Source organism: Telopea speciosissima, chromosome 6, assembly GCF_018873765.1.
Source record: "Telopea speciosissima isolate NSW1024214 ecotype Mountain lineage chromosome 6, Tspe_v1, whole genome shotgun sequence".
Taxonomy (NCBI): Eukaryota; Viridiplantae; Streptophyta; class Magnoliopsida; order Proteales; family Proteaceae; genus Telopea; species Telopea speciosissima.
Window position 1 is genome coordinate 40,768,364 of NC_057921.1, and position 72,089 is coordinate 40,840,452.

A 72,089-nucleotide genomic window follows, 5' to 3' on the forward strand; every position below is an offset into this window, starting at 1 on the left:
CCCAAAACCTTTGTTGAAAGAAAGAGGGTACAGATGCCGGTGGCGCCATGGCGGTGCAATGGGGTTACTTAAATTTTGATATCTGGCCGTTTGCTTCAGAGAGCAATTTCAAAGAAATAATTAACGATATGTTGGGATTACTTAAATTTTGAGAACCAGATGAGGTTCTTAGGGAGGGATGAGGTCCATACTTGCAGTCTCCAAACTTGCAGTCGGCACCGGCAGTGAAGAGCCAATGATTGAATGTAACATTCTCTTCTCCAAAGGAACCACCAAAATAGGTGGTGAAAATGATATCTTCTTGTTCTGTTTTAGCCGGTTGAAACCTCCTTATGAAGCAGGAACGAAAGATGATATCTCCACCAAAGAAGACCTCAAGAATTCTTTGGTCACCACCATGAATCTTAAATTAGCCAGCAGGAGAGTTTCTACCTATTCCCTATTTCGGTTTTAATATCCCCTTGAAAATCTGAGGAAAAATACAGGGGAGAGACGAACGAATTCCATTAGAGAGCCATTATCCCTCCCCAAGAACCTCATGTGGTTCTCAAAATTTAAAGCTCTTCTTTTTTTTTTTGCTTCGGTGAACTCCTTAAGATTGAGTTGCAGGCGTTTGACCCAAAAAAAAGAGTTGCAGGTGTTCTTTTTGCTGAAAGACGAGTTCAATAAACTAGACAATCTTGAATCTTCCTTCAAGCCTAGCCATGGTTTCGATCTTGGCTGTGGCGGTGGCAACAGGAAGGAGGAGAAGAGCAGCAGAACAGAGAGGAAAGGGTGGAGAAAGAGAGGGGGAGGGGGTAGTGATCATTGCATGGGAAGAGGATGATGTGGGATGGGGCTGCACGGCGGTAATGGTGGTGGAGATGGTGGTGGTGGCGGCGGCGGCGGCGGCTGCTGGGGCAATGGTGGTTGTAGAGGAGAGGGAATATTCCCATTCCTTATTTTAATTAAAGAAAAAAAAATACATGTTGGGTTTTTAGATCTAAGGGTAAAATAGTAATTTACTCTTCTCAAGGGTAGTTTAGGGTTTTTAAAAAATTTAACTAGCTGACTTCATCAGTTAACTAACGGTAGGGTCTAATTTGAGTATAGGGCTCTAATGCAGGGGGTGATCTGAGTATTTTCAAATTTCAGGGGGTGATCCGAGTTTCGACCCATTTTCAGGGGGTGTTTTGTAAATTTCCCAAAAAATAATATTACTTATTCCAAGTGAGGGTAAATAAAGAATGAGGTTTTATTAAGGGTAATATGGGCATTTAGATTAAAATTGGGCGATGACATCATCACTTAACTGTTCTAATCTAATAGTAGGGGTACGGTTGTAAGGTTTTTCCAGAATACAGGGGAGGTTTTTAAATAGATTAATTTGTAGGGGTGACAGGTGTAATAGATTCAAACAACAGGGTGGTAAACATAATTTTCCCTAAAATAAAAAGCAGAAGGTAGAAGAGAAGATGGAGGGATAGAAGGGGAATAGGGATAGAGAGCTATCTCAGTCGTGGGTCTCTCACCCTCAACTCTCTCAGTTGCTCTCTCAGCCATGGGCCTCTCACCCTCAACTTTCTCAGTTGTTCTCTCAACCTTTCTTAGGACAATGGTTTGCAAAAGCAAGCTTCATTTCTTTCATTCATTCAATTCTACTAAAAAACTTACAATAAGGCCTCTATATATAGTGAGGACTTAGCCAAGAGAATAGCAGTAGATACTTGCTAACTAAGAAATTACAAACCTCAATAATTGACTAGTCAAAGACCAGTTGTGGTCAAAGGACAGCTATAGGGTACGATTGTAGTCAAAACAATACTGTAAAATATGGAGCTTCTAGAAGCTATTGAGAAACTAGTAGAAGCTGTTGAGAAACTGGTATGGAGCTTCTAGAAGCTATTGAGAAACTAGTAAAAGCTGTTGAGAAACTGGTTGGAGCTGCTGAGGGAATGGCTTGATGAAGCTGCTCAAAAGCTATTGAGAAACTGTCTTGATGAAGGCAAATTTGCTGGTCCAATTCTATCCCAAAGTTAGGGACTGGCTAGGCTCATGCTAACTGATCTTGGCTGGTCTAGTTCTTCTTTCTTCGATGGTATGTCAACCCATGCATGGGGCTAGGATCTACATCAAATATATTTAATGAACTAAATCTTACAGTTCGGTTGGTAGGCTCATAAATTGGACACTTATTAAAAAAAGATAATCAAATGTGCAGATTAGTAGGACTTCACACTTTCCTCCCTGAAAAGTGGAAAAAGTTCCAATTTTCTTCCATTTACTTTGTTACATTTTTTGTAACAATCTTTTTTTTTTTTTGGTAAACTTTTTATCAATCTTATTCAAACAGAAACCTCAATTGGCATAATCTGAAATGTTCAGGAATTTCAATGCGTTATCTTCCTTTTTGCGGTATTCTTGTTCTTAATTTTATAGTTTTATACCTTATCTACTATTTGAAACATGATTAATATTAATGAAATTATAATTTGGTGAATAAAAAATTATAGTTCTTAATAGTGGCAAAAAGATAGTTATTTAATTATAAAATAAGCAATTAAATAGTCATTCAGAGATCAAATATGTCAGAATAGGCATTAGGATCCTCTCTATCACTCAACCTTGTGTTATCCCTGTATCTTGCTTCATTTTGACTATAAGGAGGGCTGATGTGATTAATTTTAATTGTTGCATTTATAGAGGAATCTCTTGATTGGTCACATGTCAAATTTTAGGGTTCCAATCATCACCTTCTAATCTGCCTTGTAGCTTTCATGAGTTCAACAGTTAGGTATTCACCTCTGCAATCAAAAATCAATACAACCAAAATTTTGAGAAATAGTGAGTGATACATTGATGCAATTTAATATGGTTTGCTGCCTGTTCAATATGACCTGATTTCATTTATACAAGAACGAAAAGGAGGGAAAAGATTTCATCTCAACTTTTGTCCTGTTTGCTGGACCCACCAAGTCTTAACTGTGAAAAAATCTCATCAACCATTTTATCACATTTGTTCTGTTGGTCCAGATCTGCACTTGGAAGGCAAATTTCACTTGCATATCTATCTTGTTAGTTTCTTTGATGGCAAAATTTTTATTCCCTCAGTTACATCAGTGTTTGCTAAAAGTTCACCGAAGCAAATATAACTGGAGAGGTCCTTGTCCTTGTGAGTAACACCAGCTGTAACTAATCAGTTAGAATTGCATTTCAAAACAATGACCAACTCAGTGTGACTTCCTTTTCATTCAACTATAGCCCTTTTCATAAATCTGTCTGGGCTTCATTATGGCATTCAGTTAATGATCTTGAATCAATAGATGTCCAAATCTCAATTCCTGAACCAGAATTGTCTAGACAATCTTGTCCAAAACCCAACCACCTCTGTTGCAGCAGATTCCTCAACGGGTTCCTTAAATTTTGCTTTCTCACAAAGTTCTTCATATGAATCAACAAGATTTTGTAGTCTTGCAACAAATTCGATCAAGAGTGAAGCAAATGTTGCCAAAGACAAGGCACTTGCACTTTCATATGTTTTTGATTCTTCTTCAATAACAATGTGAGGATTCATTGAGAAACGTGAAGGCCATGATTTGAACATGTTGTCTGAGGGACCTGGTGGCTGGGAGGAGTTCACAACTGGTCTACTATTTCGAATATCCAAGGTTTTTGACCGTGGGGTTGACCTAATATCCAGCACAGCTTCACTGAGGGACTTGATCCCCAGGAACCTTCTCTCATCATTTAGACCATTGAGAGCATCCTCAGCAATTTCCATGTCTTTTGTTGGTCGTTTTCCGATTTCCCAGCTCTCGGAGTCCACGAGAAGATATGATTTTTGATCTATCTTCTTCTGCAATTCGTCTGCTGCTTCATGCACCTCTGAAAGTATGTCTCCAGGGCTCAACTTCTCCATTTTTTTGACTTTGTTGCCAAGTTCACGTAACAATTTAGCAGCTTCGGTACCTACTTTCAGCAGCTCATTATGAAAGACTATTCTTTTTTCTGGGGGTGCCTGTATACATAAATTTTGACATAACAAGGTATGATAACTCCAATAAGGAAAGAGGGTGAAGTCAAGAAAAATACATTTCTGAACTAATAAAATGCATCAGATGTATTCTGTTAAATGCCTTAGAACATGATTATTTATCATTAGTTCCTTAACTCAAAAAAATAATGTGTTAAGCAATGAGCATGTATCATAATGGATTAATGAACCTCAAGACATGAACAAAATTTAATAATCCTTCAACTTCATGGCTGCACATGTTGTCAAGTTGTTAATATATCCATATGATATATGCCACCAACAGAAAAGATCAACAAAATTTTTTAGATCTGATTGTTTTGCTCTTCAAACTTTCGATCTGAACTATGGAACATCAAGATTTCTCAGGGATACGAATTCTTTAAGATTAGTTTGGATAAAAATTCAACGAAGCAAAATCTATATTGGGGTAGAAGAACAAAACTTATTAAAAGATGGGAGTAAGAAGGAAAGGATGGACTTATATATGGACAGAACCCCCTAAAACACTAGCAATACAACAAACCTGATCAAGCGTACAGAAAATATTGAACTCTTCTAGCAAAGATGTCACCTTTGCACTTAACATGTGCAGAAAGCAATTATATCCACTTCTCTTAGTAGGTAAGCAGCAGAAAACACTGTCAACTTACAAAAAGGAATAACTTCATAGTAGGTAATGCCATTTGGTCATATGACCAACTAGGAATAAAGAATAGAAAATATCCGGAATTATATGATGAATAACTTCATAAATACAAACTTCTAGTTTGATAGAACAGTCATGCTCGAACAGTGTGTGAAGAAAAATTACACCTTAGGTCAAAATACATTTTTAAGCCTGTCCAAGTATTGAAAGAAGTACCAAAAATCTGCAGTCACAGAAATTAATTCCCAGGTGATTGAGCCAACAACTTGGCTTATTACTATTAAAAGTCAACTGTCTCTAATGAGTTGTACAACAAAGACATGTTACGGCAAGAGACATTTATGACAAACTTCCCAAGAAGGATATACATCGTTTAACACAAACAAAAAGTAGCCCTAAGGTATAAGACATGACGAAAATATATGGTCTATTTGAATAGCTATACAGATGAGAAGGCATACCCACCTGTATTTCTGAAAGTATACATCCATGCAAAGCCATGACCATGAATGCACAATATCTCAATGCACCGCTTAATTTGGCATAGTTCTTCCAGGGATAATTGAACATTTTATATGGACCATGTGGCGGCTCCCAGATGGCAAAACTTATCTGCAAAATCAAGAATAAATTAAAATGATATCTTACTTCCTTTCAGTCCAATGAAATGCTAGTTGGGAGGGGAAGGGGGGGCGGGAACTTATCTGATGAAATGCATAGATAGCAGTTGCAACAAAAACATACCAGACTTTCCTCTTGGCTGGTAGATTCTACAGCTGACCTGTAGCCACTGTACATTGGATCATCCAAAGCTTGGTAGGTAAGAATTTTTGAAGGAACCCTATCATATTCAACACATTGCAGGTATGCACTAACAATACCTACAGAAAAGCTCCAAGGATTAATTCACAAATGTCAAATAACCAGAGCCAAAGAAACAATAATAATAATAATATAATAAAAAACAAGACAAATCTTTCTCAGCATCTCTCCAAAAAGAAAAGAAAAAAAAACAGATATGAAACATAACCCAACCTTCCAAGGAAGTCGCAACACCCATGAAATTTTTTACCACCAAGTTGTGCAGATCTTCTCCAGCCCAAATAGGGTAAATGCATATGTTTACAACCAAACAAACAGAGGCACCAAGGGCAATGAGCAGGAAGCGACTTACTGCTGTCTCGATAAATTGCTTCGTCCTATACCCAGATACCATTATGAAACAATATGTCAACAAGAACACCCGAAATCCATATTCATATGGCTTCATCGTGGGGTACAGTTTCGCAAAGGATGCAACAAATCCTAATTAACACAATAGATACCACAGCCACAAGGTACAAAAGGAAAACAAAAGCACATGTTATGAATGGGAAAGAAAATAAAATGTAAAGAAAGTACAGAACATGTATACTATATGGTTTTTTTCTCATTATTATAAGATTCATACCTACTACAAAAATACTCATAACAATGAAAACCTCTTCCCACTCTCCAGTTAGTGTACACAGCTCTGCCATGCCCAGAGCAAGTCCTCCAGCAGACAACGTTCCCAACCCACGATTCAACCCCTTACTAAGGGTTGCTCCTGCAGATGAAAATACACACTAAATTGTCTTGATGACAGACTAAGTAATTCATATAAAAACTTTTCAAAGTAGCCATGTTCTTTGTCAATCTGTGAAAGAAATTCAAACAAGAAACAAATCAAGATTAATTGCTGTTACCTATGCTGAACTCGAAGACAACTACGACAGTGAGAAGAGCCCAAACGGAATAACGACTGAGATCCTTGAAGGGTTCTTCTTTCAAGAATACAAGCACAGATATTAGCACCAATGCTAGACCAATCTTAGCTGCGAATATGGCCTTCCTGGGATCCGAAAGACCGAATTGCCATGCTTTAACAAACATTTCTTGCAAAGCTTTCCAGAAATTGATAATTGCATCTCCCGGCCGACGGAAAAACTCGCATCTACTTTCTTCGTCATCAGAGTCTGACCCAATAAGTGAATAACCCTTATGAAGAAGCAGTCTCTCCCTGCTCTTCTCTGCAAAAATATGCTTAATAGATCCCGTCTTTGCCGCCATCTTGTTTCCTTTTTTTCTTCACTGCGGAAAAGAGAATTAGATCAGCCAATGAAGTCAGAGAAGAACACGGAAGATCCACAAAGAAATCCGAACACCAAACTCCAACACAGAGACAATGAATGAAGCCGAAAAAAAGAATGAAGTAAGAAACACAAAAAAGATGAACTTTATACATAACAGAAAACCCACGAAGAAATCCAAAAAACAAATTCAACACTGAGGTCAATTAGATAAAGAAAAAATCCGAAAAACGAATCAAAATAATTCCAATCTACTGCAAAAGCAAAATATCCAAAAACAGAATAAAACGAAAATGCACAAGAAGAATGTATTCATTCACTGAGACGAAGCTACATACGTTAGAACACCTCAGCTATTCAAAGATCTTCATATCTCCATGAAACCAAACAAAAATTAACCACGTTGAAGAAGAGAGAGATATTTTCCTGGAGTCCTGGTTTTAAGAACCAATATAAAGAGAGAGAGAGAGAGGAGCAACCTTGCCAAAAAACACAAAAAAGAGAGGCAAGAAAAGGCAAATTTGATGATTTGATCTGTGATTTTTTCTTTTCTGTACTTTTTTTTATTTTTATGGGAAATTGTTTTCTGTACTTATTTGTTTAGAAATTGAAAGGGAGGAAATAAATAATATTAAATGACGAAGTTCTCCAATCTGCATCGTCGGACTTTGTTATTAAGTTGTTTTGAGAGAGAGAGAGATGGTGAATGAAAATGACAAGGATTCTTTATAAATAAAAAAAATGACAAGGACAAGTTTGACCTTCGAATATGGTCATCTTTCCGGACGGTCAGATTAACAGTTTGTGCTGGATATGTTTGACCGGTAAGCATAAATGCATAATCATACTTCAAGTAGGAAGTTGGGAAGACTCACTTCTATTGTGATCTCCCCTTTATTACCATCCAATTGGAATCTATTCAACCATCGTACGCACTTTTGAGTATATGATTCCCTTTTTCGCAAATCTGACGGTTGCAATCATAATTTGCTTAAGAGTGTCTACTGTATAGTAGCACGCATGTCTTTCGTTATTAGTGGTGAGCCACAACTCATAATAATTTTCTTGGGAATATGAGATCAGATATTTGCCAAATCAAGATTGTGGGACCCAATACATTAGGTTCTTTGGTAAGACGTGAGAGTAAGCCATGTGACTACTCATGGTAGGTCCCACTAAAAATGTGCTTACCTATCAAGTGAACCGGTTGAACCGGGTCTAGTCTTTGATGTCAAAAATTTTTATTTTTCAGATGCCTTGTCACATTGAAGCTGCCCTCATTCCCTTGTCTCTAGGGATGTAAACGGATCAGATTCGGTTCGGATAATGCTATATCCGCATTCGCATCCGATTAGTTTTCGGACGGATTCGGATAAAATGGATACGGACACGGATACGGATTGGATATTTTATCTGTTTACATGTAAATATAGCAATTCGGATAGCTATACCCTATTCGTATCCATATCTGTTTAGCTTTTGGACGAATTCGAATAGTGCTAAATGGATACGGACACAAATACGAAAACGGATTTCGACTATTCAGTTACATCCCTACTCGTCTCTCTCTTTTATATTAACTATTAGAATTCTATTTAGAATAGAATTAGTATTCTTATTATGGACTAATATTAAATAATAAGCTCAGGTTAATTATAGTATTAATTTAATTAAGGGAGTCATTGAGTTATATTAGGAATCTTATGTGATATCAAAGCCTCCCGTAGCATCATCTCTCTCTTTTATATTAACTCGTAATCACATCTTTTTATGAGTTTACTAATAATTATTATTTATTTTTATTGTTAGGCATGATAGCTTAATGTTTAGCAAAAGATTCAATAATGAGGTAGATTAAAAAATTCAAGGTAGGAACTCACTTTAATTGCCTTGGTTGAAAAGAGATTTAAGAACAATAAAAAAAAAAAAAGTTGAAGATTTAAAAAAAAAAATAAATGTAAATCATTTATTAAAGGGTCGGTATATAAAGCTTAAGAAAAAATATTTATATTTTCTTTAATTCATTCTAAAAATTTATATAAAATAAAAAGTCAATATTTTTATGTATTTTTAATAAGGTATAAATGACTGATAATGTAGGAATTAGGAAAAAAAGTCTTTTTATTTCTCTAATGTCTTCTAAAAGCGCATATATATATATATATAAATATATGAAAACTCAACTCAAATCCTATTCAACCCATGCACCACTCTCCAAGATTCATGCCAATAAAAGGTTTGGCTACTAGTATTTTATTTTTATAAACTCTTAACAGTGAATGTCACAATCTTTATCTTTTTATTTTTTTTTTATAAAAAAGAAAAATTATTAAAATTAAGGACAAAACAGATTGTCTATATCGTCGATTACATCACCTTTCATAGAATGTCTTGCAAACCTTGCTAACCTTTCATAGCATTTTGTTTTGCTACATTTATTAAAGAGCAAATTACTCAGACCTCCCCTGGTCTTACTGACAATTCAGTGAACCATCTCTGCCCTTTTGACAACTACTCAGACCTCCCCTGATTTCCAAAATGGGTTTCACTTAGCCCCAGTCCATTAACAACGTTAAAAATATGCATTCACTGACCAAATTACCCTTAGTTATATAGCACCATTACACTTCATATTCTCATTATCCGCACCATCTGAATCGAGCAAAGGAGAGACAACAGGGGTTGAAGAAGAAGAGGGGCGACTGGAAGTTCTTCTCCGACGACTGAAATTGATCTCATTCCATCACCGACCGATAGGTAATCAGTCCGGCGACCTTGTTCTTACCTCCGACGACTGCAACTTCACCTACATTGCTGCTTCACTCCCTTCTACTACCCTGTTGCTATTCATTCCATCTGAACTTCATCCCATATAGCTAAGAATCACCCCAACTTCAAGCTTGAACATACTATTTTACCACTACATGCAGTCCCTCACATTCCAGCAAGCTCCATTCCATTTTATGAAGTCTGATTTAAAAAATCATGTTTGCATTTTCCTTAATAGTTATGAAACTAGGGTTTTTTTTTATCCGAAATTGATTTTTGAGCATGTAAAATTCCTTTCAAATTGCAACATAGTGATGTTGAACTAGTACATCATCTGAGTTGCATGATTTATGCAGGTATGATGTCAAGCTCCAGTGTGAATGATAGCAGGTGTAGGCAAGGGAAATATATAAACATCAAATGCAAATGTCAAAAAAGGGCTGCTGTGAAGATCTCTGAGTCAGCTAAAAACCCAAACAAGGTTTACTATGTATGTCTTGATGACATTTGTGGGTTTTTTTCATGGTGTATGCCCGTAGATTCACCAGGGGAATATGGTTTGACTATGGATGCTCGAGAGGAAAATGGTGTTACTAGGAATGCACCAAGAAATGTGGGAGAAGTTAGTCTAGAAGATTTCAAAAGTCTGAAGAGCAGAGTGAAGAAGCTGGATATGTTTAATGAAACACTACAGATATTTGGGAAGATCATGATAGTTTTGTTTGTTGTTATGGTCGTGGTCATTATTGTAAAAATTTTGAAATAGGGAAGATGGGAACCTTGAACGAACTTTTGTTCATTGTCAGCTTTGTTATCTTTTTGTGGTTTAAAGGATGTAAGAACCCCTAATTTCTTAATGCAATGGTTCCTTGTTTGTGGTTAAAGAGTTACTCTTAGCTTTGTTTCTGAAATATTTGACATGAATGGTGAGATCCAATGACATTAATCAATGGCTTATCTCATTAAAAAAAGAGATATTATTGGCTGCCATCAGTAAACATGGGATTCCATTTATAGAGCTACAGACCTCCTCGGATTTTGATCTGTACTTATCACTCCCTTGCTGTATTCCTAAATTTTAGATAGCAGCAACCCAATTTAGATATAATATCAAACCCTTACTGCCCATGCAGAATCCCAGGTTACTTCTCCTCACGGACTCTCAAATCTGATTTTCTATATTTAAAGACCATGCAAGAAGATTACCATTAAGGTCTGGAATCTTGCTGAAAAAATAAAAACTCCAGCAAAGTAACTTGCTAGACAGGCTGCACTAGTGTTCAAAGCTGCATATACTTCAATAACATGTGGCATCCAAATTCTAAAGATCCATGTGGCAGCAGCAACTCATGCACTACTTCTCCTTTTTATTTTAAAACAAACACGTGTTGTTCATGTGAATGTCCTACTCCAACTCAAATACAGCCAAGCAGTGACAGTAACAATGGTATTGGACAATGAAGACCTGTGAAATACACATAAACTCCATACTGTTCCATTACTTCTCAAACACAAAGAAAACATCAAATTATTTTGCACACATCATCTATACTGTTCCATAAACAACCATAGAAGCCCAATAGTTTCACCAAATTAACTCAATAACAAAATAACAAAAAAACACAACGCAACAAGGTGGGCTGGCAGCAGCAGCAGGACCATCACCACCACAACAACAACAACACCACCACCATCATAACGCAACGGACCATCACCACCACAACGAAAGACCACCACCATCATAACAAAGAACAACACTATCACCATCATAACAGCAACAGTAGTAGCAGTAGCCAGCAGCAACACCATCATCCTAACAGCAGCACATCAGCATCAGGAAGTCAGAATGGTTCAGGTTCATGAGGACCATGGGCAGCTTTCTCAGCCCTCCTTGCCTTCTTCTTGGCTAACTTGGTAGCTGCTAATCTATGCTCTTGCGCAGTGACAACTGAGGTTGTAGAAGATGCCATTGACCTTGTCACCCTTTGAGATGAGCTGGTTTCACAATGTTTATTACTCTTCTGCTTTCCCTGTAAAAGTCCATTCTCAATCAGTTTCAACAACAAAATTCTAAGAGCTCAAATTCTAATCTACTGGAGCTCTTTGGCAGCCCCTGTTATATTACATACATAAAAACATAACTTGTTAGAGTATGTTTAAAAACTTTTAGGAATAATACCTTGGACCTTGATCTCTTCCTAGAAGAAGAACCCTTCTCAGCTACTGGAGCTCTTTGACAACCCCTCCTATTGTGCCCTATTTCCTTACAGAAATCACATCTGATACTTTTTTTGGACTTCCTAATATCTTGAGAGGATTGTTCACCAGGTTCCTTTCTTCTACTCTTGTGTGGTCTACCAGGTAACCTCCTTAATGGTGGAGGCTGCAAGACAAGATTGCCATCATTATCGTCATCCAATAGGAGGCTTACATATGGTAATAGGTGTATCATGGTCTGCTGTGCTTCTAGATATGTTTCTACTGCAAAATATTCATCATAGTAATCTTCTATCTTTTTTCTCTTAAAATTAATTGATGTTGCACCATGTTTGCAAGGTAGTCCTGTAGTACCCCACACTCCACAATCACAATAACTATTCTCCAAATTGACTACAAACTTGTACCTCCCATCTTGTACCTCAAATTGATTTGTGGATGCAGGATAAATTGTACAAAATATGGACTCACTTTGTACTATGTCCAATCTCTTATTCATTTGTGGTGTCACCCTACCCACAAATGAGACACCCATTTCATATCTCTTATGTAACCTACCCATCAATCTCAACCTTATCTCATCAATCAAGGTAAGGATTGGTTTGCTTCTTGACTGTCCTATCCACTGGTTGAAAGACTCTGTCATATTGTTAGTGACATGGTCACTCTTAATCCTATGGTCAAATGCATGTCTAGCCCATGCTGATACTGGATTTTTCATCAAACAGTCATGGGCTTCCTTATTGAGAGACTTCATGGCATTCATTGACCTCTGGAACTGAATGGGATTGTAGGCTCTGACAGCAGCCCAGAAATGGCTCTTTAATAGTGCACCAGGATAATTCACTTTAAAGTTGTTGTACAGATGCCTGGCACAATGCCTGTGGTTGGCATATGGAAATATCTGTGCTATTGCTTGGGAGAGTCCCTATAAAATAACAAAATGAAATTGATCAAAATTTATGTGATGTATAGTACAAGTCATAAACAAATTGGTTTCCAAAATTGATCTAAAACAAGAGCAAACCTTACTCATCATACCTTTTGTTTATCAGTTATGAATGTGATAGGCAACTCTATTTCTGTATAAATTGAATCATGCAAGTGTTGTAAGAAGAAGATCCAGCTATCCTTGTATTTAGATTCAACAACACCAAAAGCAACAGGGAATAATCCATTATTCCCATCAACTGAAATTGTTGCCAATAACACACCACCATATGGTCCTTTAAGGTGGCAGCCATCTAAGCCTATAAATGGCCTACACTCATTCAAGAATCCCTTCTTGCATGCTTCAAAACAGATAAACAAACGCTTGAATACTCTCACTTCTTTCAATAGCACTGTTCTCAATTCAGATTCTATCACATAATTGCTCCCTACATTTTTTTCTAATAACTTATTTCCATACTTTGGCAAAAGTGCATATGACTCAGCATGTGATCTTTCAATCCACTCCCTTGCACGAACCCGAGCCCTATAATATTGCATTTTGTGAGGCTCAAGTTGCCATTTGTCTTTCAACAACTGCTTCATTGTCTCTTTTTTCAAATTTGGGCCACTCCTCAATTTGTCCTCAAGTTTGTTGGCCATCGATGTTGATGTTGCATTATTATTTGTGCTAACTCTGACACAAGTGTGCTCTGAGATATATGTTTTAATCATATGAGTGCCCACCTCATCAATAGGTGAAGCATGGTACCTCCACATACACCCATCACCTTTACAAATTACAGTAACCCTTGACTTTTCATTTTTTTGTCTCAGAAATTCAAATCCCTCTTGAATAGAATAATCGGCAAGAGCAGCCCTGAATGCATAAACATCAATAAAAATTTGTCCAACTTGCAAGCTAATTCTTTCACCCTCCTGATTTACCCCCTTTAATCCCTCCTCTTCATCTGACTGGTAATCAGACAACTCATCCTTACGCTCTACCTCCTCTGATTTACTATGTTCAGAATCTCCATCACTCTCACCATCACTACTATCTATAGATGTTTCAATTTCATCCTCAAACCCTCTTTCCATTCTTCATCATCTGGATCAGACATTTCAAAGCCCTCATCATCAGTAGCATCCTTGGTACCTGAATCATCTTCTCCACCCCCCTGAACACTACTCTCCTGTATAGTAGCAGTTTGGCTACTTAAATCAACATGTCCACCCCCTTTAGCATTAGTATCCCCTATAGTGGTTGTACTCTGACTTGACACCTTTACCACACCAACATCTCTAGCACACTTGCTAGCAGTCTGAACATGCTCAAAACCAACAGCAGTATCACTAAGTTTAGCACAGCTTCTACTTGATGATCTGATAGTAGAAGGAGTCTCAGTATTTGCACCAACTGTGCCAATACTCTTACTATTAAACCTCACAATATTATTACCCATGGTAGTGGCACCACCTCTCCTAACAGTAGATTTTTTAGGTCTTATGGTGCTAGGACCACCTCGCTTTTGAATATCAGTTCTGGCTGTCCCCATAGTTGATAGAAACTCATCCTCTCTAACTGCCAAACTGCTTACCTCATCCCTACCTACCACATCATCAGGATATCCATTAATGGTCCAAGTATTTGTTATTTCCTCACTAGCTTGCACATTGTATACAATTACTTCAACTGCATCCAATTGTTCAGCCACACAAAACATTTTTAAAACATCCATATCACACATCACTTCCATCTCTTGAATCATATCAGCTAACATGAATTTCATCTGGAAAGTCACTGTTTTTCCCTTAGGGATATGTCTCAAGACTGAACTGTAGACATCATATACCATATCAAGGTATCCATATTTATCTGGGTCTACATATCTCTCTGTAGTCCTCCCATAGTAATGATAAACTATTTTGCATACAGTACCCATATTGTTTCAAACTAGTACTCAAATAGTGGCCTGCAATGGTTAAGATATACATATAACTCATCATAAATTACAGACATGATAGATTTTTGAGAATGCACAGTTAATTCACAATGTTTTACTTGCACTAAAAATACACATGGATTAATAGCATCACATAGCATAAAAATGGGGGGTGGGGGGGGGATTTAACTTACGGTTGAGCTATTAGATTAATGACATTACATTCAATATCATAACAGAGCATGACAGAGCATAAAAATGGGGTGGGAAGGGGGACTTCTACGGTTAATTTTTTATTCCATAACAGAGTATGGCATAGCATACCAATGGTGTGGGGGATTTAATTTACAATAAAGGGTTGAGCTATTATGGATGAGCTAAAAAATGATACGGGAAAGAGAAATTGATTTGTTTTTTTTTTTGGTAGAAGGGAAGAGAAATTGATTCGATAAATCATAACAAAGCATAAAAATGGGGGGTTTTTACCTTACAGTAAGGGGCTAAGTTTGGGTTCTTGGTTCAGGGATGAGTATCAACTCAAAACCGATGAGTGCTTCGATTAGGGTTTTCAGTCTGACAAGAGAGGGATGAGTATTAGTTCATAGTAGCATAAATGAATGAATAAGATAGATTCATAAGGAGAACAAAATACCTTGGGGTTTTTGGCCAGAGAAGATGAGAATGGTTCAGTCCGAGAAGATGATTATCATTTCATGCCATCGTAAATCACTGAAATCGATGGGGTTTTTGGCCAGAGAAGATGACAATGTTTCAGTCCCAGAAGATCATGATGCTTCAGTCTTAGAAGATGATCCACCCCTAAACCTCAGCGCACGATGGGAGGTGAGTGAATCGATCCATTGCAGGTTAGGGTTTCGGTTTCGTTGAGAGCTTGTGAAAGTTAGAGATGATGATGGGTTTGCTCTTTAGGTTATCTATTCATTAAGGGGTAATAGGGTAAATTCATATTAGGTAAAAACTTGTTTTTTTAGTTTTTGAGCAATTATCCGTTACCTATCATTAAAAAACTAACGAACTGGGGCTAAGTGAAGCCCATTTTGGAAATCAGGGGAGGTCTGAGTAGTTGTCAGAAGGGCAGGGGTGGTTCACTGAATTGTCAGTAAGACCAGGGGAGGTCTGAGTAATTTGCTCTTTATTAAACTATAAGCAATAAAAATTGAATTTTTGGACATATTCTTAATACACTATTCAAAATGATTAAAATAATTTTTAGTGTCAAAGAGAACGAAGAATAATTTCCAAGGCCATGGATTTGTTGTGTTTGCTGCAACCAATTTGCCAGCATCTCTGTTGAATCTGTCCACAATTGTGAGTACCGTGGAATTTGGAACATATGGTTCCGGTATCATGCAAAATTCATAAAGTAAAAATGGGGTCGTCACCTAGGGTTAGGCCCTAGGACTCGATTGGTTCAACCCTATCCATGGAAGTGGAAAGGGCTACATGATTTCATATAGTATGTTCAGAGAATTTGGGTAAGTTGTCAAGTTATGAGAGTGGAAAGGTGTTAGGTAAAGTTGTAACAGGATCGGGTTGGGCCGGGCTTTATAGAACCCTAGCCCAACCTTAAGTCCCCTTAGCTAGGCCCAGGCCCGACCCGACCCTAACTTAGAGCCTGAAAAATCCAACCTTGACCCGCCCTCAGGGTGGGGCTGGGCTGACCCTAATTGGCCCTGATCATGGGGAGGGGGAAGGAAATGCATGGGCTGGAATGGGCCGGGAAGAAAATGATCAATTTTACGCAAAATAAGACTATAACATTTTATCACTTATTATCTTCATATATAATTTATGATATACCAAAATGTGGGTGACGTTTAAAGTTTATAATATATAAATTATATCAATATATATTTTTAGTATAACTTAAAACAGGGTCGGACTAGGCCGGGTTAGGCTTAGCCTGAGGCCTCAACTCTGGCTCGACCCAACCCTAACTCAGGGCCTGAAATTTTCAGCCCTCGCCCTCAGGGTCAAATATCTCAGCCCAGGCCCTGTTCGGGCTCAGGGCGGACCAGGGCGGGTTAGGGCCGACATGGCCAAACTTGCACCCCTAGTGTTAGGCACCCATCTCGCCCGGCTATACCGGTCTTTCTACTAGATGATTGATTTCAAATGTTCTCCTATGATAATGCAATTTAGAATACCATGTATGATGATGAATCTGCATAAAATAATGAAAAATCGCAAGAAAAAAAAATGCTTAAATGATCTACATTATGCTAAAATAAATTATCAAATTTTTTTTTTTTGGATGAATAAATGATCAAAATATAAAATGTACCTAACAATGAAATTTACCAAAAACACAAAAAATACGAAATGGATCACCTCCCAGCTCAGGTGGAGATAGACAGACTACCTGACTCTCTCTTGTCGAGTAGGATGACAGTTGTTGATGAGGTATTTCGCTCTCAGACTTTTGGCAAAGTAACAACTATACCATTATATAAAGGGGATTTCGTACTCAGAATTCGGGCAATGTAACGATTGTAATGGAGACTTTTGCTACTCGGACTTTGGGTAGAGTAACGGCGTCACTAGGGATGAAAAGAGCATATTGCTCGAGCTTCGGGCAGTACATCGGCACTATATGGACTAAAACGTCGGTAGGGCTTCTTAGACTTCGACAGGGCTTCCACGCTGCATCGACTAGACATCAACAGAGCCTCCTAGACACTGGCAGGCTTCCACACCATATCGCCAATAGGCAATAGGGCTCCTAGGGGCCAAAACTAAAGCCTGAAAAAAAGAAGAAGGATAAAGCTTCTCTACGGACCAAATCCTCCCTCTTTTCTCTCTCTCTAAATTTCTGGATTTTTCAGAGCTTTTCTGTCGAACACTGGACTGTACTGAAGGAGGAGGAGCCCTCTATTTATAGAAGACCCCAAGTGCTAATGTACGTACAATTATTTAGTGTAGTCCATAATGATCATGGTTGCCATGTTATTGGACCACCTTGCTCCCATCGCTCTGTCCCTTTCTAAGCTACTACCACCATCTTCATATGCTCATGAGACTCGATTTAAGTTATATGGCCAGATCATTGAATTCTACATTTTACACTCCTACACGAATTGTTCTCCAACAAGCCACAACTTTGAGAGTATTCCTCATCAATAGTTAAACTTACCATCAAGTTTGTGTACATTTCGTATCATCTATAAACTGAATAATCTCTCTTAGACTTTGCACCTCCACCATCAGTGGTTTTAGAGATAGGACCCTAGTTAGAATCTCACCCCAAAGCTAATAGAAACACTATTCATGGACCCTCCCCCTCCCCCTCCCCCTTCACCTCCCATGCAAGCAAAACATCAAGATTCAAGCACACAAATTCCTAAAGAGTCATTAGAGTTACCTATTTAAGATCGAGCAACGCATGAAGCTATCAATAGCAAGAACTAATGGGATTATGGAAACACAACCTTTCTTGTGTTTGAACCCTTGCAGCTCGGAAACGGTTATTGTTGAAAGAGAATGATGGAGAGTGCAGATTTCTCGGATGGTTCTGGTAGAGCGTCCTTGGGCGATGCTCAGGACCCTAATGGACGACGTTCTGTAATTGACCTGGGGGGCTTCCTTGGATTTCCATGCTTACAGGCACAACCCAAGGTTGCTGCTGCGGCTCCCCCTCCATCATATGCAGCGGTGGTTAGGCCTCTGTAACCAGAGGTTGAGAGACTACCTTCACCGGTTCCTGATGGGTCTCTTACGAGGATTAAAATCCCTCAGGTAGCCTATGTCGCCCAGTTAAACAAGCTCAAATTCTCGCTGCTTGGACGTTTAAACTTTGGCTACACAACGATGGATCAGGTTCGGCTTGCAGCGAAGAGTTGGGGCTTGAAGGAGGGTGTTTTCATGAAGTCGTTAGGGAAAGGGTTTGTAATTTTTTGATTCCTTAATGCAGAGGACATGACAGGCATATGGAGGCGCGGCCCTATCCGCGTGGATGGTCAAGTGTTGCGTTTTCAACAATGGAAGAAGGATTTCATGGTTGACGATCAATCTATTACGCATAGGTTAACATGGGTCCGTTTCCCATGCTTGCCGCAGGAATATTTGCATGAGGAGTTTCTGTTGTCCATTGCAAAGGCGGTTGGCAGGCCGATAGCCATTGACAAAAGAACCAAAGATTCACATTATGGGCATTATGTGAGGGTGTGCGTGGACGTTGATGACACGGTGCCACGAGTGGAAGAAATTTATGTTGAGCGAGAGCAGGAGGACTAGCCGGAGATGTACTTGTTCAAGCAGAAGGTTGTTTACGAGGACCCTCCCCCTTGCGCACTGGTTGTCGCCGGTATGGGCATCGTGTTGATTCTTGCCCCAACCATGCCAAATAATATGCTGCAAAGGCGATAGTTCCAGGTGCCAATTATGTTGAGAACCAAGCACCGCCCAAACGGCACAGGCAAGCATGGCGGGCGCGAGATGCAATGGCCAGGACGCCCGCGGCCGTGGCTATTGAGGCTGCAGGGTTTGAATTGGAGTCGAACAAGGAAGGTACTAAGCAGTTAGCGCACTTGGCGGCACCTATTATGGATTCTCTTAATGGAAGGGATTCTTTTATTGGAAGGACTACTATTGGAAGGGATTTACACATTAGCTACAACTGTGCCTCTCCTATCTCATCGGATTTGGGCTCTCACACTGTTGTGGCTGAGAGTCCATTATCACATGTGAGTCCAGTATCATAGGTGGCTGAGAGCCTGTTACCACATGTGAGACTGGATCAAGTTGAGGGAGGATTCGGTGGTCTGAACCAGCCACAATGGTCTGGTTATCCGGGGCAGGTGGGGCCAGGGAATCTCTCTCTAAGCCCAGCCGATGAACAAAACGAAGTGAATGTTGTGGACGAAATTCCAGGAACGTTTTTGGTTGAGCGCAGCAACAAAGGTGGGATTGCTGTGGTGGTACACACAGGGTCTTCCCAAAGGAATACAAGGGTCAGTGATGCTCCTTTCATTGAGGTCCCTAGAAGGCAACAACTCATAGAGAAACATATTGTGCCAACAAATATCCTCTCAGGCTCTCGGCGGAGGGGAAAACCTGCAGGTGAAACAAGAGCAGTGGCGGATGGTCTCGCAATTCAAAATGACGCCGTGCTTAGGCGTCAAGACACCCAACATGAATTGTGATTATGCGGTTCCTTTTTTGGAACATCAGAGGAGCTGGTAACAGTAGAGCTCGTGCCCATTTAAGATTAATTGTGAAAGACCATAAGCCTAATTTCATGTGCCTTGTTGAGCCAAAAATCAGAGTGAACAGATTCCCTAGTCATTTCTTCACCTCGTTGGGGATGAACTCGGAGTTTATAGCTAATGATCGGGAGGAGGGACCTGCGAACATCTGGTTCATTTGGCAAGCTGGACTTCAACGCCCAACAGTAATCCTTAAATCTGATCAACATGTTTCCTTGCAGGTTGAATTTAACGGGATTAAAAACCTCATTTCGGCAGTGCATGCTAACTGTTTAAGGGCAATTCGGCGGCATCTATGGTGCGATCTTGTGTCACTGGCAGGGATGGCTTACCCATGGCTGGTCATTGGTGACTTTAATGCATACTTCTATGCAAGTGAAAAAAGAGGTCCAGGGCGCTTCAACTTGGGCTCTGCGGAGGAATTCGCTGCAATGGTTGAATCAGCAGCGCTGACTCTGCTCCCATCTCTAGGTAACAAGTTTACATGGTCGAACAATAGAAGAATGGAGAATGTTCAGGCAGTGCTTGACCAAAGTTTTTGTAATGATGTTTGGGGTCAGTATTATGAAGGAAGTACGCAACGGGTTCTTGTCCGTGGCTCCTCCGATCATTCACCGATTGTGGTATCTTGTGACACTCAGCCATGCCCTACTAATGTCCCTTTTCGTATGCAACGCTTCTGGGCCGAGCATGAGGACTTTCGTCGCATGGTGCAATGTTCCTGGTCAGCTCCGGTTTGGGGCTCCCCTATTTTTGTGGTCCTCAACAAATTGAAAAGACTCAAAGGCCCGATGAGGGAATGGGCAAGAGGGGCATTTCCACATGTGGATCATGAAGTCAGCCGTACCAGGACAAGTCTTGAATTAGTGCAAAGCCTTATTGAGGCTGAGGGATTCACGGAGGCTTTATTTGATAGGGAGTTGCAGGCTCGACATGCCTATGACGCTGCTATTGACCTACAAGAGAAGCTGTGGTGTGAAAAAGCAAGAGATAAATGGATGAAGTTAGGGGACATGTGTACTAAATATTTCCACCTCTCTACCAGATTGCGTCGTGCAAAAAACTCCATTTGTGAGATCATCAGGGCAGATGGCGTGGCAGTAACGGACCCTAAGGAGATTGGTGATCATTTAGTGACTCACTTTGAAAATTTTTTTAAGAGTGGAAGGACTTCCAGAGACACAAGCATGCTTTCAGTGATTCCTACTCTGGTCTCAGACTTGGATAATGCTATGCTCACCAAGATCCCCTCACAAGAGGAAATCAGATCTGCGGTCTTTGACTTAGACCCCACTAGTGCCCCTGGACCGGATGGCTTTCCAGGCACATTCTATAGGGTATGCTGGGACATTATTGGTAGGGAGGTTTGCCGTGGCATTCAAAGCTTCTTCAGGGAGGGTATTGTTACTAAAGGGGTGAACTATAATTTTCTCTATCTGATTCCAAAAACTGAGAATGCTAACAAGGTGGGGCAATTCCGCCCTCTCTGCTTGGGTAATTTCTTTTTTAAAATTATTCCAAAGATCATGGCGACCAGATTATCCACCATATTGCACAAGCTGATCTCTCCAGAGCAAGGAGCTTTCCAGAAGGGCAAAGTCATTTTTGAGAATATTAGAGTAGCCTCGGAGTTAACAAACTTGATGGAAGTCAAATGCAGGGGAGGAAGCTTGGGTATGAAGCTAGATATCCAAAAGGCTTTTGATACTCTCGAGTGGAATTTCCTTTTTGATGTTCTCAATGCATTTGGTTTCGCTCAGATTTGGATCCAGTAGATTCACATCATTCTTCTCTCGACCCGGATCTTAGTGTTGATTAATGGAGGACCAACTGGATTTTTTGGGATGGAAAGAGGGTTGCGGCAAGGCGACCCTCTATCCCCTCTCCTTTTCATCATTTCAGAAGAGGTCTTGTGTAGAGATTTATACGAGCAGCAAAGTCGGGGGTGGCTTAAGTCCCTCACAAGGCCTCGCCAGGTGATCACTCCCTCCCACCTTCTTTATGCTGACGATCTTTTTATTTTTATGAAGACTGAAATCCATAATGTAAGGTGAGTCAAACACTTTCTTGAGTCCTATGGGGAGTACTCGGGTCAAGTGATAAATCTTGCTAAAACCAAGGTGTTCCTTGGTCGGATCTCGGCATCTATAAGGGAGAGAATTTTATCGGTCTTGCAAATCCCCATGTGCACCTTTCCAACAAGGTACTTGGGCATGGCATTGATGAAGGGCAGGGTCAAACGAGATATTATCCAACCCTTGGTCGACAAATTCAAGCAAAGACTTTCCCTCATGGAGGGGACGCCTACTCTCTATGGCTAGACGCATTGAGCTCATTCAATCTGTGATGGGAAGTATCCCAGTGCATAATTTTTCAGTTTATTTATGGCCAGTGGGGACTTTTGAAGGTATGGAGAGATGGGTTTGCAATTTTATTTGGTCAGGAGAACCCGACTGCTGTAGAGCAATCACAGTGAGGTGGGATAGCCTGTGTAAGCCCAAAAAAGAAGGTGGTATTGGCATTCGTCGGTTGCAAGACCTTAATTTGGCACTAATTGCCAAGTTTGCTTGGTCTATTAAAACCGAGAATTTCACTTTTGCAGCTTTCTTGCGAGGCAGACTTGTGAAAACATATGGGTCTCTTAGAAGTGCTACGGGAACGTCCACGCTACTACCAGGCATTAGAAGAGTTTGGGACTTTATTCAGACGGTTGAAAGATGGGTGGTGGGCAATGGTAGTTCAATTAGTTTCTGGTATGACAAGTGGCTTGAAATTCAAAGTGTTGAGGAGCTGCTCCGCCCTCTACAAATTCCTCGCGGCCTCTTAGCTACAGTTGCAGATTTTTGGGGGGAAGATACCTTGGGCTTTGCCGGCAGTTCAAGACCGAGACATTCAACATATTTTTTCTAAGATACAAAGAAGTGTAATCATCTGCACTGATAGGCCGGATCAGCGTTGTTGGGCACATACAATGACAGGTTTGTTCTCAATTAAGTCGGCATGGGAAGCATTGAGGTTAAAGGTGCCTAAGGTAGACTGGTTCTCGACAGTTTGGAATAGTGACTTTCAAGCTAGGACTGCTGTCTTTGGTTGGCATTTGGCGCATGAAGCGCTCCCAACAGATTGCAAGGTGCGTCGCAAGTCGATTCCAATTGTATCTCGTTGTGAACTTTGTATGGCAGCAGGCGAAATGCTCCACCATTTGTTCTTGGATTGCATTTTCTCACGTCATATCTGGATGGAAATTCTCTACTCTTTTAATCAGAGCTAGTGCAGGTTCCCTACCATAAAACTATTATTTTCGTGGTGGCGCAGAAAGGCCAAGGTGGTCCCCCTCCCTAAGGTCTGGGGAGCTCTACTTCTAATATGTTGCCAACAAATTTTGAGGGAGCGAAATAGACGTCGACACGACAACTTGAAAAGAACTCCTAATCAAGTGGTACAATTATGCTTTTCGGAGATTGGAGACTCTTTTCGGAGAAAAGGAGTGCATGTTAAAACAGTCCAGGAGCTCACATTAGCAAGAAACCTGAAGATTGCTATCTCAAGACCGCCTGCAAAAAGCATACTGGAAGTGAGATGGAGGAAACCACCGCAAAATTGGTGGAAGCTGAATATTGATGGCTCTTCATTAGGAAATCCTGGTGCGTTGGGAGCAAGAGGTATTTTTCGTGATCACTCTGGAGTGGTGTTGAGATGTTTTGCGGAGTACAAGGGGGTAGGTTCAAACTTAATGGCTGAAATGGGTGCTTTCTTTTCTGGGGTTAAGTTAGCTAGAGAGCTTAACGCTAATAAACTATGGATAGAAAGTGACTCAGAAGCAGTGGTCTCATGCATTATCTCTCACAAGATCCCCTGGTGCTTAATGCAGGATTGGTGGTCAGTTTCTCAATTCCTTGATGACATCCAATGACACATTTCTCATTGCTTCAGGGAAGCAAACTCGGCTGCGGACGCCCTTGCAAATCAAGCGGCAAAATCACAAACCTCAACTTGTTGGGGTGACCCCCCTCGGTTCATTGCTCAGATTGTTCTCTGGGAAGCACTTGAACGACCTTTTTATAGGTTCTCTTAGATGGCATGTGCTGGTATTTGAGTTAGAATTGCTAGGGTTCTTTGAGTTATTGATGGCATTGCTGAAGGTAACTTGTATGAACCCTATGTAACTTCTTCCACCCATTGAAACTTTATTTCTCAGTATAATACATATATTGCTGACCTTTAGCAAAAAAAAAACCTATTTAAGATCACATTGAAGTAGAAACAATAATAGAACCAAAATTGCTCATAACAATGGTAAAGATGACAAGATTACACTTCAAAACAGAAAACTGAAAGACAAAAAGTGTTCATAAAAAAAAGAATTATTTGTTATGAGAAGAACATGCAAGCTTTAGGGATGCAAAATCAGAAGCCCTTGATAAGGTTTTTATGCAAAACTGGTTACCATACTATTCAAATTATGGGAGAGTAATTGAATTACCCGCTTGAGACAAGAAACTAATATATCAGATGATCAATTTAGTTTTATGCTAGGAAGATCAACTATAGAAGCTATTTATTTGCTTAGGAAATTAATGGAAAGATTTAGAGGATGTAAGAAGGAATCCCATATGGTATTTATTGACTTAGAAAAAGAAAATCCCTAGAGAGTTTATCTAGAAAGTGTTAGATATGAAAAGTCTTTCGAGTAAATATGTGGACATAATAATTAAAGATATGTATAATATAATAGTGGTTAATGTACCAAGAATGATGGAGAAGAGGGTAGTGAATTCCCAATTATAGTTGGATTGCATCAAGGAACAACTCTAAGCCCATATTTGTTTGTGCTAATCATAGATGAGCTTACTAGAAAAATTCAAGATTGAATCCCTTAGTGTATACTTTTTGCCGATGATACTGTTTTGGTGGATCAAACAAGAGTATGAATAAATGCAAAATTAATATATAAAGATTAACTTTAGAATAATATTTTTTTTAAGATAAGTAGAAAAGAAAATGAATATATGGTATGTACCTTTAGTAACAAAATGATTGAAAACAAGGTGGTGAAAATTGATGATAGAGAGATCGCAAATTGAAAATTTTAGGTATTTAAGTACAATCATAAATAAGGAAGGAGATATAGAGGATTGTGTTAGTGGCCGCAGCGTATTGGTTAAGTTGCATTATTGCAAACCTGTTGGTTGTGTTTTCGAAACTTGGAAACAGCTCTCTTGGGAAGCAGGGGGAAGGGATGTATATATTTGCCCCTCCCTTGGTCGGTGCTCCATTCACTTTTAAGGGCATTTTAGAAAGAGAAACACAAAAATCAGGGTAGTTTTGATGATTCGACAAATGGGGGTGAGTTTTATTTCGTTTCCGTGGTCTAATGGTCCAGACCAGGGTTCCTTTGTTGGATCAGTGGACCAGGAAAATTTTCTCCTATTAAAATTTTACATGTTGAAAAGTTTTCCAATGTGTGTTTCCATTAAAAAAAACAAGCATTGGAAAACTTTAATACATGTAAAATTTAATGAGTCAAATTTTTTGAAGTGAAAATTTCCAAGTAAAAATTTTTAGGTAAAATTTTATACCGAAACAAACAGAACCTTATATATATATATATATATATATATATATATATATATGCTTCTGTACTATCAAAAAATGATTCCAGCATCCGATAAGGGTAGCTAGCTAGGTTCTTAATTTTCTTTTGAATGCGCACCATCTTGATAAGGACATACATTAGTTAGGAAAAGATACAAATAAAGGATCCTCATGGTCTTTTATGTCACACATTGATGGATTATGGAAAGGTCATGATGGTGGGTATAAAATCTTAGAATCGTGCATGGGGGACCAAAAATATGTGAACGGCCAGGAGGGCTTAGAGTGCTTTTTAAGGATGTAAAAAAATTAGATGCGATTAGTTGAAAGGTCTAAACATATATATTAATTAAGTTCATTGCTTAAGGAATAAGCTCTTTTTTTTCCCCTTCAGGTCTTGGGTTGGGGGGGGGGGGGGGGGGAGGGAGGGAGGGGGGAGATATATTAAGTAAATTATATGATCGAATGCAACCCAAGAGTGGATAGGGGTGAATCGGACTATATCCAAATATAACAAATCAAACACAAACTCAAAGACGTTTGTTGAGGTATGTCAATTTGGTCATTTTGTGAAAGATTGGGGAGAGTGTACCCAATGCCGTTCGTTACCTATGACAACAATATTGGAACGAGATGCAGTGGCATTCATTAGAGCAGTAAGTGGGTGAGGTGGATTTCCAACTTAGATCCCAGACGGATTTAAGGCATGTTTTAGTGCTTTTATTATTTTTTTAAGGGGCGATGTTATTTACTAGGGAGCGCACAGGAGCGTAGACTGTACCCAGACACATGAGGCAGGACATGGTGGTCATTGCGACCATTAGGGGGGGCAGGGGTGGTTATTTGTCCATTCCAGTAAATGTGAATTATATTTTTCACATCTTCTTAAGTTACATTTCAATGCAAAATAAAGGTTAAAAAAAGAATAGTGAAGCATTTAACTTCACTCGTCATATTGACATATAAAAGAAGACCCAAAAGCAAAATAAGTGTTAACAAACATTTAATTTTATTCGTTTTGGTACAAACAGTTGGTTTCATTCTTTCAACAGTTCTAAGTACCAAAATCAATACCTAAAAACTTGAGACTATTCGAATCCTATCAAAAAAAGGGCTAGGCAACGGTTGTGGATTTCCCAACTTGAGACTTGGCCAAATCGGACCCTTATATAAGCGTGTTAATTTCAAACCGAATCGAAATATTTACATTGGAATCGATAAATTGTTTATTATTCTGTTTGGTTTTAGTTGTAAGTAATTAATATATATATATATATATATATATATATATATATATATATATATATATATATATATTCGGTTTTGGACCTTTTGGTGTTGAACCAATAAACTGTTAAATCGATTACAAATCGAATAAAACCCGAGCAAAATAGCTGAACCATTAAATCAAATAAAACTGAATTTAAACCGTAAAACTGATTAAACCAAATATTGAACCGATTAAAATGATTACAAACATATTACAAAAATCCAACAACAAATCAAAACCAAACTGATTATAAAACCTATAACCGGAAATAATTACAACTAATTAACTGAAAACTTTTAGAGACTTGGAATAACCGATTAATAATTGATTCAAAATTGTTTTTGTTGTGTCTATTACATCATGAACCAAACCATTTAAACCATAATCAAACCAATTAGCACCCTTGACCTTATTCTATAATTGATCTAATTATTTGGTTGGTTGGTTAAGATTACATACATAAGTTGGACCCACGTGTGGATAATTTTCATCTAAGATCTTTTTTTTTTTTTGGGTGCAGATACGGAGCTTTATGAACTAAAACCTCTAGGGAAAGAGATATTACAAGAGTCAAAATACAACCAGTGGGAAACAAAAGCAGGAAAATAACCCTCGCACACATGAAAAGTTTGGGAGTTTGCCCCAAAGCCCGTTAATGCATTGGCTACAAAATTTCTTTCTCTATGAGTATGTTAGAACGAAATGAAAGGATGCTCCCTTATCAACTGCCAGCAGTCTCTGATGATGAGATCAATTCGCCACGAAATTGTAGAAAAGTGGCCCTTAAGAATATTGACAATCATAAGATTATCACTTTCAATACAAAAACGATCAATGTCACGATCCAAAGCAATTTGAATCGCTTTCCTAATGCCCATCGCCTCAGCAACACAAGCATGGTTAGTCCCTATGCCTTTCAAAAAACACAAGAGAACTTGATGCTTATGATTTTTGCAAATTCCACAAAACCTGTCAGACCCGGGCTACCTTTGCTAGCACCATCCATGTTGATCTTCACACTATCTGGCTCAGGAGGTCTCCAAGAGATAAGAAATGGATCACTTCTTGGGCCCAACTGGTCTTTGATTTGCCAAAAATTCTGATGTGAAGTTCAGAGCTCTTTTAACAATCTCCACTATCGGAGTGTCTATTTGATGAAATACTAGCTCTAGTTAAGCCTTCCATGTACCCCAAAGAATGTGTAAAATAAACATGGTATTCTTAGTTGCATGCCTTTGAGTCTTTAAGCTGTTAATCAACCTAAGAGAACAAGATCTCTTGTATCCTCCGCTCCTATAAGATCAGTTAAACTGGCTTGTAACCATGTATCTTTAGCCTTCGAACATCTAAGCAAGAAGTGATTCAAATTTGCCATTTCTCCTGAACATCGAATGCAAGTTGGGGGAATTGGAGTTCCCCAGTTAAGTAATAGCCCTGCTATTGGGAGTTGTCCATGCAACATTTTAGACTTGAACTTTTGGTGCCGTAGGAGCGTGCCAAAGAGTAAGCCAAATAGGATTTGTGGGGGTGCATCTATAATTCATTGCTATTCTATAAGCAGAAGTCACAGTAAACATACCTGAGGATGTGTGAATCCATATATATCTATTTGGCAGTGGAAAGATAGGAATTGGAATTGAGAGAATGGCTTGTGCCACATCAGGGGGGCCACCATTGAAAACTAAAAAATGCATTCAAAGATCTCGTTATAGGGAGAATGAGATCTCTAACCGAGGTTGGAGCTTGAGTCTGCAAGGGAAACAAAGTTGACAACGGGGGGGGGGGTAATTTGGGATCCAATAATCCATTCACGGATTAATAGACTGACCATCTCCCACTTGCATGAATAATCCTTTTTTTAAAAGAGGAAGAGCCCCAGTGGCAGACTTCCAAACCCAAGATGCATTTATTGGCGCAACTGCATGAAGAACATCTGTGTTCCTAAAGTATTTATGCTTCATTATTCTGCCCCACAACGAAGTCTTAGGATTCAATAGAGCCCAAGCCTTTTTTTGCAAGCAACGTTTGGTTCATAGGGATAGAGACTTTAATGTTTAAACTTCAATTCCTTTTAGGTTGACAAATTGAACTCCAACTAATGGTGGGGATGTCAATACCTCTCTCCTTTCTCCCAAATTTTTTTCTTCCCATGGAGTCCAGTTCTTGAAGTGTGGTTGATGGAAGGCGAAAGCAACACATATAGTGTACTGACATAGCTGATAGGGTCGATTGAATTAGGATTGATCTTCCTGCTGATGAAAGAATCTTTGATTTCCAAGATTGGAGTCTACTAGTTACCCTTTGAATCAGCTCAAAATAGTGTTGTTTTCGAAGTTTACTAGCAATATGTGGGATAACCAGATAAATGTTTGTCGCCGAAGTAGGTGTAATGTGGAATCTCTCCTCTAATTCTCTCTTAGTAACAGCTGTAACTTTGGGGCTGTAGTGTGCTCTAGTTTTAGAAGTACTGATACTTTGGCCAGATGCTGCATAATAAATATTTATCTCATGGAAGAAAGCTCTAGCTTCCGCAGAAGATGTTTTTTCAAAATGAATCAAATCATCAGCAAAGGCCATATGAGAGATCATTTCCCCTTCTCTAGATAATTGAATTTCATTAATTTGATTATGATGCATGACATCATCGAAGTGAGAGGATAGTGCTTCAGCACATAATACAAGGAGATAAGGTGAGAGAGGATTACCTTGTCGGAGTCCTCTTGAAGGAGTAATGGTAGATAATGATCCATCGAGGAGAACAAATAATTGGGTTGACTCAACACAAAACATAACTTGGTCAACCCAACTTGGATGGAACCTATAGTGAAGAAATGTTTTGCAAAGAAAATTTCATTCTAGCTTGTCATAAACTTTACTAATGGTCCAGTTTAATAGACATAAAATTGTTTCGTCCCCTTCTCTACTGTTTGATCCTATGAAGGATCTCATGATGATCAAAATATTATCTTGAATGTGCCTCCCTTTTGTAAGGGTATTTATATAATATCCCTTCATATGTTCTAATATAATCCTACTTGTATTAATGCCCAAGCTGTGAGGGGCAATCTAGTAATTTTCTCATCTGACCTAAACCCTAGTTTCCCTATATATACTAGCTGGAGGCAGCAGTCTGGGTATTCCAAACTAGATACCCAGGGTGTAATGCTTTAAACAACCTTATGCTTAAACCCTAAACCCTAACAATCTTAAAGCATTAGGATTTTCGTTTCTCTGCGATCAAGATCGGCTTTGGATTTTTGGATTCAAGTTCGGCTGCGGTGATATCGAATCGACCTTAGAAGAGGAGCGTGAAATACACCTGCAGAATTACTCTATTGTGTTCGTACGGCTTTGATTTTTGAATCACTATTTCAGACGTGGCCATCTGTAGATTTTCAATCAAGTTTCTCTTGATTATTTTAAACCAGAAGAAGTTGTCACGATCGTGCGACAGAAGTTCGAAGGAATTGCTGTTGGCAGAAACCTGTTTTGTCCGTAAGCTAATCAAAGCTTCCTCTGATTTTTTATTTGACTATTAGGGAAAAAAAAAAAAAAACAGAGGTCACATCACGTTGGCAGAGAGGCAGAGAGCCATCTCTTCAACGAATTGCTTTAACTTGTTTGAAAAAAAAAAAAAAAAGGAATTCAGAATTCGTTGAAGAGAGAAAGGTCTAAGCTTTTGTTTGAACTTTGCTTTTGATTTTTTTTAAAAAAAAAAACAAAGGAAAAATAGAAGAAGACAAAAGCTTTAGCTTTTAATTTGTTTTTGAGATCGGTCACTACCTACGGGCTGTGACCAGTGCTAGCCATTATCGAACAACAGTCAGTGATCTATGCCTGCTAGCACTAGGGTACACACCACGACTGTTGACGCCGCTGCACCGCCGCCATCCTTTCCTCCGTCGTTTGAATCCAGGGTTCTCCATCTCAAGTGTGATTGTTCCTTGAAGTATTTATTTTTATTTGAATTTTTACTTGGGCATATGAACAAATCACTTAACAATGGAGAAACACGCTGTTCCAATTGAGATGGTCAAATTGGAAAGCTTTAGTGGCTCTGAGTTCAGTTCTTGAAAAAGGAGGACTCAGTTTGGACTGAAGTATCTCAATATTTTCTACACTGTAGTAAATACTTTTTCTGATTGTACGGACCTAACTGAAGCCCAATGGATAAGTGATGAGGACTTTTGCAAAGACTACCTATTGAACTGCCTATCAGATAGGCTGGCAGAGACCTATAGTAAATATGAGACTGCAAAAGAGATTTGGGAAAACCTAGAAACCCAATTCAAAAAGGAGGAGGACCTATCAAAAACTCAGTTGGTTGACCAATTTATGGATTTCAAGTTTCAAGAAGACAAGAAAATACTTCCACAAGTAATAGACTTTGAGAACTTTGAGAACTTGAGAACAAAACTGAACCAAGAAAATATCCCTGTTGTTGATGCATTCTTAGTGGGTGCAACTATTTTTAAGTTACCCTCTACCTGGCATTATTTTAAAACTGAGATGCATAGGAAGAAAACACAAGTGGGGCTGGATGATCTCAAACGGTTCATTAGAATCGAAGATGAGAACAGAGCCAGGAATAACCTGGAGATAGTGAAACAACAACAGACATCTGCCAATTTCGTTTCACAATCCAAGAAAAATCCTAGGCAGTCTAAGCCACCTAAGAAAGAACCCCAACAGTTGGAGGCCAAAAAGATTAACTTTAAAAAGAAAAGCAAGTGCCGCAACTGTGGAAAGTGGGGTCACTATGCATCTGAGTGTAGGAGTCCTAAAAAAGGTAACACTCACACACCACAGAAGGAAGTTCACATGTTGGTGGACAAGACTGAGCCTACTAATTTTGTTGCCATGGTTGGCAAGGGTAAGGGGTTGGCCAGTACATCTTCAGATTGGTGGTTAGACTCTGGAGTGATTTGTCATGTTTGCAATAGTAAGAACCTACTCACTGATGTTGTTCAAGTAGTAGAGACTGTCACTGTTGCAAATGGAGACGTCGTAGAAGTGGTTCAATAAGGGACAACGAACCTGGTTCTTTCATCAGGTAAAATACTTATTTTGAGAAATGTTAAAATCTTTCCTGATTTTGAAAATAACTTAATTTCAATTGGAATTTTACTTGATGCTGGCATGTCTATTACTTTTAGTAGTGGTAGAGTAACATTGTCTGTTAACTCTTTTTATTTTGGATGTGCTTATAATTTGAATGGTATGTTTAGGTTGAGTTTAGCTAATGAGACAATAAATCAGGTTAATCATACTTCATTTGATCCCAAAATACTACACTATAGGTTAGGACATGTGAATTATAGAAAAATGCTCAAACTAGCTAAAACTCATAATTTACCATTAGACACTTCAATTAGATTTAACAGATGTGAAGTGTGTGCTCAAACCAAAATAACTAGAAAACCTTTCAGAACGGTTTCTAGAAGCACTCAATTTCTTGAACTTACATTCTGGCATTTATGACTTTAAAAACTACACAACTAGAGGAGGTCGGAAGTATTTAATAATATTTATAGACGATTTTTCTAGATATTGTCATTTATAACTGTTAAAATCTAAAGATGAAGCAGTTGAAAATTTTAAAAATTTCAAGAATAGGGTAGAAAATCAGTTGAACTTAAAAATTAAAAGATTTAGAAGTGATAGGGGAGGAGAATACTAATTGACAGAGTTCAAGGAATTCTGTGCCTCTGTAGGCATAATCCTTTAAACTACTGCTCCTTACTCACCTCAATCAAATGGCATAGCTGAAATAAAGAATAGGACGTTAACAGAGATGTTAAACTCCATATTATTAACAGCTGGCATGCCCTCTTGCTATTGGGGAGAAGCAGTGTTGACTGTAAATCACATTCTAACTAGACTACCACATTCAAAACTGACTTCTACACCTTATGAACTATGGTATAATCATCCCTGTAGATATGACACTCTTAAGGTTTGGGGATGTATAGCTTATGTTAGGATACAAGACCCTAGGAGATCTAAGGTGGGAACTAGAACAAATACATGTGTGTATCTAGGTTGTGCAGACAATAGTGCTACAGACCAGTTTTTTGATCTATCAACCAATGTGGTGATAGAATCTAAGGATGCCATATTCTTTGAAGATAAATTCCTCAGAGATAAAGGCATGACTTTGCCTGGTTTGACTAAAATGGTTACAGAATCACCTTTGGAATCTGAACCAATTGTTTCTAACACTACTCCCACAATGCTCCATGTATCAGAACCTAGAAGAGTATCTACTAGAGATAGAGTGCCCAAGAATTTTGGTGAGGATTTTGTGATCTACCATTTAGAGGTTGATCCATCTACCTATAAGGAAGCGATGAGATCTAGGGACTCACTGCTATGAAAAGAAGCCATTGATAAGAAAATGAGCTCTTTAATGCAGAATGAGACTTGGCACCTTGTTGATCTGCCTAAAGGGGCCAAGACAATTGGGTGTAAGTAGGTACTGAAGAAGAAACTTAATCCAGATGGGTCTATAGCCAGGAATAAAGCATGGTTAGTAGCTAAAACACGGTTAGTAGCTAAGGGCTATACCCAGGTGAGAGGGATAGATTATTTTGACATCTACTCCCCGATCTGCCATTTGGCAATGATAAGGATTCTTCTTGCCATAGCATTTATTGAGCATTATGTTATGCATCAAATGGCTGTAAAAATGACTTTCCTTAATGGAGACTTAACAGAAGAAATCTATATGAACCAACCTGAAGGGTTTGTCACGGAAGGTTATGAAAAAAGAGTTTGTAAATTAAACAAATCTCTCTATGGTCTTAAACAAGCACCTCAATTGTGATATGAGAAGTTTGATAAGACAGTAAAGAGCCTTGATTTTCAAACCAGTAACTCGGATAAGTGCCTTTATTTTTTGTCTGAGTCAAACAAGGTCACGATTATTTGCTTGTATGTAGATGACATGTTGATTCTAGGTTCTGATATCTCTGTAGTGAGTGACATTAAAGAAACCTTGTCTAAAGAATTCGACATGAAAGATCTTGGTGTGGTGGACACCATTTTTGGAATGAGAGTAGGCTTCGATGAGCAAGGGATCACCCTTAGTCAGACTCATTACATTGAGATGCTACTTTTTAGTTGGGGATACAGTGATTATAAACCGATTGAGACACCCTATGACTATAACAAATGGTTAAAACCTAACACAGGCGACACAGTGAACCAGTCAGAATATTCTAAACTGATTGGTAGTCTCATGTATGCAATGAGTTGCACTAGGCCAGACATAGCCTTTACGGTAGGCATGCTGAGTCGTTTCACTAGTAATCCTGAAAAAGAGCATTGGGATGCCCTGACGAGGCTGATGAGATACCTTAAGGATACTCTAGGTTATGCTCTATGTTATACTGGACATTCTTCGATTTTGGAAGGATATTCTGATGCATCTTGGTGCTCAGATTTGGGAGGCAGCAGATCCACCAGTAATTATGTATTTACACTAGGAAGAGCAGCTGTAGCATGGAAGTCCAAGAAACAGACTAGTATTGCTCTATCATCTATGGAATTGAAACTTTATGCTCTAGCTTCTGCGGGAGATGAAGCAGAGTGGATAAAGGATCTGATCATAGATATTCCATTGAGGAGTTTTAAGTTAAACTCCATATCTATATTTTGTGATAATCAAGCAACAAAGACGATAGTGAATAACTCACTCTTTAATGGTAAGAGGAGACACATCAGGCTGAAACAGGGCATGCTGAATTATCGAACAGAACAAGAGATTATCACTTTGATTGATGTGAGATCGAAGGATAATACGACAGATGCCTTTATAAAGGGATTGAACAAAGATCGAACATTCAAAACTATGGGGGAGATGGGATAAAAGACCATTTAGTCAGGTCTTAACCTAACCCAGTATTATTTTGAATTATTCGAATTTCATCTAGCCTTGGTAAGCATTTGGGACAGTTTACATGTTTCAGATAACTTAGTTAGGTTACTAAGTAAGGGGGTTTGTGAAACCATTCCAAACTTGATGGTGTAGCAGATTTTCATGTGAAGTTTCCTTATTTTGTTATTCCACAAAGGAATATGGAAATTGTTTGATGTGTTTCAATGATATCGTGCTAGTCTTTATGTCATTCCAAATTGATGACATGTCTTTCATAGTATGGTCTACCATTCCAAATTTGATGATACAACATAAATCTATGACTGATATGACGAACACAATATTCCAAATGGAAACATGGTATGGTCCTTGTGATAGAGACTATATAGGATCGAGTTCTTGTAAAAAAACTTGATGATGATGTTTATTGTTTTTTATTTACCTTCAGCCATATATGGAATGTACTAAGTTCTTATTGTTGAATTAGATACTATTGTGCAAATGATTGAATTCATATAATCTTATGAAATTCATATTTGACAAATTACAGAGAATGGCGAAGATGGAAGAGAATGGTTGAATCTGGATCTCGATGAGGATGATTTACTTGATGAGTAAAGTCACATGGATTGCAAGGACTTTTCTTTATTTCTTTTGGTTTAATCACCTGCATGTGAAACTTCGGATTATTGTTGGAGTTTAGTTTTGATCTAAAACCCTAGTTTTATTTCTTGAAGTTTACTTATTGCTTATTTGATTTATTGGATTATTGATATTCAATTTATATTGATTCAATTATTGATTGAACAATGATTTTCTATACATGTGTGGTGGATATATGTAGAACATAGGAGGAGATTGTAAGGGTATTTATGTAATATCCCTTCATATGTTCTAATATAATCCTACTTGTATTAATGCCCAGGCTGTGAGGGGTAATCTAGTAATTAACCCATCTAACCTAAACCCTAGTTTCTCTATATACACTAGCTGGAGGCAGCAGTCTGGATATTCCAAACTAGATACCCAGGGTATAATGCTATAAGCAACCTTATGCTTAAACCCTACACCCTAACACCTTTCACAAAGCCATTCATCTATGATGATTTATGGTAAATTTCACCCCAAATAAAAAAAAAATTTGCATATAGTGGACAACATATTGGGTCTGACTTTTGACCCGGTCTGCCTGGATCCGAACCCGAATCCGAATTTTGGATCCCCGTTGAGTAGTTGCGTTGCCCCTTATCCGAACTCAGCTAAAGCACAGCAGACCTCTTAGAAGACTATCTCTCTGAGCAAAAGATGTTATCCATGGCGATTCAACCTGGTGTTAACGGGGCTTTCACACGCTCCTGCTTTACTCCTCAGAACCTCGGCTTCAAGCCCCTGAAAGCATCAATTATTTTCAAGCCGAAGGTCTCATCTTTACATCTAACGACGCTTGCGGAGTTCAAATCGAGACCCAACAGAAAAGGAGTGAGGCTTTCTGCTTCAGCTGCTGCAATTGAAGCATTTGAAGAAGAAACCTCCTCCGTGGATTCAGCTTCTGTAGCTCCAGAAGATTCAGAACCAGTTGAAGAAAAAGAGGTTTTACTTCTCTCTCTCTTTCTCAATTGGAACCTTTTTCTTTTAGTTATTTGCGTTGCTTTCTTACATTCTATGGTTAAATCTGTTTCAGTATTTCTTTGTGTTGAATTTCTCTCTAATCTTTGAATGTGTAGAAGCTTGGAGTGGTTGTTAAGACAATGGAGAAACCCAGGCTTGTATTGAAGTTTATTTGGCTTGAGAAGAACATTGGTCTAGCACTCGATCAGAAGATACCAGGTCACGGCACCATTCCGCTAAGTCCGTACTACTTTTGGCCGAGGAAGGACGCATGGGAAGAACTCAAGTCCTTATTGGAGAGTAAGCCATGGATATCACAGAAAAGGATGATTATCCTTCTTAATCAGGCTACTGATATCATCAATTTGTGGCAACAGAGCGGTGGCAATTTGTCTTAACTTGTTAATTTTGAAAGGGGAAAAAAATTCCTTTGCAGTTGTGTCTTACAATTAGTTTGTTCTCTGCATAGATTAAGCTCTATCTTATAGTTGAAATCTATGGTGCTCTAGTTCTTTGGGCTGCTTGTATATCTTAACATTTAATTTTAATGAAATCTTTATTTTTTTTCCTGCTTCAACAAGCATACTGATTACAGTTTGACATGACTATTACTAGATAAAGTTTTAAGTGGTGAATTTGGCTATGCTCTGCCCTATTCTGAAAGTTCTTTTTCTTCCTCTTTATTCGTAAAGGTTTGTGTTATTTCCAGAACTAGAGTCATATTTCCTGTATATGGTTAGGAACTTGGGTAGAACTCATCCTCAAAAGCTAGCCGTTAAGGAGAGGGTGCCCAAGTACCTATTAACCCATCCACATCTCCATTCATATCCGATGTGGGACTATTTTTTCGCCTATCGCGTGGAACTCCAACAATCTCCCCCTCCACACAAGAACTACCGAGATCTTCCCCATCTCCCCTTCCACACGGGATCATCCGAGATCACACCGAGTTCCCTCGCCTTGGCTTTTCTCCAAGTTTGGTCCTGCCACACCCTGGCCACAACTCAGCTCTACTAAGACTTGTTAGGAACTTGGGTAGAACCCATCTTCAAAAGCTAGCTGTTAAGGAGAGGGTGTCCAAGTACCAATTAACCCACCCACATCCCCATTCATATCTGATGTGAGACTATTTTTCCGCCTTCGCGTGGAACCCCAACATATACAACAAAAAACTCCTTATCAAGATCAAATGATGACTATATAGAGCAGCCTGGCTAGAGAAATTAATCTTAAAACTGTGGAATTAGAAGTTTGGGTGTGTGTCTGAAGTCCATACTCAGCGATTTGGGGTTATTTGTTTAACTAGGTTCCTCTGAAAGGCAAAAATAAAAGCTTCACTCCTTCAGGGTGTACAAAGGTTGGAGCACACACATGCCAAGTGACCTTTGTGATGAGTTAGTGAATTTTATTCTTGATAGCAATAAAATATTCACCTTACTTGTAGTGCGAATTGGAGAAGATACAAAGAGCATTTTGGTTTGATTGAGTCAGCTTTAGAATCTGGAGTTTGAAAATGTTAGGGCAGCTGTGTTGTAATGTCTTTTCAAAATTTGACGTGGCCCAACTTCCTAGAAAGATTTGTTTGGACTTTTTTCTGTTGAAGAATACTAAATTTGCTTGCCTTTCCTTTCATTGTGAGATCATGACCTAAGACTCTCTGGAACATAGGTGTCTATTTACTTGATTCATGTTTCTTTGAGGGGCATCACATCTATTGAAGATGGTCAGACAATGGTGATATCTGGCTCTTCTAACATTCATAATTAGTTGATTTAAAAGAAGAATCACCTATTACTTTTGACATGTTTTTACTTCTAAAAAATGTTAGGAAGATTAATAAATTACTATTTGAAAGTGTGTGCATAGTAGCTCTACACCTATCTGCGTACTGTTGCTGACACATCTTATTAATCAAAGAGCATTAAAGCAGTGCTAACCTTGAACCGGTTAGGGTCGTGGGTAAGGGATAAACCCAGACTCGAGAGAAATTGAATATCTCAGAAAGGACTTGTCTAATTATGTACAAATTCTGGTTGAAGGCTGGTCTTAATAGGATAACTAATCCTGTCAAACTTGGTCTGAATCTGATGGACAGATCCACAGCTATCGAGTAATCCTACTGGGAGTAGGATAGTTTAAGTTCTGCAGAATTGCAGGACTGACTACAGTTCTAATCAGAATTCAGTTGAGAGCTTGAAAAGTTGAATACACTAGTAGCAGAAAACAGGAATTAAAATAGCAAATCAAATTCAGAAATTGAGATTTTTAGAAAGCAGACTTGAAGTAGGATTTTTGAAATCAAAGGCTGAAACTTAATGATTCAGAACAGAAATAACAAAAACTATTCAGTGACATAATCTGAACAGTTTTCTGAACTCAGATTTGAGGAACCAGATCAGAAAACAGAGTTTTTGAAGAAGCTGACTTCAAGTAGGAAAGCTGAAATTCAACTAGAAGGTTTGAAAACAAAACTTGAAACCAGAACCTAGGGCTAGAATTCAGAAACAGAAACTGAAGAAGAATAGGGCAATATAACAGCTAACAGAATAGTATTTAATGATAGTAAACAGAATTAAGAAAATAGAAAGAAATAAGCATGCGCAAGAGAGATCTGACCTGTTTAACTGATGGAGAAGAGGAATAGAAAGAAAAAAAGGGAGATATGAAGAGGAATCCACCTGATCTGTTGGGCTGGAATCCCACTGGTACCCCAACTTGAAATCCCACCAAGGTTCACTACTGAATCTCACAGCAGCTTAACACTCTTCAATCCACAAGACTCAATAGACCTGAATACCGTATCTGCAAGCCTGAATCCGCACACCACAACAAAGCAAAATCCTTTTCTTTTTTAATTCATCAGAATTCGTGGGTAGGACATTTACCTTACATGATTATATAAAAAGACTCTAAACAGGATTCAAACTAAACCTACAATTTCTCCAGCCAATAGCTTGCTATGGAGTTAGTCTACTGCTACTAAAACTCTGAATGAAATAAGAAAGAAAAAGCTTAGAAAGGCTAGATTCATAGAAACCTAATCTAGCCCAACTAAAACACTTTAATAACAATTAATAGTAAAGGAATAGGTCTCTAACTAGATCCCACAATTTAAGTAATTAATAAGTCCATATTCATTCTTTCTACCCTTGTTTTAGGCCCATTAAAGCATCCTATTACAATAAAAACCCATTGGACCAATGGCCCAACACAAATATAACCCAACCCAAAGCATATTTGCACTAAAATAAGCCCATTTTCTCTTATTTTTCTGCATCAAGGATATGGTTGATGGCTACTACTGCTGATTTGGTTTCAAGGGTTGAATCTTGCTGTGGGAAGATTTATTTGGATAGATTTTTTCCACCCTACTGTTGGCTTTGATTCCTTACTGCCATGGTGTTCACGCCTCTGTTCCAGCAAAGGGTTTGGGTTGCCTTGGTGTTATGTCGTGGAGAAGAAGAGGGGTACTTCAGCACAATGACAAGTATGCCCCTCCATTTTTCAATTGTTATTTCAATTGTTATTCTTTTTCTATTTCCATTTCCAGTTTTGCCCTTAACTTATGAACTTATTTAATCCTTGACCCTACGGTCCTCTTTGTTTCTTTCAAAGGAATCCTATACTGTTCACCATATTTACCAGAATGCCATCCCTTTTTCAACTTTGTGTTATTTGCAATTCTGTCATTCCCCTATTTGATTACCTAATTGACCCTTGAAAATTCTGGATTACATATTCCAACAATATTAATGATCCTAAAGCTTATGTGGAAATGTAAAGACTACAGAATGGAGTGAATGAAACGACTGGAAAGTAGTCTTGAGACCTAATAAAAGGGTATTGATTATTTTGAGGCCTCTAATTGTACTTCACTGTTCACCTTGCAAGACAATTTTGTGTATATACCTTTGCTGTTTTTACAACTTGCCCACATGGTGTTCAGTGACATCATCTTACATGTTAAATGTTCCATTCTATCTACCGTTTGCTTCGGAGAACTACAGCTTGCTATGAGACCTTGCTTGTCACCCTTCCAGTTAAATAGATTGTCTCCAACTAGAGGGTACTAATGTACTATGATGCAGGGACAGTAACAGTGCTGTGGGTAAGGGGTTCAATACCTAAAATGATTTGCGGCCTTCTTTGAAATATTTTGTAGACCTGGGGGAAATTCCGAGAGATGCAAAATTTACTCACTTTCACCATCACTGTAAGAGGTTATACAGAGCTGAATATTGTGATAACGTATGCTAGGCTGAAAAACAAACACTAGCAAATCTACTAGAAACCAGAATTGCAGTGAACCAGAAAACTATGAATGTGGTAGAAACTATGAATATGGCAGAAACTAAACATGATTAGAACTTGCAAACAACAAATTTGATGGGGCTGAAACTAACGTATGTTAGAGGTCCTAATGGGGTATGTGGTTGGAATATTAAAGCAAGATGTTGGTTAGATTCGAAGATAGGAACATGGACAGAAATAGAAACTAAGAAAAACCAGAAAATAGCAAGGAGAACTTGAATAACTTTCAATCCATCAGTGTGATGGTGCTCAAGTTTGGAATGAGTGGATTAGAAGGGGAAGGGAATAACATACCAAAACTCTGCCCAATCCGAAGGTTAGATAATTAGAAAACAGTGACTGAAGTTCAGACATGTCTGCTGTAAAAAAAGTCCTATCACAGACCTGAAACAGTATTGTAAAACTAATAGAAAATAAAGATGTTTTTGAGGATAACAACAAAGGTTTATTAAGACACAAAATAAGTTCATTCACCCAACAACATCCCATGATAGAGAGAGAAAGTTGCTGGAATACCTACAGAACAGTAATGGAAGAAAGAGAAAAGAATTGAAGAAGATGAGAAGATAGAATGGGATATGACCAATAGGCTTCACCACCAGTCCCAAACTATAAGGATTCACCACCTTGGGTTGCCACTTGCTTTACCACAAAGGCTGTGACTGATTCACCACAGTACACACATTCACATAGAGCTACTTTTCCAAAACATCAAATCTGTGTGCTAGTGTACTCTTTGCTCTTTATTTGTGATAACCAATGAAATGATTGCGAGAATAGAAGCTCTGCTTGCTACTTGGCTGCCAAACAAACACTAAAAAAGAATCCTTCTAGTAAGTATCCTTAGCTATTACAAGGAAAGTAGAAAGCAAATCAAATAGAGACTAGGATGGAATCCTTCTAGAGGATCCATTGCTATTACGTGCAAAATAGAAAGTAACAAAATTAGGAACGTCTATTTAACATAGTTATCAAGGCGGCAAAGCGACCATGGCGTTGGAGAGGGTCTAAAATCAATGTGACATCAACAAGGTGGCAAGGCGCCTGCCTAGGCTACCTGGACGCCTTGATAACTGCTATTTAATATCTATCTTAACCACTAAGTAACTCATTACATGGAATTAGAAACTAAGAAAACAGAAACTGACTACTTAATCCCGTATAGCCCTTAATCCCTAATATTTGGGTTTATAGAATCGATGTGTTACAACAGAAAACTCAAAATTACTTAGCCCGTGACCCATATAACCTACTGGGGACTTAAATTGGGCCTAACTTATTGAACCCCAGGTTCAACTTGACCCAAACAACTGACTGAAACCCCAATCCGAAAATTCTTTTTCCACATGCTGTGATTTGCATCATATTGACTTATATCCAAATAAAATGAAATATTACTCAACTTGAAGCTGACCCAAAGCTGCATGGTGGGAGGTCGAGATTCTTTTTCGTCTGCACACATCAAAGGTCTAAATATCATTCACACAATTCAACACTCAGGAGATGACTAGTTTTTTCATTCTCCTCCATTTTACCTTTTTTTTTTTTGACAATTTTTAGTGAGTTGGAGAAATGCAATTGAGCGTTGCTGTATCTCCGTGGCCTGTCTGGACCGAATAGTCGTATAGAGTAGTGCTGCTTGTTGTCACTTAATTTCTTAATCATATATCATCAGTTGTACAGAGTACTGCATGTTCTTTAAACACTTAATTATCTATTTCTGTTTGATTCATTGTTTTAAGTTTTATATATTTTTTTAAATTTTGTGTTTCTCGATAGTCCCTATTCCCTAATTATGCTTTATTTCTGGGTTTTTCTAGCTTGTATCATAAGTGGATGAACTTGTGCATCATTGGTCTGGATACTATGCCAAGGTGCTTCTCTATGACAAAAAAAAAGGTGATGAAATTGGAAGAAGTTTTGTCCTCCCCTTAAAAGGCAAAATTTTATGATGTATGAGCAACTTTGGCATCAGAATTCATGCTCAATCCTGAGATACTATCCCTTGGTGCAAGATGTTCCCATTGCCATTTTCGGACCTTGGGACTAGCAAAAAGAAAATATTCATAGTCGAGGTCAGCTCGGAAATTTGTTTAATTGCATGAGACAATTTCCAAGGGCCAATTTCTTCTTGAGGCCCAAGCTACTGTGTTTCTAGTGTTATCCTCTACCATGGATTTCTTATGGTACCGTTTGACTTTCAGAAAATTTCCAGCCATGTAGGAAGGCTAACGTTTCAGCTTTGTTGGAGTAACCTAAAGTCTGGAAGGCATTGTATTGTCCTCCCTTCACTATACTGAAAGTCTCCCCTATTTCTAAGAGCCAGATTGCAACAAGGAAATCAAATGACAGTTCAGTTTTACTATTTTCTGCATTAAAGGACTTGAAGGTTCATCCCTTCTTTTGAGATATTGATGATGATCATTCCTTCAATCTCCATTCCTGAGTATGTCCCTGAATGAAACCGATTTTAAGCGTTTAAAGATGGTAGCCAATGTGTCACCTTTGTTTTCTAATTTCTCAATGATATTTTGAATGCTTGAAATCTTATACGTAAATATAAGATATATATATATATATATATTTTTTTTGGATGAATAATATAAGATATTTTTGTTCCCAAGTATATATATTTTTTCCAAACTATGTGATATGTCTTCACATTTCTGGATTTCTGGAATGCTTTCATTCCATTGATGAATCATTTCATTTGTGTCAAACAGGAAGACAAAAAGCAGCCACTTACAATAGGAAATGATTCCAAACTAACTTTATTAATTAATTTTCCTTCAAGGACTAGCATCCATAATGATTTAATGCTTGGCTGCAAATTCTATAGTAGACTTCTCTTTTGTCTGTGTGTGATGAATCAATCCCTTTATGTTAGACTTTGAGAGTGGGGGAAGAAGAAAGACCCACTTCAATTCTTCTTCAGTCTCTTTCAAGGACTAGCATGCACAATGGTTTTGGAGACTTGGTGAAAAATGCTATTTTGGACTTGTCTTTGTGTCTGTGGTTGATCAGTCCCTATATAAGCCACTGCATTTTTAAACTCTAGTGTTATCCAAATTTCGAGCCATTAAAACATCAAACAAGTAATGTCCAAAATATAGTGGTTCCTGCTGCTTCTACCACCCTAATTTCTGACAGTTTTATTAATTAATGGGAACATGTTAGGAAGACAGAGATTCGTTCAGAAGAAGTAGATCATCTAGCCAGACTCTTGCCATGTTCCAGTGTCTATATCAGTAGAATGAAAGGACTGAATGGAGGAAGAATTTCACAGATAGATATGTCAATGGATTTTTGAAGTGGTTTCTAGGGTTAAACTTTATAATGCCATCCATTGGAGTCTATTCCATATATATGTTTTTGATAGTGAAGATCCTATGGCTCCTTGATTTGAATCTGAAACTCCATTTCCATTTCCCAAAAAGACAGTATAGTGTTCCTGAATGATGCAACTCTGCCAACCTGCCGTCCTCATCATCAAGTGACTTACTCTCTAATCAAATCAAATGATTATTTTCTCCTTCCCTCCTCCCCTGGAAACCAGTAAGCCAGTCTGTATTGGAGAGTAAAGAAGCTGCAGCTTTGGGAGGTCCAGAGAGCATTCTAGTTTCATTTTTATTGTATTCTTATTATTTTCTCACCATATCATTGGACCATGGTATATCAGCGGTTGAACTCATTCATTTCTCTGAGGTGCAGTTAAATTTATATGTTTCATTTTCACCAACTTTACAGGCAAAGCACACATGCATATAGTTGAGCATGGGAAAATAACTGACAGGTGAAAAGGAATATGTGGCTTCCTTTTGTATGCTTTTGGTAGAATGATTGAGAAACCAGAAGAGTTGCATGCTTGATGAGAAAAAGATTCGACAATAAATATGCACCAATGTCTGGCTTATAAAATATGCACCCCCCCCTCCCCCCTCAAAAAAAAAAAAAGTGTTCTGTGGCTTGCTTGAGTACCAGGTTGTTAGATCTTAGTTTGAATAGCTAAATTGCCTTGACCACTTCATGTAAGAGGCTAAAACTACATCAAAGAATATTTTTTAGGGGCAATTAGAATTTTGGAACACTGGAGGTAAATTTTATTGTCCATGCCATAGGGTTATTGTTGCCTTGAAATGTGTTTCTCACTTCTATATTTTTTTATTTTGAAGGGAAGCAGAAGATGGTTTCTCACTTCTTATATTTCAACCATTTAGATGCATTAAAAGTGAAAATGATAATTTATTAATAACTGATGGTGAGATTTAGGGAGACGGAATTTTTTTTTCTACTACTTACTAAATGAAAACAATACACTTAATAGTGTTTTTAAAGGTTGTAACTTGTAATAACCATTAAAAAACGATAAATCTTACACACACACACACACACAAAGGCAGAGCATTTGGTCCAGATGGAATCCCAATAGAGGCAAAGAGCTTAAGGATTTGTGGAATAACTTGGCTAACTAAGTTGTTTAATAAGTTCTGAGAACAAGAAATATGCTAGATGAATCGAGGAGAAGCATTGTGGTTCCGATTGATGAAAAATAAAGGTGAAATTCAAAAGTTGTAATAATTATAGAGGAATAAAACTTATGATCCGTACTATAAAATTATGGGAGGGAGTAATTAAAACCTCCCTGAGACTAGAAACTAATATTTTGGATAACCAGTTTGGTTTTATGCTAGGAAGATCAACCACAAAAGCAATTTATTTCTTAGGAGACTAATGGAAAGATGTAGAGAATGTAAGAAGGATCTCCATATGGTTTTTACTAACTTGGAAAAAGCTTATGATGGAGTCCCTAGAGAGTTAATTTGGCAAGTGTTAAAGAAGAAAAGTGTTTCGAGTAAACAAGTAGACATAGTTAAAGATACTTATATAATGGTGAAGTGACTATTATCAGGATTGTGGGGCACAGGGTAATAAATTGCCAATTACAATTGCATCAAGTATCAGCTCTAAGGCCTTATTTATTTGCGTTAATCATAATGAGCTGACTAGGGATGTTCAAGATCTGATCCCTTGGTGCATGTTTTTTGTTGATGATATTATTTTGGTGGATGAAACGAAGGCAGGGATAAATGCAAAGTTGGAATTGTGGAGATCAACCTTGGAATCAAAAGGTTTTACGTTAAGTAAAACAAAAACAGATATGGTTTGTTCGATAGGATTGAATGGGGTAGTGAAAATTGATGATAGGGAAATATCATAAACTGATAATTTTTGGTATCTAGATTCAATCTTAAATAAAGAAGGAGAAATAGAGGGTGATGTTGCATAAAGAATTAGAATAGGGTGGATGACGTGAGAGTTGCATTCAGAATATTGTGTGATCAACGTATTCCTTTAAAACTCAAAGAAAAATTTTATGACTATTATACTGCCTGCAATGATGTATGGAGCTGAATGTTAGGCAGTAAAGAAACAATATATAAACAAACTTTGTGTAGTTGAAAGTAGGATTTTGAGGTGGATGAGTGGTAAAATTAAAATACACAAAATAAGGAATGAAACAAATTAGAGCTAGTTTACTAGTAGCTCCAACCCATAAGTTGCGAGAAAGCCGTTTGAGGTGGCATGGACATGTGCAATGGCAGCCTTTGAGCAATCCTGTTAGGAGTGGTGATTTGATTCAGATCAAAGGAGCTAAAAGAGCTGAGGGTAGGCCACTATTAACCAGTATGGTTTTGAATTGAGTTGATTGGAGAAAAAAGATTCATATAGTCAACCCCATTTAGTTGGGATAAGGCTGAGTTGAGTTGTTATTTAATAAATTTAGATGAGCTTCTGTTTCCAGTCATATTCAGTTTCTTTACATTGTATCAGAATCATTAGTAATCATTAATCCCAAGGTCTTCCAGTAAGCAAATTTGATTTATACTTGCCCATTGTTTTCATGAGTGAAGCCTCTAACTTTGCATACAGATGCATGCATATACATGGCGTGCCATTATTGGCACTTGACTAGCTCATTGAACATAATTTTTTCCCCCTTGGACTTGAAAACATGGGGCTTATTTGTTATTAGCTGTTAGAGATGTATGGTTCCCCTTCCCCACCACATGTGTAGAATGCAGGTTGGGTTCTTCATTGTTCGATTCGTGTTGCATTCTACTTCATTTTTTCCTTGCTTGGTGAGCTCCAGTCCTTCCTTTGTGAGGAAATAAATTGATGCTCTGTCTTTTTCCCCATCTGATTGATATTACTATATCTTTTCAGCTCAAAATGACATAAAACTCTCTGGAGTCATAGTTGCTAAAAGAATCATCCATGATTCAACCTGCAATCACTTGGGTTGCATTTCCAACAGAACATTATTCTGAAAATTCAGATTCATATTTTAACTCCTGCAAGCAGATGAGGCTTTCCACACTTCTCACTGACCTACTTGTATCGAGTCGAATAAAGAAGACTTTTAAGTCCAATCCACTCAAATTAATACCAGCTTACAAGTGTTTGTAAAGATTTTCCTTTATTAGGAAAGTTTTATAGATCACCTCTAAGGTTGCTTGAGTTTGGTTCCTGTCAAACTTCTTTGGTGAATCAAAGGCATTTGTCTCTTATTTACAAAATCCTCAATTTCTTCTGACAGAATGTTAAGGTGCTATTTGGTTAGTGGTTACTATGAGGTCCTAAGTTTGCTCATTGTTCTGTTTCTAAAAGAATTTTGTCTTAGCAGATACAGCAAAGTTAGGTGAAGGTTTTCCTCTTAAACAAATGTGCCTTAACTTCTATTATTTAACTGCAGTAAGGGAAAACACTTGCAGTTACGTGATGCTATGAGCCACAAGTTAATATGCTCTGTCCATGGCTGGATTAACCAGATTCATGTCAGTGTACTGAATCATTGATTAATAGACCTTCTCAGCTTCATTTCAATTGGAGACTAGTTAGGAACTGGTCAAGAACAGAGATTGGTAAACTTAGACACAACAATGAGACACTACTATTCAAAATAATAAGGTAGGCAACCAACCCAACCACTGGAAATCTGAGTTTACTAACTATCCCAGCCTTAATTTGTTGCACATTTTGTAGGTCATCACCTATCGATCAAGGTTGAAGGATGATGTAGAAACAGATATCCCAGATGAAGGCATAAGAAAGCTTCTATGATCCCAGATATCTAATCAGGTAAGTAAGTCTTACCTTTCATGCTTGCACCAAGTCTGGCCCCTGCATTGGTGCAAACATGAAGGTCCTCTCATACGCAAAATTAGTTAATCCTTAGGAAAATGTGATGCGAGAAAGGAGGAAGAAGGAAGCAGTAAGCATCAATCAAACAAGCATAAGTAAAAGGGATACGAGTCCCCTCCCCCTCCCCCTCCCCCTCTTTCTGTCTCTACCATGGTTCATAATCTTAGATCGGCCAATATTGGGTGGATTGGATTGGTATTGACCAAGACAGATCCCAATCCAATTTCCGATATTACAAACCATGGTCTCTACTCAATCAAATTCATTACCGGGTTAAACACTGGAACATTAATCAAATGGATCTTTAACTACTCTGCCAATCACATATGTTATGATCAAGGAGCAAGACAACTAGCAATTAGATTCAAGGATACTCTTTAAGGGAACATAAGAAGAAGATGTTCTAAACCACAATATACAGGTGTACTTGCATGAGACAAATTAATGCTTCTTCAGATCACATAATCCATCAACTACTTGTCATATCTTTCATTGATACAGTAAACAAGTGATTGTAAGAGAGAATTTTATGCGAAATCGCTTATGGGAGAGGGTTCTCCAAGTTGGCAGCTTGGAGAATGCACCAATCAATGGTGCATACCGTGGCAGTTTGTTAGTAAGGGTTACAGACTACAGAGAAGAGAAACTAGTGAGGATGCAATACGCCGGTTTGCGTTGGGTTTTTTTAAACCCCAACCCAACCCTAGGTCTAGTTATCTCAAATCAGGCCCAGCCAGATTGACCCTGATTAACCCTAACAGCCCCTCTTTTTGTCATTTCAGGGCTAAGCAAGGCCAGGCTACCCTGTTTTTTGACAGCATGTAGGATAGTATTGTGTATGATTGTATATAATATAGTTTTCTATATATAGGGTCTAGTTCATTTCGAGGCCTCAGCCCAGGCCTGCCCCGGCTCTACTCGAGTTTGAAAATCTCAACCTTGGTCCAGCCCAAGACCTATCGAGCTCATGCCGGGCTTGGGCTCACTAGGCCAAACTTGCACCATAGGAGAGAGAGAGAGAGATGTCGCTGGGGTTATGGATTTAGTGCACGGTATTGGATCATGTATCGGCCAATTCTAAAATCGATAGTGATATTGATACGTATTGGCCGTATCGGGCCGGAGCAGACGATTTTGCCCCATAGATTTTGATACTTTTTCATTTCCATTTTGCCCACCCCCCAAACTATGGTAACTTCGACCCAATATCAGCTAGGCATCGACACTAATACCGTTTCGATACCGATTCTTTAACCATGGCTGTAGCGTAGCATGCTAGCTCTGAGAACCTTTTCCAATTACTATATGAGAAAAAGAACGTTTCCTGGTCACCTGAATTCTCCCTCCAAACATAGGAGCGTGTGAAATTATTTTTCCACCTCCGTAAAATAAAAAATTACATCTAGACAGATACCTCTATGCATCTCATTGGTCCATGTATTGGTGCAAGTGCTACACGATTAGACAGCAATCTCTTGCCCTTATTTTATGGGAACATTTCTCTGTCCAGGAGCTTGCCCTGTGCTCAGACACAATCACACGGGTGCAAAATGACCACAGCACCCCTCCTGGTTGATGCCCATGCTTGCATTCTCATTGGCTGAGAAATTGTGCACAGGAGCCACGCCCCAGGCAGAGTCCATTTTCCCTATTTTATTTTACAATCCTGCACGGTCATGTCCTATATGGCGAACTCATATTGACACCGCCAAGGCGCTAAAACAAAGCATATGTACAATTTTACCCCTACAGGTGTTTCTTCCCGCCTTTCGATATCGAGCTCTCAAAACTCTCCCGCTGGTGGAGTGGTGGTTACCAAATAGAAAATAAACGAAATACGCTCATTTTAGTGCGAGCAGAGCAGAGGTTGCATCGATTCTTTTGCGATTCGATCAATTAATGGCACCGAAATCCGACAACGTTGAAGGTAAAAACCTAGCCTCATCTCTCTCTTTTTCTCTCCATCCGCTCAAATTTGAAAATGTTTCTGAATTTAAGTTTTTGAATGGATTCGTCCATGAATATTTCCTTACAAATGCTTTGTTTCCTTGTAAAATTTCAGGTATTGTGCTTAATTTTGTCAATGAGGTAAGCATTCTTCAGAACCACATGAACTCGTGGCTTTCTATTAGATCTCATAATTTGGATGACCTTCCTTGTTCTTTTTCCCAATATTTTCTTTAATCGATCAACTATTATCCACTTCTGAGCTTTCTCTGGAGTTTGCAGAGTTCTTATTTCTAAAATCCTTGGATTACTTTAGGTTTCCTAACATAAATGAAGAAAGAAAGAATGAGTCGGACATGACTTACTTGACTGAGTATATTTTCAATCAGATTTACTTTATAGCCTTTCCTAGAAGCGATCGAGGAAGAAAAAAAAAGTTCGCCAATGTTACTGCAATCTTCTAAACTAAGCAAACATATTTCCTTTACAGAAAAAAAAAAATTGACGGTTTTAGTGCTCTACCTAATGCTGACGAGAGTTCGAGTTCGAGTTCTGTTCTAATCTTTGGGGAGAAATAGCTGAATTCGAACCCCGGGTGCTTCTTTCTAGTGAAGCCTGATCCAATCTTTATTCTTTTGCCTAATGAGAAGGAGAAATCTCAGTAGCAAAAGCTTTATCTATATTTTTACTCTTCCGCTCTTCAAGCAAAGGGCAATGGTTTTTCTGATAATCAAAGAGGAACTTAAGGAGTTTTTTTTTTTTTTTAATAATTATTATTGTGGTGTTGTGGGATGGACGATGAAGAGATTTTACTGAGAGGAAGGTTGGAAAATAGTTGAGGACTAAGTACAATTAAACGATTTAATATTTGATTGCTTGGTGCCAGGACTGTTTGATATAGTTTATTATGTTGTCATAGGACATATAGTTCAGCACATATTTAACTCGTACTGTACTCTTTAACAGAGAAAATCTATTCATGGATTCGTCATGAATGAGATTGTTCCGATCTTAAGGCTAAATGTTTTTATGGAGTCATAGTGAACCTTTCAGTTATCTCATCCTACTCCCTTGTAGCTATACAAGACCTCTATGTCATAAAGTTATAATATATTGTTTGCCCATTTAAAAATACATGAGCTTAATATATTTTCAATAATTATTCCTTGTTTTCCATATTTCAGTTATTTGGATTTATTTAGTTTGTATTTCTTTATAGGATTTACGGTTCTTTTATTTCTGACCAGCAAAATAGACCATTAAACTCTCAAAATGTTGCTGATGCTCTGCAAAAGTATAACCTCAAAAAGACTTCTGTTCAAAAAGCATTGGATTCTCTATGTGAGAGCAAAAAAATTTCATCCAAAGACTATGGTAAGCAGAAGGTATACCTTGCTCGGCAAGATCAATTTGACATCCCCAATGGTGAAGAGCTTGATGGGATGAAGAAAGGAAATGCCAAACTACAACAAGAACTGGAAGATCAAAGGAGAGCAATTAGTGAGGTTGAGGGAGGTACACTCTATTCCTTACATCTATTGCCATTCCCACAGAAATGAATGGGGTTTTATGTTTGAACAACATATTTATCATTCGTGTGCTTCATAACTCTGCTGTATTTACTAAAACTTAGAACCTCAACATGTGTGAAGAAAAATATAAAAATGACAATCTTATTACTTTGTGACCCTCCATAATCATTGCAGAAATTAGAGCTCTGCAGTCGAATTTAACGCTGGAACAGATACATGCTAAAAAAGATAAATTGACAAATGAGGTAAGCAGTTAGGTGTATCTGATCTTATTGCGTATAACTGTGATGGTTTGGTGCAAGCAAATATCGAAAATATCTGGAATTCTCTTTTCCATTTCAGGTTGAGGAAATGGAGAAAAAACTGAAAAAATTGCGTGAAGGGGTTACTTTGGTGAGACCAGAAGATCGCAAGGTGATTGAGAAAGCATATTTGGAGAAAATCAATCAGTGGAGAAAGCGCAAAAGAATGTTCAAAGACCTATGGGATGCTATAACTGAGAACTCACCTAAGGACCTTAAAGAATTCAAGGTAGTTTCCAAAGTCACATTTGTTATGAATCTATACTTCAGTTCACAATGAAAATTGTTAAAATGGATGTTAAAATTGTTACAGGAGGAACTTGGCTTAGAATATGATGAAGATGCTGGGGTGAGCTTACAATCAGTTAGTGATTTGATGCCAAATGGTAAGAAGCGCAGTAGAGGCCAATGATTTATATTTTTCCTGTGATGTACTCAATGCTGTGCATCTAAATTGTGGATTAAACATGCTTTGGAGAGAGCATTAGTTTGTTATCCTGAAAGCCAATTTTTGTTATCTACTTGTTCAGAAAGGTTTACATGCCAAAATGTATGAAGGTAATCGTACAACTTTTGTTATCTGTTTTAGTGTTTTAATTCTTTTATTAAGTGTAAGAAGTACAGAGTATCATCAGTCCCTGTATCAGCTACAGCTAAAAATTTACGGTATCTTTGATCTTTTTACCATCCAAGAAAAGCAAATTTACATAGATCTTATGGTTATTGTCCTTCTAAAGTAATTTATTATGGCTTGGGCTGTTTATCATAACTCAGTTGTGGTAGGGATGTTGATTTAAGATCTAGCTGACTATGATGGACTTTACTTGGTGTTCTGTTGTTCCTCCTTATTTCCTCGTCTATTTTTATTCACCTTAATGGTCATGTTTGCACTGCAAACTTAAGACAGTTCTCTCTAGCCTTTTTTTCCCTCTCTGTAGCGCTGAGTATTTGAACTCAGAGATCAACTCTGGACAATGGAGATACTTTCTTCAAATTTAATCTGTGGACCTTTACTCTTAAATTTTGCATCATTTTTACTTTCAGGTTATGTTACATGCTTTCAACTATGGGTGTTAGAATCTAACAGACACAAGGTGTCGGACTCAGCAATGCCCAAAAAATTGGTTTTGGGGACTTTGGGGTTTACAGAGTTTTTAATGTTCTTTTTTAAAATTTCAAAATTCTTATAAATCATACATTTAATTCTATTAGCGTTATGAAGAGATCAAATTGTTTGCACATATTTTTTGTTGATATTATTAGTTTGCATTCCTTTACCCAAAAAAAAATAAAAATTGGTTTGCATTCTATACTGTGGAAACAGCCTCTCTGTGAAAGCAGGGGCAAGTCTGCGTACATTATGACCCTCCCCAGACCCCGTAGTGGCAGAAGCTTCGTGCACTGGGTATGCCCTTTATTTTGAGGCCGGGTCTTGGTGCAATAGTAAAGTTGCAGAATTGTGACCAAGTGGTCAGGGGTTCAAGTCTAGAGACAGCCTTTTTGCGAAAGCAGGGGTAAGGTTGTGTACATTATGACCCTCCCTAGACTCCGTAGGAGCCTCGTGCATTGGGTATGTCTTTATTCTCTATGTATAGTGTCTAGTTTAGTGGGTCTACAAATATATATAGGACCAAGTTTCCCTCCCTCACAGTGAATGGGATTCCATTCATCGTGGGTGTGGGATGCGTTGGACAGTACATCACAAGGGTGTTTTGGGAAAATACTAAAAATCTATGGGGGGTTTGTGAACCCTAAGATAGTTAGTTATCGTTTTTTTTCTTATAATAATAAACTAGACTTAATTAATATAGGAAAGATTTCCAGAGCAGGAGAGAGAGAGAGATAGACGAAACATCAACAAATAACAAAGTGGAAAGAAAAGTGGGATGATGATTATCCCAAAACTCAAAATGACCAGTGAGCCGACCATAGTTAGCCATACAATCAACAAAATTGGCTTCCCTGAAGATGCGAAGGATTGAGATCTGATGAAAGGAAGGAATATTCAATCCCCCCACACTCATGTCCCACATGAGGTTTGTTGTTTATATCTGTCATTCCGTTTTAACAAAATTTGGTTGACCTTTTGGGATAGGGGTGTACTTTGTGTGATTACCAAAATAACATTGCACTGTGTGCATTGGGTGTGAGTTTAGTTTCACCTCGGAAGCGTGTGTGGTGTATGTTGTATATAACCACCATTTTGCGGTTTCAAAAGTTGATTAACTTTTTGAGATTGGGGTGTGGTTTGTGTGATTACCAAAAAAAATTAATAATTAATTTGTTTTTTTTTTTTTTGGTGAAAAAAATTGATTATAATTAATTTGTTGAGGCCCTTGAATGGACTCTAAAAGGTGATCTATTTTATTGCACTATTTTTTTTGGTTGGCAAATTAGCATGGGCTACAAGGCCATATCCATATGAGAAGTTGAGAACGATTGAGGTGTGATTTCAACTTTGCCCGTAGCTCATTTTAAAAGAAAACAGTTACTTTTCCAAAAAGAAAAAAAAAAAAATTTAATAAAATAATATATTAAAACCCAAATAAACGAAAGAAAAAGAATATTACAAAACTTTACAAGGCAAAGATACCGCCCAGAGGCCCTATACAGAGAGAAAAACAATAGAAACAAAAAACCAACTTAAGGACTCTTGGAAAATCAAAAAAAGGGTTGCCCTAAAAAAGGAACAATAACAAGTTCACACTGTCATCAAATTTTCTATTAAGAAATAAGGTACAAACCTAATACGGTGACTCTTACTCTCATGGCAAATAGAGACTTGATCGTCTTCCCAATAAAGCTCCTCTTTTTGCTTCAAATCTGACGCTTCCTCTAGATCATCTTCAAAACTTAAAAAGATTTCCTCATTGATCTTTTTTTTTTTTTTTTTGCTAATGATTTCCTCATCAATCTTATGTTTTGCAGCTCAATTATACAAAATTGATACACACACGCATGGTATTTGCATTAATCCTCACAAAAATATTAGTCCTAGCTAGCTGTACATAATCACAAATGATATGGAGAAACCCAACTCTACTATATTAAACACTCATAACTACTATGCCATAATTGAATCTTTTGAAGCTTCTACCGACAAACTCTTCCCTCTTAATCTGAAATGCTTCTTCCCCCAATAATAATTATGCTCGCCTAGTCCTCACAGAAACAGGCTTCCTTCCTTTGTTCACACGAGGTGCAGATTCGTGCTCTTCAGAATACAAACTTTGTTTGCTTTCCATCAAAGATCTTCTTCCTTTGTCTGGATATGCCATGGGAATTGGATCATCAACCTCATTCCCTGATCCCATCACCACCTTATTGGTGTAAAGATCCTTATGCAGATGATCTTGAGATCTCAATGAGCTCTGTTGCGTTCTTTGGAATTCATTTCTGCCAAAGCTAGACTTCCCATTGAAACCCAATTGGCTATGCTTGGATATAACCTCTTCAATCTTTACCTCCTCGTCATCACTCTTATCAAAAGCTCTCTCCTCTGATAGCCATGGAATTGTAATTGTACCCTCTTCACTCTTTATCTCATCATCACTTGCATCATAAGCAGACTCCCCTGGTTTCTGGTTTGGAGAAATTTTGTTCTCCTCAAAAGTACCTTCATCTGAATCAGAACTAGTAGCAGACATTGATCTTACCAGCTCTGCTTTGTTCTTCCTCTCTTTGATGTGAATTTCCCTGTGGTTTTTCCCCTGTTCATCGTCTTCGGAATCAGAAGACAAGGATTCAGCAGGGTGGATCTCGTCAAGTGGACTACTTGGATCATCAGGATCGTTGTCCTGTGATTTTCCTCTTGAGAGTTCCACTGCAGCCCTTGCTGCTGCTGCTGCATAAGCTGCAGATTCAAAAGCAGCTTGAGCTGCAGAAACAACATCTCTGTATTGCTTCCTTGTCTTCATGGATTCAGAGAATTGCTTGTCTCTCTCTATTGCCTCTGTCAATTGATGTATTTCATCCCCATGCTTGGACAGGTTCTGCTTCTGGTTCACCTCCACCTGGCATCATTGAAGAACCAAAGATCAAGAAATATGCCATGAATCAAGGCCAAAATTTACAACGTTGTGTTTAATTCCTTGTACCTCAGTGGTCACAGAAGACTCCTCTTGAAGCTTAAGAGTGATTCCATTCTCAGAAGCAATTTCTTTTAACAACTTCATTCTGATCTCCAAACTGGGTTGTCGAGTTGAGAATTTCTGAATGATCTACAGAGACCAAAAACAAAGATTAAATCTCATTCCATAAAAAAGAAACTGAATTAAAAGAAATATATAAGAGAATTTGTAAAACCATACCCTTGGATTAACTCCACAATTGTTACGTAACTCAACAGCACGAGAAGCGAATTCCCTTCCATATCGTGATATGAAAAGGTTACGAATCTCTTGCAGTTCTGGGAATTCCCCACATCTTGAAGCCGAAAAAATTAAGGTTGAGATTGCTTCCTTGAGCTCATCAGGGCACTCTCTACATTTATTCATAAACATGGTTTAGAATCTGAAAACCAAAAAAAAAATCCAGAAAAAGTAAAAAGAGAGAAACTTACTTGTCATTTGCAATGAGAAGTACCCTTTCAATCAAAAGATGGCAGTAGCCTTCAATCATAACAAACGCATCCAACATGTTCTGCTCTTTGATTATAAGCTCAACCTGTTACATGAAAAATCAAGCAATGAGAAGAGAAATCCATTTACTTAGAGAGGAATCTGTAAAAGTCTATATAGTTGAGAAAACTTACACGAAGGAGAGCACGTTCATGGTGGCCAAGATTGAGGAGTTGGATAACATCAGAGCGAGCTTGAGAGCATCGGACTTGGCGCTGGTTCTTGAGAACAGCAAGGCGAGAGATGGCTAGATTAACGAGAGTCTTGAACTTGGCTGTCTTGAATCCTCTTCCAAGAAAAGCATCCAACTTCTTACCCATTTCTTTTTTTTTTTTTTTTTTTTGCCTCTCTTTTCTGCTTGAGAGGTGGTGGTGGCTGGACTGTAGGCTCTCGACTGGAGAAGAGAGCCTAAAAATGAAGGAATTAGGAGAGAGGCGTGTGTGGAGAAAGATACAAACAAGTCGGCGTTCAAATAGGCCTCTATATGTGATGACTGGCGTGTTGAGGATTTAGGCACAAATGGCAGCTGTACGATTGCGGTTTACTTGTGGATTAAGACTACAAAGGGAGAGAGAGGGTCATAGAGATGGAAACGCGGTTGCTATCCCTTGTGAGAGAAGGAGGAGGTGGAGAGTCTTGAGTCTCTCTAGATCCCCTTGGTGTTGAGTGGGTTGGACCAAGTTTGGAAACTTCTTGGTGGGTTCATGGGGAAGATTGGAAGAATGGAACATTTTTGACCATTTTCTAATGGGGGACCCATCAATCATGATAAATTGACAATATATAAAATGGAAAGGGTCTATATTTCACGTGGTCTAACTATTATATTATATCCAGGGCTATAAGAGAGAGAGAGGAAGATTCCATCCATGAATGTAATATTAATAACCTTCTCCTAAGAGAAAAGAAGGTTCCATGAATGTAATACACCAAAGTTTTTACTTCACCTGTGGAGTAGAGTAGGGTTCATCTACCATGCAAAATTTTGTTTTTTTTTGTTTTTGGGTAGAAACCATGCATAGTTATTAATGTAATATTTATCGGAAAATATTCCTTTCCAATTCCTTAAAACTGTGTAGTGTGATATTTTGAGGTGGAGATGTCGACACATGACAGCTTGATCATCCAATGGTGTCGAGCTCAAGAAAAAAACAGAAATCAATGAGCTTGGACCGTTAGATGTCTGAGCTGCCACATGTCGACATCTCCACCCTGAACTGCTACAGTGCACAGTTTAGGAAATTGGAGAGGATTAAAATCCATATTTTATAAACTTATTCTAAATGATAAAAGAAAAAAAGAATGCTAACCGGCTGTGTGGTTCCTACGCTGAGATATAGGACCATGTGAAATTACTGCTCAACCCCTAATAAACTAAAAATTCTCTTCAATCAAATGCTCTTGCATGTTTTTTATTGGTCCCCGTGCTGGTACAAACACTACACTACTAGGCAGTGATCTTTTGGATTTTTTTTAAGATCTTTTGGATTTTCATCCTCCCTCAAGTGTGATGTACCGCCGAGTGCACCTTTAAAGTGCATCAGATGCGGCACTTTACTTGTGCATTGAAGTTTTAAAGGTGCACAAGTGAGGTGCATTGTTCGATACACTTTAAAAATTATTATTTTTTTGGAAAATTTACGAAACACCTCCTGAAAATGGATCGAAACTCAGATCACCCCCTATATTAGAGCCCAATACTCAAATTAGACCCTACCGCTAGTTAAGTGATGAAGTCAGCTAGTTAAATTTTTTGAAAACCCTAAACTACCCTTTGGTTAATGTGAAGTTACTTTTTACCCTTATCTAAAAACCCCAATTTTTTTTTAAGTTTATAAGGATGAGGGGAATCAGAGAGGAATATTCCCTCTTCTTCCCCAAATCAACAGAAAGACAAATGAAACCCTTAGGGTTCTGCCTCAAGGAAATGTCGTGAATGGCGGCCAAAACACCGTCACAGCGGCCCATTAATCTCGGCGAAGGGTGGTGATAGGCCGGCAACCAATCGTATGGCGTCAGACGCCGTGAATCTCCAAGTCCGCTTGGTTCAATCTGTCAAGCTGCTCGACTGGGATTTCCTCATCTCAGGTTGGCTTCTTTTACGTTTTCCCAACCTCACCGATGTTGATCTTGTTGCCGCCTGTATTGACTCTCCCAGGAGTTTTGGAGTTTTGTTGACCCATAAATTCTTATCTGTTCACCTTGATTCTGATTTCTCGCCTTGTGAGTTTGTCCCTGAAAAGAATTTGCCGCCATCGGCTTCGATTGATGAAGGGCTATGAGTTATTGCACAGGGATCTTTTAAAAATGGTCATTTGGGCCATTCTGTTCAACCGGTTTTCATCGTCGTCATCGTCACTGTCGTTGTTGTTGTTGCTAGCACCATCGTCGTTGTTACCGTTATTGTTGTGGCCGAACAGAGGGCTGTACCAGTGTTGCTTCTGCTGCAGTGTTGGTGGTGGTTTTTATGTTGTTTGCTTGGGTTTAACAGGGGTTTGATGGAGGTGCGCTTAGCATCCAAGACATCAATCCATTTGCATTACAGAGATCAATTATGGCGACGGGCGAAACCCAAACAGAGACAACATGGCCAGAATTGCTGGGGAGCAAACACTGGGAAGGGCTACTCGACCCTCTAGACCTCAACCTGCGAAAACTAATCCTCCGTTGCGGAGACTTTTGCCAGGCCACTTACGATGCCTTCAACAGTGACCAGAACTCCAAGTACTACGGCAGCAGTCGCTACGGCAAGACTTCCTTCTTTCAGAAAGTCTCCTTCCCTTCCGCCTCTGACTAAGAAGTTGCATCCTTCCTCTATGCCACCTCTTTCATCGACGTCCCCAAATCCTAACTGCGTTGGAGAGATCATTAAGAGTCAAAACAATGTTTTCCTGTCTTTTCGTTTCTTTCAATGGTTCTCCTCTCAGCCTGATTTCTCTCCTGACCCTCAATTCTACTCTGTTCTCTTCGATACCCTCGTCCAAGCCAAAGCAGCAAAAGCTGCAAAATCATTTCTTCTAAGTTTCCCTGGATTTCAACTCCAACCACCTTCTTTGGAATCGGATCTCAATCTAAAACGAAGAAAGGAACTGAAAACCCCAAAATTTTCCAATGGAGACCGCTGTCTCTTGGTTTTTTTGTTTTTTTTTCCTTCTCTCCGGCGACTCTCCGACGAACTTACAGATGTGAGGAAGTGGATGAAATTAGGTTGAAGATGAAGGAAAGGGTAGTATTGTAAATTTAATTTTAATGATTTAGTATAAGGGTAAAATAGTCTTTTTACATCAATAACTAACAGTAGACTAACTCCGGTATTGTACAGGGGGTGATCTGAGAATTTTCAAATTTCAAGGGATGATCTGAATTTCGACCCATTTTCAAAGGGTGTTTCATAAATTTTCCTATTTTTTTTATTTACAAATGTTCCAAATATTTCCAAATTCATGATCTTATGTCGATTCACTCACACTGATCATGACTCATGACGAACAATCCCTCACCCAAAAAAATATATTTATAATTTGTTCTCTTGTATTTTAATGGGCATGAATTAATATGACAATACAAATGTTAATAGATGGTACATTACATTGACCACTGTTGGAACGTCGTTGTAGACTTTGTATCTTCATCGTTCAATGAAATGATTTTATCTACACAAAAAAAAAAACTGAAATCATTTTATAATGGGTAAATTATTTTTTACAAAATGGTTTTATCGGTTCAATTACATACTCTTGTATGGGGTATACCTTGTTGCGCCATGTGGAAGAGTGATATTGCAATTATAATGATACTTTAAGGGGGAGTCCTCATGGGATGTAGGGGCCACATCGCGCGCGGTAGTCAATGAAAACCAAGGGTTACATCATCAAGGGGAGTCCATGTGATTAACCCTATTTTTAACCAAATCAAAATGGGTACCATGGTGTGTTGTGTGTATCAGCTATTCCACAACCCTAAAAATCGATTAACGTTTTGAAATTGATTTGTGTGATTACATTTTCATAAACTAAAAATGGGTACTACGGATGAAATCCCTATTCCACTTTTCAAAACCTTAATAAGAAATTTTTTTAGGTTAAAAGTCTATATTTTCTGCTTAATTTTTTTATTTTTTTTTTTAAAGTCAGGGGCAATTCATAAGTCACAATCATTTATGTTTGTTGCAACTCTTATTGTTTTCAACCTTGTTGAAGTCTTTATCAAAAACCAAACAAAAAACCTTGAAGTCAATTTTTGATGACGTGGACGTTTACTGTACACGTGTAGACACTCAGAGCTTTTCTTTTTTGGGTTCATTTAACGTGTTTAATGCACTTTATTATTCTCCCCCCTACACCAGTTGAGACGGTTTCTATACCGAATTTTTAGTAAGAAATCTGGTCAGGAAATTAGCATGTTTTTGGGGACTCATTCTCATTATTAAGATTCACAGACTCAGTCAAAACAATCTACAGTTTTAAAAAGGATCATATTTGATTTACCCAAAAACAAAGAAAGATCACATTTGATAACCACTAAGTGACTTCTAGATAGTTGTCATTGACACAGTCACATTTCATTTATGGGAAAGAGAACAATTCATTTATGGGAAAGAGAATGTCGCCAAGTCACTACACTTCTGCGCTTAGACATAGGGTTGTACAAAATGACTTTTATACCCTTGATCATTTTCATTTTTTAAGTAAGATCTTACGCGTACCTTGTGTCTAGGCGCAAGAATGGTGTGCACTGCGTGACTAGGTGACGTTCTTTCTCCATTCATTTATTTTTACAATAAAAAAAAGGTCTCATTTTAAAACTTCTAACATTCTAACTTAATTAAATGGGTTATGGAATTTCAATTTTATTTGGGTTAAACATAACAATCAATCAATCAATTAAAAGAAGTCAAAGAAAATTTTCTTCGATGAATCATGCAGTTTCATTTTGTTCTTATATTTTGCATGTTGGAGCATTCTATGGGTGGTGGGATGTCATCGCAAGGATCATTGCATAATACCACATTATGCCATTCATCCTTAGAGTTAAACTTGAATATTTTTTTGTTAGAAAGAGGTCAACGTTTTCCGTTCAGGAGTGTACCTTACGCTCTCGCTCCTCCCTCTATGTGATGACCTCCCTACTCTCCCCCCTCCCCTCTCCCCCTTTTAATTACATCAAAGGGGGTTGTGAGTAGGTGTTTCTTATTGATATATTGTGCGTTCCCAAACAAGCAACTTTCTCCCTTAAAAAAAATACAAAGTATTTTATTAAGATTCGTAGTTGCAAGTAATGGAAAATGATATGAAATAAAAGAAGATTACTACACTGCCCTTGTGCAGATTCCTTTATACATTCTTCACACAATAAATAATGGGACTTACACTGACATTTTTCTCTCTTATTCTAACCATGTGGGTCCCATATAGGTGATACGTTTTTTTCAACCCCTCATTTGTTATAGTATACAGATTCCTTCTTACTTGTAAGAAACCCTCTTTCAAAATAAAAATTATAATCACCTAACATAATTATGTAATAAACTTCAAAATATTTCAAATTTGATTACTAAATTTTATTTCATTTTGACAATTAAATTCTTTGAATTTAAAAAAAAAAAAAAGAGAGAGTAAAGATTTCATTTTTGAAAAGTATATGATCATATTTAAGAAGTTTTTTCTGTTTTTTGGGTAAAAATATTTAAGAAGTTTAAGGTACGTAGTAGTTTATAGTTATATATCATAGTCACAAAAGTCTTCATATTCTTTTTTAAACTTATTTCACTTTCCTTCTCATAATTTTTCTTGAAACCAAGACATAGCCTAGATAACTACCAAAATGGCAACAGAATAAAACATCTTAACAATCCTTCCGCCACAAGTTATTTGATCTAGAAAGATCAAAGAAAATGTTAGATTTTTTGGTAAAATTCACAAAATTACAGATTAAAAAACCTGATTCGTGGATAGCTTGGGTGGGTCAATAAATCTGATTCGGTCTACAAATTTCTTGAGGAACAAGGCATACTTGTACCTACCCCAAATACGACCTTTGAGCCATTAGAGAAAAAAAACAATCAATATTTTGTGTTTTGAGTAAACAAACTGAAAGTCACTTTTTCCCACTTGCTCTCTCTCTCACAGTTTCACTTTTGGAGTTGCTTGGAATAGAAAGAAAAGAATGGCCGCAAGAATCAGAAACCCAAAACCTTATCTATGTGATCACACCCACTAGAGCAAGCAATGCAAAACCCTCAAGGAATAATAGAGGAAGTAGTAGTAGTAGTAGTAGTAGTAGTAGTGTGTGTTTGCTTAGAATTGGATTAGATTAGTTGGGTTCCTTCCAGCTATAAATTCTAGAAGATGAATCGGATCAGAATCAATTGACACCGATCCCAATTTCCACTATTCTTGATCATTGATTCTTAGTCATTTTCTTTATAATTCATCTTGAATCGAACTGATTCATGGGTCGATTCTCATTTTTCGAATTGATTTGATTTTCACCATAAAATAGGTTAAATTCTCAAATCTTGAATCTATTCAAGCTGATTCAGATCGAAATCCTCCCTGACCAATTCCATTCTCAATTCCAAGTTTTAAAACCTTGTCCATTGTCAAAACTATATGTAATAACATGAAGCATCCAAGAAATTAGGAGCAGAGGAGTGAAAGGGAGAGAAATGGACATGTAAGGCAGCTTCCAGGAGTTTGATCACATCAGTCTTCCCATGTTGGACACTTGGAAATAAAGGAGCCCACCATGGTGAAAACTCTCTCTCTCTCTCTCTCTCTAAAATTTAGGTACTTAGGTAGAGAACATGTGAAATGGAGAAAAAGAAAGGAAAAAGAGTACAGAACTTGGTAAGATTCACAAGAAATCTTCACCAAATATATTGAATGAATTAACATAGTGTCAATTGCAGCTATTTTGACAAAAGAAAACAGAGTAGAAAGAGAAATAATCTAGAGACTTCCATCACAACCTGGTCTCTTTGGTGAAATCTTCAACTCTATTGATTCCATTATTGGTGCTCTTAATACTAATAACTGCCTATCTGTTCTAGTTGTGTATCTAGATCACAAATATGATAACAGATTCCATGGCCAGAATTTTTCAAACACAATACAAATGGAACAATTTACTAGGTACCAATGTCTCTATGATGGATTGGATTAGTAATTAACATTGATTTTTAAGCAATCCGGTTGGTTGGATGAGACCATTGGATTGGCCATAAATCAAATTTAATACCGACTTCGACTGTATGACCCACCATATGGAGAAAGTTTTTATATACGGTCGTGTAAACCGTGTATGCGAGAGGGTGGGAGTTTCAAAGCATTAATTAATGGGTGGGGATTTATGACTCTTCCAATTCTTTGTGAGAGACTCTCTCACATACACTGTTTACACGTCGTGTATGAAAACTTTCCCCCCACCATATATAATGCTTTATTTCTTGTTTCTTCGACAATCTAAATGCAGGTTTAGAAAGGAAAACAAAATCCAAATGTAGGACTTTTCTTGTCTTTTTTTGTAAACAATCCAAATGCTACAAGCTACAATGAGAGTTTAGTTTTTTCAAACAATTTCAAAGCATCAGTCTAACACATGCAAATGTCAAAATAATATCGAACTTCCTTTAACGGTTGCATCAGTTGGCACCTTCAAGAATCAAGATTTGAGTTTTTATAAAAAAAATTTTGAATGATTACCTCATAAGAAACTCAATTTTTTTTTGGAATGGGTTACACTAAATCGTATTAGGCCTACATTTCCACCAATGGCTAGACTAGACCAAGTGGAGTATCCTCAATCAACGGCTAGACAAGTCCGAAATGAATCTTATGCATCAGTGGCTAGAAAAACCCCTATTCTATCAAAACAACATCGGTTTCAAACCGAAGGTGATATCAAGGATTTTTATAGTCCAGGAATACCCACGGAATTCTATAAAGAATTAAATGGTGCATGGAAAGCACACCTTCAAGCCAAGAAGGATCCTTTTCGAAAGCATGTAGGTAAACTTGCAGATAAGGTGTCTTAGCAAACAACACATCTTAAGTTTTTAAAGAATCTCAATTTCAATCTAAATAATCTGACTTTTTAGCAGAAAACTTTGAAAATCTTAGATTTAAAAAAATAAGAAGAATTTGTGTCTTTGAAAAAGCAAAGGCATTATTCCCAAAAGAAATCTTCACAAACATTAAAGAGAAGATTAAAGGTCAAAAAATTGTAATTAAGCGAAGGCTATTTTTGAATATCAAGGAGATAAACTATTTCCAAGGTATTCCAAAAATAACCATTTTCTTGGACCACAGATAATTGAATATTGAAGAATAGAATGGAGAATTACTAGCTAAGTAATTTTTTGAAGCAATGACTTTGATCAATTCTTTGATTTTTCCATGATGATCGAAACCATGATCATTTGTGTTGCAGCAATGTGAAATTATTCTAAATATTTAATTTTTTGGATAGCAAGTTCAATTGGATGGAGAGTCAGAGAAAAATTGCACCAATCATACCAAATCTAGCATCTTAAAATATCTGATTAAAAAAAATTAAATAGACAGCCTACTCAAGAAGCTTTAGGATATATTAAGAATATTTTTGTGCCGGGTTATGCTGTTGATAGTCTTTTTTACCTAAACAAGGTGACAAAAGAAATTCAATCTGAAAATTCTAATTCCATGGTGACGAATAGCCTACTCTGTCACTAATTTTAACATTTTGTATGAAAGATCTGAAGTATAGATCGAAAAAGTAATGATGTTTATCCAACAAATGATAGACCGTGCCACAATTGATATTCTAGAAGATTAGTTGATGATTGCCGACAGTACAAAAATGTTCAGACAACAAGAATACAATATTGTCGCATCATCAGCAAGTGAAGATTCAAGTTACATCCATAATATAGACAATATGATGGATGCATAAAGTAGTTAAAGTTTCCCTGCTCGACTGCAACTTTATCCAACACACGTGGAATCTTATCTACAATACCGTCGCGTGAAGATCTTAGAACAGTATCAAATCCTAGAACAATAAAATTCTAGTGCTAACACTCATCAAAGACCTATATCTTACAAATGAAACTACCCTTCCCTTTTACAGACTAAGGGGTTACATTAAAACAAAACTTACACAGTAAAAGTAATGAATAGTGACATGTCAGGTACAATAAAATTCTTTACAATTGTGTTGATCTTTATCTATCTGATTCCTTGCTCCCCTTTTATGTAATTTATTTATGTAAGATCATCCTTTTTCTTTAAGTGTAATTTAGTATCAGAGCGTAGTTTTACAATTATATAGTGATATCAGAGCGTAGTTTTCCAATTATGAATATATGTAAGAACAATGGGTAAAAATTCAGGTCTTCAACAAGGGTTTTGTTTTCTTGCGAACCGGATCTCGTCGGTAAACCCCAAAGCAGTACCCTAATCCTCCTAAGAGGGTAAATAGATAAAAGAGAAGCCGCCACCTTGATAAAGATCTAGGACCCATAAATGTCTCCCACTGGAGGGAAGAGACTAATGACTCTCAATCGAAAAGGCTATGGTCTACCCAGGCCATTAGGTAAGTGTTAGGTTATGGACTGGGAAGGTGTTAAGCACCCAATCCGCTCTGCCGAAATCGATCATCTTTCTTTAGACCATTGTTGAAACTGAGCTTCTTTGCACAAACCCTAAAACTAATTCTTTTAAATCTAAGTCATCCTAAGACTAGGTATTTATGTACAAAAATGCATCCTAAACCATATGTCTAAGCTATCCTAAGCTAAGGTGTAAAACACTAAGTATTAGAGAAATCAATCTAATTAAACTAAGCATGGAATGGAGATAATCACATTAAGCATGGAGCATGGAGCATGCACTACTATACTAAAGCTAATTATAGTAAAACATGCATCAAGCTAATTAACCATATGATGGTAAAATAACGATCTTAAACAAAATGGCAAAAAGTGTTACTCTAAACATCCACGGGCAAGCCCAAATCCCGTCCTAAAGACTATACAACTACGTCCCACGGGATCCCCACAGCCAACGCATTTCAACTCGGGTCACTAGTTGGCATTCTCCCTCTCACATGCTCTAATTTTAAGACTAATCAAAGGTCAACGCCTGAGCATCCATAATCGAATCGATTTCCTAAATAGGGTTTCAAATTATTCGAATTGAGGGTGGAGACCAACATGAGAACTATGTCATAAATTCCGATACAAGTCAAAGCCTCATTGGTTTTTAAGACATGATATCAAAATCATATGAAACCCTATGCCCTACCCAAAATCTATTTTTAGAAATTCATTTGGAATCACATAACCCAGAAGATTGATCCTAAATGACTTTGGAAGATATAACCTTGGGATCCCAATTTATAAATCAATATGCATTCATAGGCTTAAAGCATGGGCTCAAGCTCCCCACACATGACCTATCCTTGGTTGATGGGCCAATGCCCAAACCGAAATCAGAATCAACTGGGCCCAAACCGTTGGATACAAATCTGCTCCACATGGTCTTATTATGATCTAAAGCCCGAAAAGCTCTAAAGTAAGTCACAATGCCGAATTCCTTATTGTGACCTAAAAACCTCAAGGGCTCAAATCCAATTAAATGGAATCATATCAAAATCCGAATCCGATCAGAATAGAGATCCAATACAATCGGATTTTAATTGATTAAGCTATGATGAAAGGAAACAGGCCCAACCCGGCCAAGGCCTCACCAACCTAACTGGGGATTCATAGCACCATTCCCATAGACCTATTGCACATCTTCTACCACTCATCCCAATGAAAATCCAGTTCGACTCAGGATCTCAAACTCGATGGAGTTAATTGGAATAAGAAAATTTCAAATCCTCATGATCAATCAATTTAATGGATTAGGTCGAAACCCGAACTGCACTCTAATATGGATTAGGAAAAAAACTCATTAATCGGGTTAGGGCCAACCAAACCCAAACCCAAGTGGTGACTAGCAGACTAGGATCCTTTTTAATTTATAAACAATATTACCCATCACTCGGGTTTGGGTCTAATTAAAGCCCATAAGCAGTCTTGTAATTTGAGCGCATTTTATCAAAGTTCGGATCTGATCCCTCCTTCAAACTAGATTCCATGGAATTAAATGATGTTCTTGACAGAATTAAAAGAAATAAATTAATAAGTTCAGAACAGATCAGAATAATAACATAGGGTAGGGTCATGACAGCAAAACTATTGACATATTAAAATAGAATAAACTAACTAAAGAAATAGAAACAATTGAGAAATTCATATGTTACCTGAGATGTGAAATGCTTCTGCCAAGCCCAAAGCCGATGTTGAAACTCGGTTTCAGCAAAGGGAATACGATCGAGCAGATCGAAAGATTAAAATGGGGAGGGATTATTACAAAACAACAAATTAAATTATTATAGACCCAGCATGAAGTGAAAGAAATAATAAAAATAAGAGAAAAAGTTCTCTGTCCGGGAGTGTGGCTTACGCCAACACTCCTATGAGTCTATGCTCTCCTCCTCATGTGAAAAGACACCTCTGCCCCCTTGTTTTAAGGAGGAGAGAGATAGACACATGGAGCGCTGGCATAGGCCACACTCCCGTACAGAAAACTGCTTAATCTATTTGGTTCATGTGCGATCAAAGGTGGAGGTGATGCAAAGGTGGCATTAACTTCGATCAAATTCGGTACTTATATAGTTCGACCTGAAAAACTTCAAACAAAATAGATGAACAGAGGGTTAGATATTCAGCTTCAGGCGGCCATAGTTGGACTTGAGAATGGTTGATGGTTAAGAAAGAAAGAGAGTGTGACGGAGATGGTAACATAAAGGAATAGGAGAAGATAGATTCGGTTATGTTGCAGCAAATGGGTTGTGGTTAATGGGGTTCGGTTCGGATTTTTTTCCTCTAAGGTTCCCTAACCATACGATTCGTAAGGTTCTCCTTAAGGATGCTCGACACGTGTCAAAGCTATATCCAACGGTTAGCTTTTGAAATACAACTGGAGTGCGGGTTTCCTATGAACCAGTGACTCTCTCTCTCTCCTCTCTCCTCTCTCCACGTTTTCCTCAAAACCACTCTCTTCTCTCTCCTCTTTCCACTCTTTCCTCAAAACCACTCTCTTCTTTGTCCTCTCTCCACTCTCCACGTTTGCAATTTCCCAATGAAACAGCAAAGTGCAAAGACGTCTCCTCTCTCACGTCTCTTCTCTCTCGTCTCTCTCCTCTCCCCATACTATTTCCAAAGAAAAAACGAAGAGAGCTTGGAGAAACTCCGGTGGTCACCTCTGCAAACTCCGGTGAATGCGACGAAGGCGTTGCAACCTTTCAGTTCTCCTCCGACAAAGGCGTTGCAACCTCGTGAGCCAGGCGTCTGCAACCGCTCACTCTCGGCCTCTCAATCCCAAACTTCTTAATCTATTTGGTTCATGTTTTTACTTCTTATAAAAAAAAAAGACATGAACCAAATAGATTAAGAAGTTTGGGATTAAGAGGCCGAGAGTGAGCGGTTGTAGACGCCTGGCTCACGAGGTTGCAACGCCTTTGTTGCATTCGCTGGAGTTTGCAGAGGTGACCACCAGAGTTTCTCCAAGCTCTCTTCCTTTTTTCTTTGGAAATAGTATAGGGAGAGGAGAGAGACGAGAGAGAGGAGACGTGAGAGAAGAGACGTCTTTGCACTTTGCTGTTTCATTGGGAAGTTGCAAACGCGTGGAGAGTGGAGAGAGGAGAGAGAAAAGAGTGGTTTTGAGGAAAGAGTGGAGAGTGGAGAGAGGAGAGAGAGAGTCACTGGTTCATAGGGAACTAGCACTCCGGTTGTATTTCAAAAGTTAACCGTTGGATACAATTTTGACACGTGTCGAGCATCCCTAAGAAGAACCTCACGAACCGTATGATCAGGGAACCTTAGTGGAAAAAAATCCGGTTAGATGATGCTAGTTGTGATTAGCGGATGGAGATGGTGGGTTTAGGGGAATATGATTGAGGTTCTAGCTAGTGGGAACCGAGAATAGAGATGGGAAAATGGGTTTTATGATTCGGTTGTTGGTGGACTCGGAGATGGGGATGAGGTTTTTAATCAGTGAAGAGAGATGGGTTTTGGCTGGATTTTTTTTTTTTTTTTGAGGTTACAGGCACAGAAGAAAAATGAAAAGAAGAAGAAGAAGAAAGATGATCAACAACCAGTTTTCCTAAGGCTCAGGGGAGCTTCCGGCAAGCTCTGTCTCAGTCCATCTCAATCTCTCTTTTCTCCCTCTCTTTCTTACTATGTTTTTTTCTCTTTTTCTAACTCTCCTTTCTTTTTGGCAAGAATGACGGGCCCCTCTAACAATGACCTCATTCTTTCCTTTTAAAACCCATTTCTAAGTTAGGTTTTTTTTTCTTTTTAAATTTTCTTTCCTCTTTTGCCCTCCTAGGTTAGATCCCCTATGATAATCACTCATGGGCTTGATCCAATGGGCCTTCATGGGCCAAGCTCACACTTTCACTGCCCTTTTATAATTTTTAAAATTTTTCTTTCTTCTTTTACCCCTCCTAGGTTTAGGTATCCTTTTGGGATATGGGTCAGGTGTCATGTGGCACCCCCTCAGGGTCCATGACCCTGAATTAGGTTTGACCCTCTGAGTCACCCCATGGGTCTATCTGAGCATTTTATTAGTTTTTTAGTGTGTCTGAGATAGAAATTAGGGATGCAAGTTTGGCCATGTTGGCCCGAACCTGCCCTGGCTCATCCTGAGCCCAAACAGGGCCTGGGCTAAGATTAATGGCCCTGAGGACAGGTTAGGGTAAAAAAATTCCTGACCCTGGCTGACCTAACCCTGATTTTGGCCTTGATTTTGACTCTGATTTTGGCCTTGATTTTGGCCCTAATTTTGACCCTGATTTTGGCCCTGATTTTGACCTTGATTTTGGCCCTCATTTTCACCCTAATTTTGGCCCTGATCTTGGCCCTGGTCTTGAGCCTGATTATATATAATGCTAATATGATAATATGATATTTATCAAAACATAACATGACACATGATACCAAGTCACCAACTACTGTTCGGATTCTTTTTCTATTGTTTTGATTTTTTTAAATAAAAATAGGGTTCATAATATATAATTATAATCAGGGTTGGGAAGGATTATGTGTAAATTCATTAAACAAATAAAAGACTGAGAGGTATCAGATGCTGGAGGGGGACACAAAAGAAAAAAAATTGACCTTTAAGTACAGATGCAAAGCAACATTACAATTCACAATGCAAAAGAAAAACCAAATTAATTAATTCTCAAATGGAGACAATTCTTCCAACATGATGCAGAATATTTTGTGTAAAAAAAAAACTAAATAAAAGAGAAGTTAGTCTCCGAATTCGAAATAAACCAAGACATTGCCAAGAAAAATCATAAACATTGGAATAAGGAATGAACTAAGAGATAGAGATGACCTCTTATATGTCAATTAGGTGATCCATGACTAAGTCGAAGTCCTGTATTAAAATCATGGAAGATTCGTCAATTCATTTGTGGAGTTGAGGGGTTGAGGGCTGAATTCCTCAATTCCCTATATCCATGGACCATGGCTATAGTTCAGTCTGTGCCAAACCCTGCCACACACAGAGAGAGGGGCAAGCAAGCTTAATTGTTAAGTACAAGCTGCTCTCGAATTCGAATTTTCCATGGCTGCCTAATCACTATAGTCAAATTAATGGTGCAATGGTAAGGTTGCTCCATTTGTGACCAAGTGGTCACGGGTAAGGCTGTGTACATTATGACCCTCCCCATACCCCGCAATAATGGGAACCTCATGCACTAGGTACACTATTTTTAATACACTAACTTTTGAACTATACCTAAGCAAACAACAAAAATTGTGAACGGTTTTTGCACACACACTCTCTCTCTCTCTCTCTCTCTCTCTCTATCTCTCTCTCTCTTTGTGAATTCGTTAGTGTTGAGTGTGTTACTGTGTTGCTCGATGCATGTGAACTATTTTATCAAATGTCTCTGAAGAGACGTTTTCCATACTTAGGCTTGATTTGGTATGATTTCTATTTTAATTTCAAGGGGTGATTTCTATCTTGGAAATTGTTTGGTTTGATTTTTACACCTATTTTCAATGAAATATAATTTCAATTTATCGACCAAAAATCTATTTGTTGACTATTTCATGAGAGTTGTATCTCCAAATTTACACTAAAGTGGTCCAGTTTCTTTTCATGATTGCGAAGAGGACAAAATTCTGAGCAAGGTGGACGTGTAGCATGTCAAGTACACATTCGTTTTGATGCTCATTCATACAATTTTTTTTGTCGGGCCAGAAAAGAATAATGGACTAGAAGTGAACCAAGATGAAGCCCATAGCCAGTCTACGATTTCTCAAGGATATGTTTGGCATTAAAGAAGACAATCATGATCAAGGGTTGAGATCCTCACAAGCATTTACCCCATTTTTTACGTTTTTCACTACTGGAGGAGAGAGAAAAATCAAATGGGACCTACACCTATTCACATGTGACTAAGGGCTGGAAGGGAATAATTCTCATTGAAGCAACCAAGGACAAAAGAGGAATTTCCTATCCCAATTAGAAGTTTGACTAAAAAGTGGGTTGTAACTTGTAAGCAAGGATCGGCCAAGATGGGATTTGAACAAGAAAGGAGAAAAATATATATATAGAAAAAAATAGTAAAAAAAGGGAATCTTTCCCTATTTTCTCTCTCCCAATTTCCTCTCTTTCCCACTCATGTTTCTCTCTCACTCTTCCACGAATTCTCTTAGGCTCTTTCTTTTCCCTACCTCCTTGCTCATGTGTTGAGCTCATCTTTTAGTCTTATAATTTTTGTTACTCATTGTAATAGGTTTTAAGTTTAATGCAAGTTTTATTTCATCTTCTTTGTTTTTTTTTCTTAGGTTAGCTTTAATGGTGATGTAATTAACTAGGATAGCCTATATGAATTTGTAATTAATTAATTAATT

At 38.1% G+C, this 72,089-nt stretch overlaps 4 protein-coding genes across 4 annotated transcripts; 2 read left to right on the top strand and 2 right to left on the bottom strand.

The window, feature by feature from the left end:
* Positions 1-3,222: 3,222 nt before the first annotated feature.
* Positions 3,223-6,809, bottom strand: LOC122666272 (aluminum-activated malate transporter 9-like). The gene is made up of 6 exons (XM_043862444.1): positions 6,389-6,809; positions 6,112-6,249; positions 5,697-5,966; positions 5,406-5,542; positions 5,127-5,273; positions 3,223-3,997 (listed from the first exon to the last, which is right to left on the bottom strand). The coding sequence occupies exons 1-6, from the start codon at positions 6,750-6,752 to the stop codon at positions 3,314-3,316; spliced, it is 1,740 nt and encodes a 579-aa protein (XP_043718379.1). The 5' UTR covers positions 6,753-6,809; the 3' UTR covers positions 3,223-3,313.
* A 29,007-nt stretch (positions 6,810-35,816) lies between these two features.
* LOC122666229 (30S ribosomal protein 3, chloroplastic) lies at positions 35,817-36,628 on the top strand. The gene is made up of 2 exons (XM_043862382.1): positions 35,817-36,193; positions 36,328-36,628. Exons 1-2 carry the CDS (start codon positions 35,909-35,911, stop codon positions 36,607-36,609), a joined length of 567 nt encoding a protein of 188 aa, XP_043718317.1. The 5' UTR covers positions 35,817-35,908; the 3' UTR covers positions 36,610-36,628.
* Positions 36,629-49,467: 12,839 nt separating this feature from the next.
* Positions 49,468-52,076, top strand: LOC122663700 (homologous-pairing protein 2 homolog). Its single transcript, XM_043859328.1, has 6 exons — positions 49,468-49,652; positions 49,788-49,813; positions 50,920-51,187; positions 51,379-51,449; positions 51,547-51,735; positions 51,820-52,076. The coding sequence occupies exons 1-6, from the start codon at positions 49,625-49,627 to the stop codon at positions 51,916-51,918; spliced, it is 681 nt and encodes a 226-aa protein (XP_043715263.1). The 5' UTR covers positions 49,468-49,624; the 3' UTR covers positions 51,919-52,076.
* A 2,576-nt stretch (positions 52,077-54,652) lies between these two features.
* LOC122665743 lies at positions 54,653-56,451 on the bottom strand. Its single transcript, XM_043861885.1, has 5 exons — positions 56,260-56,451; positions 56,068-56,171; positions 55,817-55,988; positions 55,604-55,726; positions 54,653-55,519 (listed from the first exon to the last, which is right to left on the bottom strand). The coding sequence occupies exons 1-5, from the start codon at positions 56,443-56,445 to the stop codon at positions 54,653-54,655; spliced, it is 1,452 nt and encodes a 483-aa protein (XP_043717820.1). The 5' UTR covers positions 56,446-56,451.
* Between the last annotated feature and the right edge of the window lie 15,638 nt (positions 56,452-72,089).

What these genes read in the sequence shown, in the direction of transcription:
- LOC122666272 (XM_043862444.1), bottom strand. Translation starts at nt 6,752, where the DNA reads ATGGCGGCAAAGACGGGATCTATTAAGCATATTTTTGCAGAGAAGAGC. An exon ending in TATGAGTATTTTTGTAGTAG is followed by an intron (nt 5,967 to 6,111) that starts GTATGAATCTTA and finishes TGTGTTAATTAG; the next exon opens with GATTTGTTGCATCCTTTGCG. An exon ending in CCAGCCAAGAGGAAAGTCTG is followed by an intron (nt 5,274 to 5,405) that starts GTATGTTTTTGT and finishes TTGATTTTGCAG; the next exon opens with ATAAGTTTTGCCATCTGGGA.
- LOC122666229 (XM_043862382.1), top strand. Translation starts at nt 35,909, where the DNA reads ATGTTATCCATGGCGATTCAACCTGGTGTTAACGGGGCTTTCACACGC. An exon ending in AACCAGTTGAAGAAAAAGAG is followed by an intron (nt 36,194 to 36,327) that starts GTTTTACTTCTC and finishes TTGAATGTGTAG; the next exon opens with AAGCTTGGAGTGGTTGTTAA.
- LOC122663700 (XM_043859328.1), top strand. Translation starts at nt 49,625, where the DNA reads ATGGCACCGAAATCCGACAACGTTGAAG. An exon ending in GAAATCCGACAACGTTGAAG is followed by an intron (nt 49,653 to 49,787) that starts GTAAAAACCTAG and finishes GTAAAATTTCAG; the next exon opens with GTATTGTGCTTAATTTTGTC. An exon ending in TGCTTAATTTTGTCAATGAG is followed by an intron (nt 49,814 to 50,919) that starts GTAAGCATTCTT and finishes ATTTCTGACCAG; the next exon opens with CAAAATAGACCATTAAACTC.
- LOC122665743 (XM_043861885.1), bottom strand. Translation starts at nt 56,445, where the DNA reads ATGGGTAAGAAGTTGGATGCTTTTCTTGGAAGAGGATTCAAGACAGCC. An exon ending in ATGAACGTGCTCTCCTTCGT is followed by an intron (nt 56,172 to 56,259) that starts GTAAGTTTTCTC and finishes TTCATGTAACAG; the next exon opens with GTTGAGCTTATAATCAAAGA. An exon ending in CTTCTCATTGCAAATGACAA is followed by an intron (nt 55,989 to 56,067) that starts GTAAGTTTCTCT and finishes GAATAAATGTAG; the next exon opens with AGAGTGCCCTGATGAGCTCA.